At 38.1% G+C, this 72,089-nt stretch overlaps 2 protein-coding genes, 1 long non-coding RNA gene and 1 pseudogene across 3 annotated transcripts; 1 reads left to right on the forward strand and 3 right to left on the reverse strand.

Moving 5' to 3' along the window:
• The first annotated feature begins 7,593 nt into the window (after window positions 1–7,593).
• LOC121249116 (transmembrane E3 ubiquitin-protein ligase FLY1-like) lies at window positions 7,594–32,459 on the forward strand. The gene is made up of 16 exons (XM_041147788.1): window positions 7,594–7,913; window positions 8,146–8,472; window positions 9,663–9,735; window positions 12,655–12,782; window positions 12,906–13,021; window positions 19,146–19,206; window positions 25,961–26,027; window positions 26,134–26,211; window positions 26,365–26,522; window positions 26,607–26,666; window positions 26,774–26,867; window positions 29,433–29,600; window positions 30,555–30,883; window positions 31,496–31,612; window positions 31,705–31,872; window positions 32,270–32,459. The coding sequence occupies exons 2-15, from the start codon at window positions 8,314–8,316 to the stop codon at window positions 31,804–31,806; spliced, it is 1,710 nt and encodes a 569-aa protein (XP_041003722.1). The 5' UTR covers window positions 7,594–7,913; window positions 8,146–8,313; the 3' UTR covers window positions 31,807–31,872; window positions 32,270–32,459.
• On the reverse strand, window positions 23,034–25,118 carry LOC121249118. Its single transcript, XR_005937594.1, has 4 exons — window positions 24,659–25,118; window positions 24,429–24,627; window positions 23,366–24,139; window positions 23,034–23,083 (listed from the first exon to the last, which is right to left on the reverse strand). It is a non-coding gene; the product is annotated as an uncharacterized LOC121249118 (long non-coding RNA).
• A 2,399-nt stretch (window positions 32,460–34,858) lies between the features above and the next one.
• LOC121249117 (leucine-rich repeat extensin-like protein 4) lies at window positions 34,859–36,946 on the reverse strand. The gene is made up of 2 exons (XM_041147789.1): window positions 36,770–36,946; window positions 34,859–36,609 (listed from the first exon to the last, which is right to left on the reverse strand). The coding sequence occupies exon 2, from the start codon at window positions 36,356–36,358 to the stop codon at window positions 35,081–35,083; it is 1,278 nt and encodes a 425-aa protein (XP_041003723.1). The 5' UTR covers window positions 36,359–36,609; window positions 36,770–36,946; the 3' UTR covers window positions 34,859–35,080.
• Window positions 36,947–50,291: 13,345 nt separating this feature from the next.
• Window positions 50,292–52,318, reverse strand: LOC121250436 (annotated as a pseudogene).
• Between the last annotated feature and the right edge of the window lie 19,771 nt (window positions 52,319–72,089).

Below are 72,089 nucleotides of genomic sequence, written 5' to 3' on the forward strand. Positions count from 1 at the left end.
CTCTCATTTCTCTTTTTCTCCTTCTTCTCTTTTTCTTCTCCTGCTCCTCTAAGCCAACTTCTCTATGTTGTTGTGGGTCACGACCAAGCTATAATTTACGATGATAAGACCATTGGGAGGGGTATTTCCCACCTCGTCTAATCACGAGTGGGCCTAAGCCTAATGTTGAGCATTTAGCATTTAGCATTGGTCTCATCATCTTGGGGCTCCGGATCCTTCCAAAGGGCCCAAGTCCTTTGGAGTCGCACTAGAGAAAGGAGAGTATGAAGCGTGGGAAATCATCCGTAGAGGACAGATGGGATCTGCCGATTCTGTATTTCCATATTACATTTGGCATTAAAGACTTACAGCAGTAGAATGAACGGAATATGCATATGACCCTTCATTCTCTGACGGGGGGAACCAGAAGCGACATCGCCATTTACCCACCACTGGGACTTGCCTGGGGAGCCATGTCACATTAAAAGCGTCATGTCAGAAGCCACGCAACATTAAAAGCCCGGACCCAAAATGCTTATGTAATGCCCGTCTTTGTGGTGGGTCTTTTTATAAAATATTTTGAGAAACGACGACGGGAATTACCATCCGATTTAAAACTTTTTGCTTCTTCCCAAGGTGCAAGACTCTACATTTATAAAATAAAAATGTACTTTTGCAATAAAAAAGGTTTACAGCGGAAAACATCGATTTTAATAATAAAAATGCCTCTCTTACATTTGAACCTCGTGCCTAGACTTCCGTGCTCTTCTCCATGGGCCGTGTCCATCCCGATGCGTACTTCATTTCCTTCCCTGTGAGGGGAAGTGACATATATAAAAACTAAAATGAGTCAAAGACTCGTAAGCATTATTTCATGCAGTTAAAATTTAACAACGTAGGTTTTCATTCATCCATTCATCATTCGTACATACTATACTTACATGCATGCATGCATACGAGCGTTCATTTGAAAACGTCACTGGACGGGGTTTTCTTTTCTTTTCGTAAAACTTTTCACCCGTCAGTGCCTTTATTTCTTAAAGTGCGTTCGTGCATGCGTATATACGTACATACATACATTCTTTCTTTTCACTTTCATAGGCCGGTACACACTGTTACACCCCGTGTGTTAGGGTTAGCGGCCCTTTGACCTGAATTCTGCCCGTGGCCACAGGTTGAGAATCCATTTTCATAGGGGGCAGCACTGGGTGCACTACCAGTACTACTTACTCGGCATTACAATCTGCCCATTCATTGGTATCCTTTCATTCATTCATATGGTTGTTACGTATCTTCATATATTTCATGCTTTCATTCATTCATTCATTCATGCCAGCTCTGAAGAGCTGGAGCTTTATTCATTCTTTCTTTCATTTAACATGAGAAAACATTTCTTTTTGTGAGAAAAAGTCATTTCGTGAGTGTGGGCTCGAACGTCCTCTTTCATGACGTCCATGAGCATCACCTTGCGACGTACACAAAAGTATCGGTTTGCACCGTCCATAAAACATAAAGCACGGGCTCAAATTTCTCCTTTCGCGGCATACGCAAACATCACCTTGGACGTCGGCCTTTGCGGGGTCCGCGAGCATCACCTCGCGGCGCTCGCAACGGCGTCGGTTCGTGGGATCCACGAAGGCATCGGCTCAAGCTCGTCTTTCGTGCATTTACATTGGTTTGTTTCTTTGAAAATACATACAATAGATATATCTTATAGTCATCCATTCGCATGCGTACAATTAATAACTTTGGGTGTGTAAAAAGGGGTTTTCATGGAGGGGCCGTACGTACATATACATTTGAAAACATGACATATTCTTTCGTAAACATTTTCTTAAAGATAAAAGCTTTTCATTTTCTTTTCGTAATTTCTAGAAAACTCCAGAAGGGCATGAACATAATACTTACCTGGACTCCACGCTACTTTCATACCATGCAGTCCATTCATGGGCGTGTCAGCTGGCAACCTACATGCATACATCATCTTAACGTTATTCTCTATCTAATGCATAAGTAACTGAACTAGAAATAGAACTACACTATACTTGAAATACTCTTCTTCTATCCCGTGCACTTACGTGCCCTTCACTACGTTAAAACCTTCGGGGACCACTTACGGTCACCACATCTTCCAACTCAGGTCTTGCCTCGAGTGCTCATTCACTAAAATGAACCTATGATTCACCTTAGGATTAAGACACTAAGACCTCTGTCTCATTCTTCTCATTAACCACGTTCCGACGCATGACTCAGACCAACTAAGTCACGCATCCCTTCCTTAGACAGTACACTCTTCACTATCTTCATGCATCTTAGCCCATACTAATCCTTATTCTCATCCATACAAGCCACAAGGCTCTAAGGCAACTCTAAAGCTTAATCACCGCGCAACTCTACTGTAGACAGATTACCCATTACGTATGGCGAATCTGTCTGGTACACGTGCCTCACCAGATTACACATGTACTTTACCCCTTATCGCCTAAGATCAACATATAACATGTTGATCACCTGCTCGTAGGGATGAGAGCCATATTCTGATATCAACATTCTCTTAACCCGGCCAGCACGACTATTCATGCTAGCCGTTTCTCCTTACAGTTCATCCCAACACTTAACATGACAAGGCTCCATTCACCATTACGCCTTATGTCACGTCATATAGCTCAAGACTACACCCGAGCTATACCATGACCTTGTCACGTCACTCGACATCCTGTTACGTCACTTCTATGCCAACTTCTAACTCATCACGAGTACGGTTCCTCACGTACTCCCGTCACATCGTGACATCTCGTCACGTTCCTGTTGCATCATTCCAAAGCTAACTTCTTATCCATCATAAGCATGACTATTAATAACCACGTCACTTTGTGACGTTGCCCAATCGTGCTTCTGTTGCGTACTTTTATACTTGTTCTACTACTTCACGCATACTTCCAGCCGTAAGTCAATCACGGTGACACTTGTCACCTCAGACTACAGGCTGCACCATAACTACTTCGGGACATTGTTCCACAATTCCCGATACTATTTATCACGTTCTACGCCCATCAACAGTACAACCATCATTATCTCTGCGACACGTCACAGGGAGTGCCGCTGCCTCATGGAGTACACTCCACGTATACCCCCTTCACATACTCCATTTACATGCACTACGCCACATCACCCTTATGACATCCTCGCCATATGGTGCATCAATCCACCATATTGAGTACATTTCACAAGTACTCCCTTCATACACACCACGCCACATCACCATTATAGCGTACACGCCATATGGTACATCACTCTACCACATAGAGTACACTCCATATGTATTCCATTTACACACATTACGCCACATCACCGTTATGGCATACCTGTCATATGGTGTGTCACTCCACCACATGGAGTACATTCCACATATACTCCCTTTATACACACCACGCCACATCACCATTATGGCATATCCGCCATATGGTGCATCACTCCACCATATGGAGTATATTCCATATGTACTCCATTCATACACACCACGCCACATCACCATTACGGCGTATCCGCCATATGGTGCATCACTCCACCATATGGAGTACATTCCACATGTACTCCCTTCATACCCTTTACAACCCATCATCAATATAGCATACCCGCCATACGATGCATTACTCCACCACATAGAGTACACTCCGCGTGTACTCCATTTTCCATACGTTATGCTACATCACCACTACGGCATACCCGCCGTATAGTGCATCACTCCATTACATGGAGTACACTTCACGTGTACTCATCTCGTTCCACAATACACCAGGAGGGTATATTTTACATATACTCTTCTTATCTCATACTACACCACACACAGAGTATACTCAACGTATACTATTCTCACTCCACATATGCCAGGAGAGTATATTCTACATATACTCTCCTTATCCCACACTATGCCACACACAAAGTACACTTAGCGTGTACTGTTCCCACTCCACATGCCACGATATTCATACAGCACATGCCCCACAACTACACTGCACAACACAACGACGCTATCATTACGGCACAACTCCACAACTACATTACACAGCACAGTCCACAACATTTCACACATAAGCCCAACACTTCACATACACGGCACATCACATCACCACACTACACAGATATGCCCAGCACTTCACAGCGCACTACATAGCGCATCTCAATACAACCCAGGCATTCCCCTAATACTAACAGCACAGTCCACAACTTAATCAACTAATCAATATCTAACATAATTAACGAGGGATAGAGAGTTATACCATCGACGGAATAACTCGTGCGTTGCTCGCTGATCGTCACAGTCGATGATGTTGGAGAGGTCGTACGTGGCGGCTAACCCACGTACGTTGACTGTTTGGGCGTTTGGATAACTAAGTGGAAGGGCTCGTGAAGGCCTCGTGATGGTGGCTATGAAGGGTGGTACACAGCGTACCTAACTGTGTACAGTGGCGGTCAGTCACATGCAATGATTGTCCATCACGTGCAGTGATTACCCACCACATAAAGTGGTGGTTTGACCCTAGGGCTCGGCTAAGGGAGGTGCGGTGGAACTCGTGGTGGCGTCGAGGTGGCGCCACGGTGGCGGATCTGGCCGTACAGTGGGTGAGAGGCCGTGGGAGAGTGAGAGAGAGTGTGCGTGAATGGGTGACAGATCGGGGCCGTGGGTGGTTGATATAGCTTGATGGTGGCCTGAAGGTGCCGAAGAGGGTGGTTACCCACCGTGGGTGGCGGTGCACGGCATGCAACCCGTGTGTGCGAGAGAGGGAAGCTCGTGCTTGGAGAAGAGGCTATGGGCCTCGGGTCACATGGAGGAGGAAGAGGATGAGCTATGGTGGCTCATGGTGGTGCCTGGTGGCCGTGGGTGTCGCGCATGGTGGCGCACAGTGGAGAAATGAGTTAAAACCCATTTCGGGTACTTGCTGTGGAAGGAGAGGGAGGGCTGCGTAACAGGGGTTGGCTTCGGTAGAGGATGATGGCCGGTGGGAAGGGAGGTCGCCGTGGGAGAGGTGGCGCCGTTGGGCGGCGCACGGCGGCGCTACGTGCATCAAGCCCATTCAGACTTTGCACTTCCAGCGGAGAGGAGGAGAGAGCGTGAGAGGGAGAGGTTGCTACGGGGAGGCTCGCCGAAGGAAGGAGGAGCTGATGGTGCCGGCGGCGAGGGCTGCCGACGCACGGCGGCACCGGGCTGAGGCATGGAGTAGTTCGGCGTGCGAGAGAGGAGTGCTGCATGCTGTGCAAGCCGAGAGGGAGGAGAGAGAAAGGGGAGGGAAAAGTGAGGGGAAAGAGAGAGGGGTCTGAGTATTTAACCCAGTTCTTTCGTCTTGGGGTCCTCAAAACAATTTAACGTTAAGATATTAAAATACTGATTTGAAAATGTGTAAACATTAACTTAATTAAAAGCACTCAAAGGAATTAAGGTAAATATTATTTTAAACTAACTTTAGTTTATAAAATAATATTTTTTCATCATTAATAAAATGATGAAGTCTTATTTAATATCTTTAAAAGGATGAAACCATTTAATTTAATTAAAGCTTTCAGCATAATTTAAATCTCATAATATTTTAAATAACTGGAATCATTTTAATAATTAATATTAAAATGATCTCCGACAATTGTAATATTTTGGAGTTTATCAAAATATTATAATTGTCTCATTTAAAAATAAGTTTAACTCAATGATACTGGAAATACTTCATATAAATATTTTCAGTACATTTAAACACTGGGCGTACTTTAGAAGTCACCTAATATCTCGAGAGGCACGTCGTCATGGTTCGGCACACATGACAATGCTCACAGTCGCCAAAAAGAATGGTAGACTGTTGCATAATTCCGTCATCGAAATTTGCTTACGTCAAAAAGGAGGAACCTTACGTAAGAAAGAGAGAAGCTTACGTAAGAAGAGAGGAGCGAAGGTTACAGCTTATGCTAAGATGGACAAATCTATGACCTATGATCGTGGCCATGGCCCGCGAGTCTATGAACATATTTGAAGATTTGTAAGGTTACTACTTGGTTTGATTTGATCTATAATTTATAACTTTGTTTTTGTTTTTTGTTGAATTTGTGAGACTTTTATGATTAAATTAGATTTTGTTGGACTTTTTATGTGAAAAATGTGTTGTTGGATGGGGTGACCAAACGATAGTGACGCCAATCCGCTCGCCCGACAAGTGGATGTAGGTCACTTTGCCCAAGCAGGAATGGGGTGCGGGATGGGTGGCCACCCATTCGTATAGGGTAGGTAGCACCCCTACGTTAGATCAATTTGGTCAAACTCGAATTCTGTTCGATTCATTTATTAAATGAGTCATTTGTGGATACAAAATGATGATCTATTATTAAATGATACAATTCGTGTAAAACTCGGCTTAACTCGTATAAACTTGACTAATTCAGCATTTATTTTTTTATAGTAATATATATATATATAATTTTAAGAAAAATACTTCAAATATTTATAGAGATTAGAGTTACTAATACTAAATATAATCATTGATATATGCATATATAACTTGATAAGGATATTAGTAAAAAGTCAAAAATTATAAATAAAGTTATATAATACAATGTAAAAGAACTATTTTATTTAAATAAAGTGACTTACGAACAAGACTGTACTCACTTGAATATTAAATAGAATAAATATAGATAAAAGTTACTATTAGGAGTATCTATTTTGTACACATAATGTGGTATCATCTAAACTATATATTTTTTCAAGTGAGTGTTGGAAATAATTAATTAAAAATAATCATATAATGAGTATAAAATATATATTACTATATTAGCTTCTCTCTAATATTATTCTATTAAATAAGCTGCTCACGAATATAAAATGCAAAAGCTGGCTTTGCACTCGAATAGATGTTAAACCAATAAGATTTTGACCATCGACAGTTCGTTGAACACAACTCACTTGCACATATTACCCTTATAAAAAAGAAAAAGAAAAGAAAAGAAATATACTTAAATTTGGACTTTTTGTATATTTGAAATGAAAATGAAAAATATATTTCATTGTAGATCAACTCTACTACAAAACGGGAACTACTGCATCCGAATTTAGGCTTGGTTAATTTTTACGAATGAGATGAGGTAAGTTAAAATTAAAATTAAAAATTAAATAAAATATTGTTAGAATATATTTTTTTAATATTATTTTTATTTTAAGATTTAAAAAAATTAAATTATTTATATTATTTTAAGTAAAAATTTAAAAAAATTATAATGATTAAATAAGATGAAATGAGTTATGAAAATAAATTAGGTTTTATTTACTTTTATTTTATTTTAAATATTTTCTAAATCTCTTTAAACATTTAAAAAAATTAACAAACACATTAAAAAAACACTTGTTTAACCTATATATTAAGTACAAAATCGGAATAGAAAATCGGTAGCTTCTGGAGAAGCATTTTCCTAAACAATATTATCCATTTTCCAATCCATCTGGCAGTTTCGGTATTTCTCTGCCAACTGATCTGGCAGTTGTCAGGCAATAAAGTAAGAATTAGCGTATAAATGATTGCATGTTATACCAATTTCAAAGAAAAATAATTTTCCACACTAAATAACAGAAAATGTTTTCTAGAATTTAGAAACATACGTACCAAATGTAGCGTCCCCGGTCGCCACCACCCACAGGTCCCAATCATACACCTTTCGTTGACGACGAAAACTCTCTCCCCCCCCCCCCACCCATTGGCTCGTGGCACTACCTCTCTCTCCAGCGCGTAGAATCGGAACCCCGTCCCCCAAAACACTCCTCTCTTCTCTGAGCTGCATTTACCAAACTCAGAACACTCGCATACCTACACCCACCCACCCACCCACCCTCCCCAAGATCAGCAAGAGACATGTCAACGACCGCACGTCCACACCCTGCACACTGATCAGCTTCACAGACAGTAATCCCATAACTAACAAAACCCTTTTCGTTTAACTCCCAAATCCAGCGCATATTTATTAGCGGTGTATTTGTCTGTGTTACTGTGTATCTTGTATAAATACTGGGAATATATTTATTTTTGCAGTGTTTTGGTGGTGAAGGAAGCCTTTCTTGCTTAAGAAAATTGTGGGTTTTGGTTGTGGTCTATTAGTTGTTAAGCTTTCGTTTTCTGTATCTGATATATTGGGCAGGTAGTTCTTGTGTTTGACCTCGTTTGAAGCAAGCCCCAGTCTTTCTTAAGCTCTATGCTGTAATGGGTTTCGGATCGTTTTCTCGGATTTTTTATCATCCATCTCAACAAAAAGCTGTGTTGCTAAGGAATTGGAGTTGAATTTTGGTTATTGGGCTTAAGTCTGGATATGGGTATTGGCCGTAATTCAAGCTTTTGGTTGTTTGAGAGGAGGGGATTAGGGTTTGTGTTTCGGATTGTATTTGGATTGTGGATTGGCTTTGTGCTTTCTCGGCCGGTGACGGGTCTGAGACCATTGAGGGAGAGAGCTCGGTCTTGGGGCGATGAGGTTGGTATTGGAAATTTCATTTTCATTTATGCGTTAGCTGTGTCACTGTTTGATCATTTTCTCTTATGCTTTAATTGTGGTACCGTTTGATGTTTTCAATGGTGCCTGCGCTAGAATGAGGTTGGTTTTGGAAATTTCATTTTCATTTATGCGTTAGCTGTGTCGCTGTTTGATCATTTTCACTTATGCTTTAATTGTGGTACCGTTTGATGTTTTCAATGGTGCCTGCGCTAGAATGAGGTTGGTTTTGGAAATTTCATTTTCATTTATGCGTTAGCTGTGTCGCTGTTTGATCATTTTCACTTATGCTTTAATTGTGGTACCGTTTGATGTTTTTAATGGTGCCTGCGCTAGAAGTGTAGGAAAAGATTGTAAATTCGAATGTGAAAGATGTAACTTTGATTGGTTAAGTAATGGTTTGACAATGTTACATCTGCTATATTGTACATTAGGGAGGATTGTACTGTGTTCTGCAAGAACTTAGAGTCGAGTGATATTTTAAGAGCTAGATCGATAGGCTTTTAAGGGATGGGGATATTATAGATATAGTAAGGTAAATTTTGTTTAAAGCGCAAAGGGGTGCAATCTTCCACTGATGTTGATGTGTTCCAAAAGCTTTTCTTATTCCATTTGTCGTTATGATCGTTGTGGTGGAGGTTTATGTTCTTTTGAGCGAGCAAATGGAGTACATGATACAAAGAACAACATTTTCTGCGACATGAATAGCATAAAACTCAAAGAAGTTGTTAGTGTGCAATAAGAACTGTCATGGGAAGTAAAAATAGAGCCTCCTTCTACAGTTTTTGTTTTTGATAAGTAGCCTCCTTCTACAGTTAGTAGCCAGAAATGTGAAAGTTTGGACGTGAGGGAGAACCCACAGTTGGAGTCTATTGTTAGTGACAGTTGGTGTGGGAGATTGGCAAAAATACATCAAAATACAACAATCTCCAATTTACCTGTTGTCCAATATGCAGCGCCTGCGTTAGCAAAGAATAACTGAATATTTATTCAGTTGTTAATCAACCTAAAAGTGTTTTTAAGATATTAGCTCATTAGATGCTGTTTTGGACATATCCAATCTTATTTTAAAGGAGGTGGGCCCCCGCTTTCTATTCCGTTGCTAAAATGTTGCATCAAATTCTGAATGGATGTAATAGCTTTTGCTTCTGATTGGTATTGCTTTTTTGCAGTGGCTATTTATCAGAAAAGATGAGAGCGAGTTGGGTTCATTTTCTGAATGGAACATAACAGGAACTTATAAAGGTTTGTAATTTAAGTTCTTTATCGATCATCTCTTCATTGTAGTCATTCTCTTGTATGGGTAAGTTAATTTTTTTTATAGGTAAGTTAACAAAATTATTAATGAAAAGCTATGAGGGTGCTAACCAAGTACACTGGTGTATTCTCTTGTGTACTTGGGCTATGTCTATTCAATATTATAAATATTAATAAAATATCTTCTTACTTATAAAAAAAATCCAAGTACATTGGGAGTATACAGCCGATGCACCCAAACAACAAAAGGAATTTTTCACAAAGAATGATGAATATGAAATTAAAAACCAATATGTCCACACTTTGAAGCATTCAATGACTCAAAACCTGGCTTCGGCCTGAACATTTTGACTTCCATCTCTCACTTCTTTGCTTGGTGTTTCTTACTTGACTGCCATTAGACTGAGAGTTTTGGAGTGAAACATACAATGATGGTGACGAAAAGTAATAGAGAAGTTGGGAATGGAGTGCACATTTATGTATTTTGGAATCGGCAAATGTAGAATATGTCTCTGAAAATCTGATTATGAGTATCGATGTTTTTAGTTATTTGTTGATTGCCTATTTGCTTTGATTTTAATATTTTTTATTAGCCTAGTGGTATACTTGGAATGTGACAAATGGAACTATATGCTTAGGCTTTGAGACGAGACTGATGCTTAGAGTGAGATGAGATAAGATGAGATGAGATGCTTGGTGATTGATGAGTGCATTGTGAAGGGATTGTTTTTGGCTAAAACTAATAAGCGTTTGCTCATTGGGATTGGAGGACATTTTGATAGGTAATGGACTTCTTGAATAGCGCAATGGCTTAGCCCAAGTCCATAGGATGTATACAAGAGAAACACTTAATTAGAAACAGAAAAATATACAAGGAAATCATGACGCATCAGCCCGTGAGAATCTATACAGATGCCCAAAGAAACAAAGTATTGAAGAAGGTCTTAAGCTCTTCCATTGTCTGCTCATGGTCTTCAAAATTTTTATTATTCCTTTTCCTCCAAATACACCACACTAAGTTTCCTAAACCCCTCAACCAAGTTGTTTCTGGTAAATTCCTGCATTCAGGTTGTTCACTTTTCAAAGCCTTCTTTGCAAGAATGTCTTGCATTTTCAAACCCTAAATCAATATAAAAGCTGTAATGCCTTCTCCTTACCATAACTAACTCCAAGATCATAGCTTTTCCTATCCTGAAGTCCACCCTAACTGCACATAGATTTCCCAATCTGTCCTATCTTAGTGAGGTTTTATTCCTTTCACTTTTCAGTGGTTATGTTGTTTGTCTGCTTGTATTCAAGAGCACATTCTCCTGATTTTGCCAAATAATCTCTTGTTTAGACATTAACTTGAGCTCACAATTATCTTATATGTCAAAATGACTACTTTCTATCTTTTTATCATGATTTAATTAAAAAATTAGGATCATTTGACATGTAAATTTGTGCTCACTGCTTTCTTTGGACGGTGAGCAGATGCTAGAGGAGCTCAAAACTCTCATTTTCAACACTCTCTTCCTTTGGACGTCTTCAATAGACTTTAATGGTCCTTAATTTTCATAATTTTCTTGTTTTTTTTCTCCTTCTAGATAGGTGTATATCTTGTATACCTCATGCTTGGATTGTGCCTTACAATGAAGTCTTGTTACTTATAGAAAAAATTATGCTCACTACTTAAATCATTGAGAGGAAATATGCTTTAATGGTCTGTTTTCTCCAATGCATAACTAACTATGCATATCAAACCCCTCCTGCTCCTGACTAACAAAAATAAAAATAAAAAATGAAAATATGCCTATGGTTTATGGTGCAACCCCAGTCCAAATGGAGGTAGTCATATTTAGTATGATTGACAGCTAGCATGGAGCAAAAAGAAAACTTTGGAGGCATGGTTGCAGTTGATCACATGCATTCTTTAGGATTTATCATTAATTATTTTATAATCTTATCAACAACCTATTGGTTTGCTCAGTATCATAGATATAAATCTTGATAGTTGTGTAACCATTGTTCATTTCTTTCCCACTTGTTTGTTATAAATTGCTACAGATTTTAATGGACTAAGTCTACATGACTTCCTTGTATCAGCTCCAAATTCTAATTAGGAGTTTCTCTTGTATATGGCCCATGTTCTTGGGCTATGCCTATTGATATTACCAATAAATTTATGATTAGCTTTAAGAAATAAATTCAATCTCCTGTGAGAAAACGAAAGGAGAATGCAAATTCATATCTCCATATTAGTTTGGGTTGAGCCACTTGAAGTTTTTGGTAAGATTGATAAATAGTTTTTTTCCAAATTTCCATATAAGTTGATGGAAATAAAAAGAGAGGGATAAGTGGAGTACACAGGCTTGTACTGCAAGAAACCTTTAATATGCAGTTGAAAAGTGTAAAGAATCAAAAAGCTCAAACAAAGAACATGGTCTATAGTCATCAATTGTCATCCAAGAGCAATCTCAAATGCAAAAACTTGACCATATCAATAGGAATGTTAACCCCTTTAATATTTCACCTGTTTATCTCCTGCTATGTGGTCCACATGAGACACTATGCTATTATAATCTTTACCTTGACAAAGAAATATTTGAGGACTCCTGATATCAGGAAGTATGGTGATGCTTGTGATTGATTGGCATGTAGTCTGCATGTGCAGATTCTTTCAGGTGGAGTTTCCCACTACTATACTAGAAAGAAATTACTTCTACTGTTACTTATCAAAATAAAATAAAAAAGATCTACCACCGACTAAATTCCCTTGTCATTTTCTAAGTGTGAAATATTAACAAAGGACCATATCATCTGTTGAGTATAGTGTGAGCCTAAGCATCCATCTTTTTTGAGTATATCCAAACGGTTGGTACTTATATCTTGATCTGTTTACCAACAATCTTGGCATCTGATTTGCAGGGACTTGGAAGTTTCTAGATTCCACAAACAGCACTTCCAGGTTTCCAGAATTCAGGAAATCAACTGGCAGTTCAATCATTGAATTAGTGAGTACACCAACAAAAATAACTGGTGTACATTATGTTCAGGTAAGTGAGTTAGAAAGGTAAAACTAGCCATATTTCTTGGGTTTAATTATAAATGCATTGCTGTTTACTTTTTGTATTGTGATAAATTGTTTACTTCTATTCCTATTCATGGTGCTGGTATAGGGGGTTATTATTTTCCATGATGTCTTTGACAACAAACACAATGTTGGTGGTGCTCAAATCAGGGTGGAAGGTGTATATATATGGCCTTTTAGACAACTTCGAATGGTAGCTAACAGGTAATCTCATTAGTTTTACAATGTTGTCCATACTTCTTTGTTTCATGTGTACACTTTTTCTTATTCTATATTATACATTTATTCTTCACCTTTTAATATTTCAATATTTAAATATTTTCCTGTTGGTTCTAAATATGTACTAAAATACTCTTCTTTTATATTCTCCCACCAACTTAGTTTTCACACAAGTTTACGTGACTGCACTTGCTTACATTTACCATTGGTTTGAAAATTGTGTATGGTCATGTCTAACAATCAGTTTGAGGTGTGGGTTGATGAGCATAATCTGATAATAATAGTTAAATGGAAAAGCACAACCAATTTGTAAAAATCTGGAGAATGAAAAATTGATTTTCTCCATATAAATGCACAATTTGAAGTCTGAAGACTTTGCTAATAATACAAATAGAAATTCCCTATAAATGTTAGATTACATACAAAGATTACTTGCAATCCCCAAGACACACCTCTGATGTGGCAGGCTTGCCAGCCACGTCAGCCATAAAAAATTGAAATTGGAGAGTTATATTTAAAACAGGTCCTTTTAATTTTTTTTTTTTTTTATAAGTAAATGATATTATTAATAGAGATAGGTATAACCCAAGTACACAAGATGATATACAAGAAATAAGACCTATCTAGGTCGAAGTAGAGGAAACAAGAAAATCATGAAAATTCAGGCCATTAAAATCTAAAGCTATGGCCCATAGATATAAAATACGGAAAAATAAAGCTCGAAGTTCCTCTGGTGACCGCTCCTTATTTTCGAAAGTCTAATCATTATGTTCTTGCCATATGCACCACATGATGCAGATCATGATCATCTTCCACACCTCCTTAATTTGTGGGACACCTCTCAGGAGAGTCCAGCTAGCCAGTAGCTCAACCACTGTTGCTGGCATTACATATGATAACTCCACCCGGCTAAACACTTCAGTCCACAAGGCTCTAGATGTCTCACACTGCAACAAGAGATGCTCTAATGTCTCTCCGGATTGCTTACACATGCAACACCGGTCTAGGATGACGACCTTGCACTTCCTCAGGTCATCGGTTGTCAAAATCTTCCCCATGACTGCTATCCAAGTAAAGAAGACTGCTTTAGGAGGCGCGTTATTCCTCCAAATTTTCCACTGTTTGGTAAAAGTGTAAGGGACTTGTAGAAGGAGCAAATCGAGAAGGCACTCTTACCCGCCAATGTCCACCATAGCCTATCAACTTCTTGTCCATTCGGCACCACAGAATATAATAGGTTGGAGAAAGCCTCAAAGCTGTCTACTTCCCAATCTTGTGCTGCTCTACTAAACGTGACATTCCACTGAACTTGGTCCCCTGATTGAAGCATGAGGTTCGCTACTGAAGCTTCTTGATCACATGCCACTTGGAATATAGCTGGGAAAGAATCCTTTAAGGCCTCATCCCCGCACCATATGTCCCTCCAAAACTTTATCTGGGAACCCTCGCCTAACACTAATTTAGAATGGCAATTAAACACCCCCCACTCACGCCTGATGTGCATCCAAACCCCCACTCCATAAGTCCCATTTACCTCTCTGGTACACCAACCACCCCACAAGCTTCCATATTTACAATCGACCACCAATTTCCATAGGGCTACTGGTTCCATGTTATATCTCCATAACCACTTCCTGAGTAGGGCTTGATTGAATGTTCTTAAATTTTTTATACCCAACCCGCCTGACGAGATCGGCCTGCACACCTTGTCCCAACTGACTAGGTGGAATTTGAATTCATACCCCAACTCGCTCCATAAGAGATCACGTAAAGTTTTTCAATCCGAGCCACCACACTAGCTGGAATAGGGAACAAAGACAAGAAATATGTAGGTAAATTAGAAAGGGTACTCTTAATAAAAGTTAACCGTCCACCCTTTGACAAGTACAATCTCTTCCACCCTGCCAATTTTCTTCCTATCTTCTCGATGCCTGTATCCCAAATGGATGAAGTATGCGAGGCAGGTCCTAAAGGCAATCCCAAATAAGTCATGGGGAGAGGGGCTGCCTTACACCCAAGCATGCTAGCTAACTGCTGAGTATTGCTGACATTCCCCATTGGCACTAACTCTGATTTATTGAAGTTCACTTTCAAGCCTGACGCTGTTTCAAAGCATAGTAAAAGTGCCTTCACTGCCTTCAACTGGTTTTGATCTGCCTCACAGAATAACAGTGTATCATCAGCAAAAAGTAAATAAGACAAAATCCCTAGGGGTTGGCTCAAGTGGTAAAGGCCTTGGACCTGGGGGTATGCTCCCCCAGGTCTAAGGTTCAAATTTCCTTGGGTTTAAACAATCTCTAGGGGCCACACTTCCTGGTGAAAAACCAACGATTTAACTAGTTCCGTGTAAGGAAACTTCCGAGGGTGCGGTACACGGGACCGAGGTTTACTCTGCAGGTGTGGGTCCGAAGGGCCCTGCCTTGGAGAGGTTCCCTGACATAAAAAAAAGGTAAATGAGACAAAGTAATAATGCCCGGATTGGGGTCACCAACCGAGAAACCAGCCACAAACCCATTTGTAACCACCGCCAAAATCATCCTACTAAAGGCCTCCATGATAATCACAAATAGAAGTGGGGACAACGAGTCTCCTTACCTTAAGTCATGAGAACTATTGAAAAAACCAATGGGGCTGCCATTAATCAAGACTGAGAACTTTGCCGTTACGATGCACCAATTTATCCACGTTTGCCATCTCTCCCCGAAACCACATCTCTCCAGCAAATAATGAAGGAATTCCTAGTTTACATGATCGTATGCCTTCTCCATGTCTAATTTGCAAATAATCCTGTGGAGCCAAACTTTAATCTGCTATCCAAGCCTTCATTTGCTATAAGGATTGAATCAAGGATTTGGCGACCCTGAACAAACGCATTTTGTGGCTTCATAATTATCTTACCCAGCAGGCTAGCAGCTCGCCTAATCTGTTCGCGAGCACCTTGGAGATAATTTTGTATACCCCATTAACGAGGCTAATGGGGCTAAAATCCTTAACCTTCGATGTTCCAATCTTCTTCGGGATCAGTGTAATAAATGTAGCATTTAAGCTTTTCTTGAACTTTCCAGCCAAGAACAATTCCTGGAACACATTCATGATGTCCACTTTTACTACCTCCCAGCATGTCTGGAAAAAGCCTAAAGAGAAGCCATATGGACTTGGTGCTTTGTCTTTAACCATGTGTCTTACTACATCATATACCTTCATTTCCTCAAACGGATGCTCCAACCAAGACGCAGTATGTGGCTCAATAGAGTCAAAACCAAGACAATCAAGTTTTGGCCTCCACCCCTCTTGTTCTGTAAGCAGCTGTTCAAAGAAATCCACCACATGATCTCGAATCACTAGGGCCTCCCTGCACTCTGTACCATTGATGTTCAGCATCTCAATGGTATTATGTCTTCTATGAGAGTTAGCTACTCTATGGAAAAACTTTGTGCTTCGGTCCTCCTCTTTCAACCACAATGCTCTTGACTTTTGACGCCATGAAATCTCCTCAAGAGATAATACTCGCTCCAACTCTGAGGCTAACTCTGTCTTCCGCAATACTTCTTCAAGAGTGAGGGCTCTATTCTCAAGTACTCTATCAAACTGCTGAAGCACCTCCATCAAGGTTTTCTTTTGCTCCCCTATGTCTCCAAATGATAGAGAATTCCAAAGCTTAAGATCATTCTTCAAAGCTTTCATTTTGCTGGCTAGAATGTAGGACGGGGTACCTTGAAATTAATACGATGACCACCATTGCCTAACCCTTTCCACAAAGCCTTCCCTTTTAAGCCACATGTTCTCAAACTTAAAATAGCAGCGACCACCTTGGATACCACTACAATCCAACAAGATGGAAAAATTATTTGAGCAAAGACGAGGCAACCTCTTTTGACACACCTCCGGGTAATGCACTTCCCACTCTGGTGAGATTAAAAATCTATCCAGCCGGGACCATGTCTGATTATTTGACCAAGTAAAAGAGCCTCCCATGAGAGAAATATCCAACAAGTTCAAGTAAAAAATACAATCTAAAAAATTTATCATTGTTGGGCGCATCTTGTTATCTCCAGATCTTTCACTGGGGAATCTAATGATATTGAAGTCCCCACCTATGCACCAGGGAAGATTCCACCAGTTATGTAACCTAGCAAGTTCCTCCCATAAAAGTCTTCGATCATTGTCTACATTCGGCCCATATAAACCTGCAAAAGGCCACAAAAAGTTATCTTCCACACTCTTAAAGGAGAAAGCCACTGAATACTCCCCCCACAAAATCCTTCATTTTCTCCACGACTCTTTTATCCCACATCACTAAAATGCTACCCGAAGCCCCATTTGATGCATGGTAAACCCAATCTGCATAAGTATAACTCTAAACACTTCGCACTATTTTCCTAGAAACCAATTTCAGCTTGGTTTCTTGTAAACGTACTATGTCCGCCCTCCATTTCCGAAGCAAATTTTTTATACGAAGTCGCTTATTTGCCTCATTCAACCTGTGAACATTCTAAGACACAATTTTCGGCTTCATAAAGGAGATACCAACCCCTTCCCTTTGGATCTAACGCGGTTGGAGCTGCCCTCATAATTCAGAGTCGCTTAAGCTCCCGCTGTTTCTTAGATCCAAATTTCTTGGACTATGGGTGACCCACTTCAATGGCAGTAAGAAAGGCTATAAATTGTTCTTTAAAACCCACACACTCCATTCCCACAAAATTGAATTTCCTTTACCTTGTGGAGCACCCTATCTGACACACTGGATTCATCTGGTAATATACGATTCAGAGGAGTGGGCTCCCCATCACTGGAAACCCTTTGCAAAAATGCTGGCGTCCCCCCTCTCCTCCTCGCCAAATAGGTTTCTGTCCTCCCCAATGAACCTCCCTTTGTCGAAAGGAATGAGCTTCTTCATCCACATCCTCATCACTGCCAAAGAGGGAGAGAGCATCAGACTAAGCATACCCACAAAATTCCCCTTCTTCCCGTGTCTCGGTATGCTGTTCCAGCTACAGCAGAGCCTCCGCTGGAGAAGGAATGACCTCAAGCTGCTGTAGAGCCACTGTCGGAGGAGATATGACCTCTTTACTGTTTGTCGGCATTGTCTGGCTAGGATCCACCATAGATATGACACATTGTGGTGGAGAAAGGACCAGATCCCCATCTAGCTCCACTATCATCATCGGTGCCCTCTAGGGCCCCGACGATGGTTCCTTGATTGGTCGATGTGCTGTCGGACATCTCCTCGGCGAGTCTGCGCGGCTCCCTCCGATCGGGAGTTGAGGCTCACCCCCTTTTGGATTCTCCAAACTGGTTGGGTCCCGTGCCTCTCAGAAGGCTTGTTTCCCACTGGCTGAGGCCCAACAGTAAGGCCCACCATGCTGGTTGGAGAAGATATGTTCCCAAGTCTCAAAACACTTTTGTCAGGGGGAGGCAAATATTGGATTCAGTATTCCCAGTGGATGGATGCCTTGAATCCAGAATTCGATCGTAAGTTAGATATAAAAAAAGCATATGATCATGTCAATTGGGATTTCTTTTCGTATTTGATGAGGTGTGGTTTAGGTAAGAGAAGCTGTCCAAACAAAGAAAGCAACCTTGAGAAGCTCCTTACTCCTGCAGATACCCTTCCCAGGGAAAGGGTTGAATTCTGACCCATCATAGCCTTGTACAAAAATCAAACAGAGAATTTTCCATTCCCAGACTGAATCCAAATCATCTTATCCGCAGCAACATTACCAAAACTCATAGAATACAGCTGACTGAAAAATTCAGAAATTGCATCCATTGTCCAATCTTGTTTTTCTAATTCTAGTCACTAGAATTTTTTTTTCTTGGGTGCATATCTTGCATGCTCCCAGTATACCTGGATTATATCCTTTTTGATAAATAAAATGTATTTGTTTATATTCTTTTTTGGGAAGATTTTGGAACATAATGAAATTATAAGCAGTTTGTAGGATTAACTTAATTTAAAATATTTAACTCCTTTGTTAACAGTATCAATTTGCATGTTATTCTACTGTCATAATTTATTTTTCCCTTGGTGGATTGTGTTTAGTTTCTATTTTCAATGTTATTAATAACTTTGAATTGTTTCTTACTTTCATATGCTACGATATTGCAGTGGAAAAGAGGGAGAGCTGAGTCAGGAAGATGATTATCTTTTATCCAATCCATATCATTTGGTAAGGCTTCTCACCAAACTCTGGTATGGTTTTGAAATGAATAATGATTCTAGATTTAAAGTTGACTTTTTTATTGTATTTATTATGCACGTCGTGGTGGTGAATCATATCCCACTGTAACTGGCATGGCTTAAAATTTTTATTAGAGGGTGGTTGTAGAGTCAGTTAATCACATGGTTTTAAATTCATCTAATTTTATTTTTGAGAAGAGTTTGATTGGACAGTATTATCTTCCAAATAATCTGAAAATCAGAAGATCTGCATCTCAGATTATTTGGAAGATTAAACTCATGCTAGCAGGGGTCTTGTCAAATTTGTCAAGTATTAGGAAGGAAAAATGCTGATACAGAATTGATACACCAGTTTAGGCTACCTTCTGTGAAATATAAGGCTGGGAACTGTGGTTCTCAGGTGGCTTAAACCATCATTTGGAAGAAATAAGCTGAATGTCAATGGTAGCTTGGAAATCCAGGTAATAGTGGGTGGGGCGATTATTTGTAGCTGGGATGGTAGTTTTTGGCAGGTTTTTCAGTCTTATGGCCATGGTGTTAATGATGCAGCTGAGTTTTGGGCACTGTTAGAAGGATTGAATCTTTGTAGAAGTCTGAATGTTGTTCAGTTGGATGTTGAAACTGACGCAAAAGTGATTATGGCCTGGCTAACTGGTAATATTGGGATCTCCTTCCCACCTGGCAGCTGATAGCAAATTTGTTTGGGTTTGATATCGCAACTGAGCATGTTTATAGGGAAGTCAATGCTGTTGCTGATTTCTTTTCTAAAGATGGTGCAAGGAGAATTTCTAAAGCATATCACGATAAGTGAAGTTTACCAGTGGTAGTTAAAGGGCTTCTGACCTTGGATAGAGTGTGTTGTGCATATTATCAAATTGGTCTGAATGCCCTTTCCATAGGGTTTCCTTTCATTATATATAAGAGGTTTACATAGATAATGCTAGATTTCCAGCGCCTAAATGCTATACAAGGTAAGTATTTCCAACTTATTTACAATCTAATTATCTGCTATATACAATCTAGATATCAAGGAAAACATTCCTAAAATATGACAAATCAAATCCCTAAATTATCTCTGTAACATCCCTCCTCAAATTGATGCTGGTGGATCAAGAAGCATCAATTTGTCGACCAAGAACTGAGGTCGGTGCCAAGAAAGAGTTTTAGTGAATATGTCTACAGTTTGATGTTCGGTAGAAATGTGAGGAAGAGTAATCACATGTCTATCAAATGATTCACGTATGGAATGACAATCGACTTCGATATGTTTCGTACGCTCATGGAAGACAGGATTAGCGGCGATCTGAATAGCACTGGTATTATCAGCATGAAGAGCAGTGGAATGAAGTTGAGTAAAACCAAGTTCACCCAATAACCCACGAAGCCATGTGATCTCAGAGCATGCGGAAGACATAGCTCGATACTCAGACTTAGTGGAAGACTTGGAAACTCTGTCTTGCTTCTTACTCTTCCAAGAAATGAGTGCATTGCCTAAAAACATGCACCAGCCAGAAATAGAGCGACGAGTATCAGCACATCTGGCCCAATCAGCGTCACTATACCCCACCAACTGTAAGGAAGATTCCTTAAGAAAGAACAACCCGCGTGTAGAGGTACCCCTCAGATATCGGATAATGCGGTGGACAACGGCTAAGTGAAGGTGTCGAGGGGCCTGCATAAATTGACTGACCTGCTGCACAACAAAAGAAATATCAGGACGAGTAATCGTCAAGTAGTTCAAACTCCCAACGAGTTACTGATACAAGGATGGATCTGATAGAAGCTCGACGTCCTCTTGACGAACTTTAAGATTTTCCTCCAAGGGAGTAAGAACATAATTACCCGATTGGAGACTAGCCAATGAAATCACTTCTTGCGTGTATTTGTGCTGGTGTAACAATGTACCAATCGAAGAAATCTGCACCTCAAGGCCAAGAAAGTACTGCAGGGGACCGAGATCTTTCATGTGAAAAGAGGCCTTGAGATGCTGTTGTAATTGCTTAATTAACTCAATATCAGAGCCAGTAATCACGATGTCGTCAACATATACTAGAAGTAATACAATTCCTGCAGAAGTCTTGCGAAGAAACAGAGAGGAATCAAATTGACTCTGAGTAAAGTGAAAAGCAAGCAGAGTAGAGCGAAATTTATCAAACCATGCACGCGGAGCGTATTTCAGTCCATATAAAGATCGGCGTAGCCGATAAACCTCTGAAGAAGGTGTAGCAAACATGTCGGGAGGCGGAGACATAGATTTCTTCCTTCAAATTCCTATGTGGAAAAGCATTATTCACGTCCATATGCCGGAGAGACCACCCCTGCGACGCAACAAGTGCCAAGATAGTCCGTGCAGTTGTCATTTTGGCAACAGATGCAAATGTCTCTTCATAATCAATACCATACTCCTGCCGGTTCTTAAGAGCTACGAGATGGGCCTTATATCTGTCCTATGAGCCATCAGATCGAAACTTGACTGAGTACACCCATTTACAACCAATAAGTTTGACACCAGAGGAACAAGTTACAAGATCCCAAGTGTGATTGTCTTGAAGAGCTTGGATTTCTTCTTGCATGGCCTTCTGCCAACATGTTTGGGTGGCTACCTAAGTATAAGAGTGAGAAACAAAAATAGTGTCGAGAGTGGCAGTAAGCGAGGTATGAGAAAAACCATACCTATTTGGTGGATGTGTAACCCGGGTGGAGCACCGAGGTATTGGAATCGCAGAATCAGATGACAGATCAGTGTCTGGAAGAGGTGTTGAAGGAGGATGTCTATGATACACTACACCTGGTTTAAATTACTCAATAGAAGAAGGCACATCATCAAAAGCGGGTAGAAGAGTAATAGGAGGATTAAAAATAACCTGAGACTGAAAGAAATATTGATTTTCAAAGAAAATCACATTCCGGGAGATCCGGAATTTGTTTGCATGAGCATCATAATAAACAAATCCTTTCTGAGTAGGGCTATATCCCATAAAAGCACATGTGACAGACTGGGCAGCAAGCTTGTGACGATCAACAGGTGGCAGATGAACAAAACAAACATACCCAAAAGTATGAAAGGATTGATACTTAGGAGATATGTCAAATAATCAAAAATAGGGAGAATCATAATTTAGAGTGGCAGTAGGCAGACGATTGATCAAATAAACAGCAGTAGATAAAGCTTCTACCCAGAACTTAGAAGGTACAGAAGAATCAATCAACAAGGTACGAACGACATCTAAGAGATGACGATTCTAACGTTCAACGACTTCATTTTGTTGAGGGCTATAAGGACAAGAACGCTGGGAAATAATCCCTTTTTGCTGAAGATAAGTATGAAAGGAATGAGACATGTATTCCCCCTGAGTCAGAGCGTAAGATTTTGATACAAGTACTGAACTGTGTCTCGACAAGCGCAACAAATTTTTGAAAAACAGAAAACACGTCAGGTTTAGAACGAAGAAAATAGATCCAAGTAAATCGACTATAATCATCGATAAACGTCACAAAACAACGATACTGACCATGAGAAATAACAGGACTAACACCCCAAACATCAGTATGTACAATCTCAAAGCAATTAGAAGCACGACTACCATGCGCAGGAAATGGTAAAGTTTTACTTTTACCAAGACGACAAGTAGCACAATCAAAAGATACATGAGAAAAAGAAAATGAATCTTTATTGCCCAAAAAACCATGTTTCAAAAGATGAGTCAAGACAACAGAATTAGGATGATCTAATTTCTTATGCCAGACTTCATTATTATTGGCAGTAGCCGTATAAGCAAAGGAAACAACATTAGGAATAGAAAACTGTAAAGGAACTAGACGTCCCACTTAGGCTCCTTCGCGATCACCATCCCCGACATCTTATCCTACACAAGACAACCACCACGAGAGAAATGAACATCACAGTTATTATCCACCAATTGTCTAACAGAAATCAAATTGGTAGATAATCCAGGAGAGAAAAACATTTCGAAATGAAGAGCCCAAAGTACCAACAACAGTAATAGGAAGTGTACTGCCATCAGCAATCTGAATAGTTTGCGTGCCTCCATACTTACGAACACCATGGAGACCCGTCGTACTACCAGTCATATGATTAGAGGCACCCGGATCAACAATCCAAGAAGAAGTGGAATTAGGATCCGTACCTTGCAAGCCTAAAGCCGTAAAAGTAGACACAATCATCTGTTGGACCATAGCAAGTGTGAGAACGGATGAATCAGAGCTTACAGTGGGGGGTGCAAAAGAAGATGAGGACTAAACAGCAGCTTGAAAGGCTTGGGATTGGCGATTATGAGGCTGCACCCGACATTCTTTGATGATATGACTCTCTTTCTTGCAGTAGTTACAAACTTTTTTCGGACAGTTGCGAGCAATATGACCAAACTCCTTGCAACTGAAACACTGCAACTTGTTCCTCCCTCTCCCTTGTGCTGCATAGGCTACATTCACAGTCTCAGAAAAGACCTTCTCAGAAGTCATATCCATCTGAGTGGATAACCGTTGTTCTTCATGCAATAAATCTCCCAAGCAAATATCCAAGGACGGAACCGGATTACGGTTCAATAAACTGGCTCGGATAGGCTCAAATTCAGGTCGAAGCTTCATCAAAAACGGATCGCGTTGACTCTCAGCATGAACCGCTTGAAGAGCAGCGAGTGCCGCGGTGGGAACCTTAGCATGAGCAATAGCAGAATACTCGCTCCAAAGGTTAATAAACCATAATAAAATTGCTCAATAGTCAAATTACCTTGAGTGTAATTGCTAATTTCCAACTCCAATTGGAATTTCTGAGCACTGTGGTCTTGATGATAAATACGATGCAGGTAATCTCACATAGCTTGAGCCGTAGTAAAACACCGAAGATTAGTGACAAGATGGGGCTCAATCATTCCCAATAGCCAAGAAATCACCTTAGCATCCTTAACCTCCCATTAGGCAAATTCCTTTTCATCAGTGAGAACTCAAACAAAATTATCAAGATGACTTGATAATTTTTTTCCTTTCAAGAACATTTTAAATTGAAATGCCCATGTAGGAAATTTTTTTCCAATAAATCGAACAATAATATTGTCAAGAGACGTGATGAAAACCACTTAAAAATAGCAATAAGTCCAACCAGAAAATTTCAGATAGTCACGGCAAGAAAAAACAGAATAATCGACAAGTCCAAACAGAGAAAGCCCAAAAACTAAAACCTACGAGAGATACCTGCCTCAGAACTGAGAGATACTCCAGGAGGAAGCCCACGAGAGATACAGCAACGAACCCAAACAGCACGGCAAGACTTACGACAGATACTTGCCCACGAGAAGGTGTCGTCGTCAGCCACGCCAGGAGGAGTCGAAGCTGCCCACCACCACAGAAACTGCCGACCACCACTAAGCCACCCACAGAAACGGTCGACCACCTCACAGCCACCCACAGACGCTGTCAACCACCACAGAAAGTGCCGACTATCACAGAGATAGCACTTGCAATTCCCAAAGAATGCCGACAACCACCAAGGTGATGAGCTCACAAGTCGGAACCCCACAGACGTGCGAGAAAACACTCAGGGAACACAATCTCAGAACCTCACCAACGTGCGAGAACAGAGAAGGGAAAAAAAATTCCTATCGCTGCAACTCAGAAAACTCTCAAAGATTAAGACCACAGAGAAACGATAATCAGAGTAGGGGCTATGGTACCATGTCAAATTGGTCTAAATGCCCTTTCCATAGGGTTTCCTTTCATTATATAGAAGAGGTTTACATAGATAATGCCAGATTTCCAGCGCCTAAATGCTATACAAGGTAAGTATTTCCAACTTATTTACAACCTAATTATCTGCTATATACAATCTAGATATCTAGGAAAACATTCCTAAAATATGACAAATCAGATCCCTAAATTATCTCCGTAACACATGTGAGGCTTAAATAATTCTTTTGTACAGTTTTTGTTTGCCTTGTTCGTTGGATTGATGTATACAGGTGTTACTCCACCCAAAGTTTGTGAATTTAGAAATGTACTTGTTTTGGTAAAAAAAAAAGGGGGCGGTATAAGCTTGATCAGTTTTTACGTTTTAAGTTTAATCTTAAATATGGTGTGAAGGTTAGGTCATGCTCCACAAGTTCAATTCCAGATGTGTGATTGTATACTGCCTATAGAAAGATTTTTATGTTATATAATATTTCATTTATTCACATGAAATATTTATCAATATTTTTATCTGGTTTATTAAGTTATTTGCCCTGCCTTTTTCATTGGTATGGGATTGGACTCAGGACTAGAAAATACAGATTCCAGAAAATAGCTGCCATTCGTTATTTCTATGCAATATGGATATCGGCATAATGGTATTGGATATGTGTCCATAAATAATATAATTATTTCTTTTTGGTGGGTAAAATTTGATTGTGTTTAAAAAAAAGACTAAATGTAAAATACCAAATTTAGTATCTTAGAGTAGGAACTTTGAAATATTCAATTAAGGAATAGGTAACATGAATCGTGAAGATATGCGATTTTGTTATTTATGACTTCAGGATTGGGCTTCATGTAGAGAAACTTAGTGGGCCAAGGTTTTTTATGCTATATCTTTACTTGGTCTCATTGCATGTTCTCAAAGAAATCAGCAGCCTTTTCATTGATAAATAGATGCATTATGGATGGTGACATTGCTCAGAAAACTGGTGTTTTCATCTTTTGGAATATATTTGTTGATGAGTTTAGAATACTTCTTCAACTTCTTTGTGTAGCTTGGAGTTTTCTCATCCCAGGTGTTCCAAGAGTCTCCACGAGACAAGATATGGAGAAGAAAACATTGTACTCGTCTTCTTTCACTTTGAACTTATGCCCATTTTGTTCCTATGCTGTACCTTAGGTCCATGTTGCTTTTGTATTGTAGTAATTTCCTTTTCAATTACTGCAGCTCCAATTTATGAAATGGATAAGCATTGTAATATCGAAATTGCGGCCCAAGTCTCACGTGTTTCATCTACCCAAAATGGTACTTGAAGTCACTTGACATATGAATTGTTTTTCTTTTGTACTTCCTCTTCTTTTGTGACCTGATTTATGCCTATAAATTTTTGGAGAACATTCTTTAGGAAAGAAAAAAACTCCGATTGGATTTACTAATATATACCATACATTCTTGCAGATGGTGATCGCGATCATTATCATGTAGAAGGATTAATGGAAAGTCCTGCAGTGGATGATGATGGGGATTGCTTCTCACCCTTACTAATAAATGCTAGTTCTGTCAACATTGAGGTCTACTATAACAAGGCAGTGAATTATACTTTGATGGTCACCTTTGTATCCTTTATTTTCACAACCCTTCCAGCTTCATCATAATATTATTAGCCTGTTATGGGTGTACTCCTTAACAGTTTTCATCAGGTCTCTTTCCTTCAAGTTCTTCTATTAATTCGGCAAATGGAGCATGGAAACACTCAATCCGTAAGTAATCTTTTAAAACATAGCTTTTTAACATATAGACTGTTTGTCAATGTTCCTTCAGCTTTGCGAATTCTCAAAAGTAATCATGGTTGATCTGTCTCTGTTAGGGTGCCGCCAAAGTTTCAATTTTAATGATTGGCCAACAAGCTATCATGGATGCTTATCTTTGCCTTCTACATCTGACAGCTGGAATACTAGTTGGTAAGCATGATAATAACTAGTGCCAGCTTAGAGCATTAGTTGTGAGCCATTCTTTGGTAAATTTGGCTAGCTAAATTCACTTTTTCCAGTTTAGGTAGTCATCTTCCATAAGGATCGAAGATCAAACTTCTAAATCTTTTTTTTTTTTTTTACTTCATTAATTTTTTTTTTTATTCTTTCTTTATTATTTATTTTCTCACTTCTCTATTTTTGGGTAAATGAAGATCACAGATATTCCAAAACAACATTAAAAATAAAATTTACATAAATTGGGTGTTAATTTATTCAAAATAAAATTAAAAATAAAGTTAAACAAATTAGATAGAGTAGAACCCAAATTAAAAGACGAATAAAAAACCTGAAACAACCTACAAAATAAAGCTTATTCACTATTCGGAATACAGTGGATAAAGGAAATTACCCAAAAGGAAACAAATCTTTGTTTTCCAAATATAGAAAATAAACCTCTGTTTCTTCATCCAGAATTTGAAGGGAATGCAAGACCAAACCAAAAGGCATAAATTTAAGTGAATAAAAAGACTACACTTACTCTTTAAGGATAAAAATAAAAGAAAGAAAGAAAAAAAGGTTAGAGGAACTCAGATTTAGGGATGGCAGGCATTAGAGCCTGAGCCACGTGCATTTGTCTTCATTGAGAATAGATTTTTGCTCTTCTCAAATCCCAGATTGTAAAAACGTAAGGGTAGTTTAACCAAAGCAGCCAGAACACCGAAATAGGGGGGGGGGGGGAGAGAGAGAGAGAGAGAGAGAGAGAGAGAGAGAGAGAGAGAGAGAGAGAGAGAGAGCCAAAATATATTTTTGGCAATGCACAAGTAGCGTGAGCTAAAAATACTGCTGCAATGTCGAGTTTGGTATATGATGTATTTTGAGGAAACAAAATGGGGCTGAATGTTGACTTTTACGGCTCACTACTATGCTCTTAATTTTAATTTCTTCTTGTACAATTTCACTTTTGAAAAACTGCAGATGCAAATGATAACAATTTCCTTTACGATTATACAATTGTGGTTGGAAAACTAACATATCCATTTTATTAATTGACCCAATTTCAGTGACAAATTCCTAAGGGATTCCATTTAGCTGGATAATATAAAGGCCTTTTGACAATTTTTTTTTTATCAGTTTTGTTGTACACAAGTTGAGCTAAAGACTTTGAAAACAAAAAATATCTCAACGATGACCTTAACGGACACCATGACCACTCAGGTGCTCTTTTAGGGGATGTTTAGAAATCAATTTCATCCCATCCCATCTCATTTCCTTTCCAAACACCATTCAAATACAAACACTTTCAAACTAATCATTACAACTTTTTCAAACTAATCATTACAACTTTCCCAAACTCTCAAACAAAAAATAAAAAATAATTCAACTATTTCAAATCCCAAAATAAAAATTATATTAAAAAATTATATTCTAACAAAATTTTAACTAATATTTTTTATTCAATTTTTTCTCTTTTCTTTCCCAAAACTATATAAAACATTAACTCAAATTATCTCACTACTATTCACAAACCATCTTACTACTATTCACAAAATCCTCATCTCATCTTATTCCCCAAGCATCCCCTAGTATTTATTTGTTTGTTTTATTTATTTTTATGTGCCCAATACTTATAAAAAGTTATTTTGGGTCCAATGTCCGGCCCACACAGTGGAGTAGACACTTCCTGCAGTAACAGTCCCATCCCAGTAGCATTCAATCCTAGTTATTTGGTACAATACTGGAGACTTTGCGAACTGAGCTAGCTGGCACCTTTAGACCCATTGGTACTCTAATTCAAAATGTAGCAGATTTGTGTCTGTAATTCTGATAGTATCCAACACTATCCAATGCTAAACTAGAATGATATTCTTTAAAAATGAGCATATTGTTTTCTAAGAACTTGAAAGATGTGGCATTAACGTGTCTCATACGCTTAAATGTTGCATGTGTTTCGCAAATGCTGGTCATGGCACACTAGCATTTGTACACCAGTGCATATAGTATTTTTTAGTACTCCGCTCAACAATATGCTGGCCGCATAAGAAAAGAACTGTTAGCATCTGGTCAATGAATTTTCTTTACTAGATCATCTCTATGAAAAGTTGTGAAAAAAGACTTTGTACAAAAATGCTTTAATTTTTACCATATTTATAGATATAATTCAATTATCTCTGTGAATCAGCTGCTTGGAAGTCATTCAATCTGACCGGTCCGATCTGACTGGAGATTAAATTGAATTTGAAGGAAAATAATTTTTCCATATCTGGGTGTGGGCAATTCAATTTGTCTGACATTATGATGCTAAAATCCCACTTAAAAATCTGGGTCAAATATCTGCATTTCCATGTAGAATGCACAAACCTGTGCTTGTGTCGTTATAACTTGCATATGGGAGTGTGTAATTTGTTTGGTTTACGTCCCATATACCTAAATTGTGATGCTGCTTCTATAGATGTTTATTCCTGCATCCTGTGTGATGACTTTTTGTGTTTCAAGCTTGTTCATCACTTGATTTTATCATCATTGACCTGATGTATTTGCTTTTCTTGTGTACAGAATCCTTATTTAATGCTTTTGCAACTGCCGCCTTTTTCAAGTTTGTTGTCTTCTCAATTTTTGAGATGAGATATCTTCTTGCTATATGGAAGGCAAGTAGGCCTATGAATAATGGAGAAGGTTGGGAGACTATGAGGCGTGAGCTTTCAGTTCTATATAGTCATTTTTGTAAGTATTGTGCGATGCAAACTTAGTTTCTTTCTTTTCAGTTCCACCCATTCTTTTGCCAATAAAATTTCCCTTTTTTAAGATCTATTGGAGGTGTTTACACACCCAGACATGCAGAAACACCCTATGTATACTCATGAGTATCTCACTTCTTTTTATGTATATGTTAGTTTTTTTACATATATTTATTTATACTTATGTCTGAGGATATATTGCAAAATATTGTAATGAAACTTAAACATCCTCTACTCGTGTCACTTAAGCCTCGAGTTTCAACCTTCAAATTTCAGAAGCAGAGCTCTTTCCATGGACCAGTTTGCTTGTCGATAACGGTGGAAGAAGTTTCTCTAATAAATATTCTGTAATCTTTGAATCGAATTCACTTGTAGGCCAGCTTATTGCCAGACATTGAACAATGCTTGAAACAGGTGACAGACTGAGTCGAGTAGTTAACTGTTGCGGCGGCCCATGATGATTTACCACCATCATAAATTGGTAGTTTTAAAACTTGTTCCTAACACATCAGAAGCATTTCTTTTTTGGTAGGCAAACAAGTTCAATTCTTTTTTTAAATCCTAGGTTCCCTAGTACCCTTAGCAAAATGAATTGGGTGGCATCAGCTATGACTGAAATTACATTAGGATAATGTTAGTATCAGTACTTGTGGGCTAAATAAACCTTTAGGACTTCATTTTACATAGCCTGTCGAGTTCCCCATGCTGCTTATGTAATGCTAGGATATAATTTATTTCTATTTTAGTATTTGGTTCCATTGCTGGAGCATTAAATCTTAGAAGTCTCCATATGATAATCATTTCCAGTGTGCTCCATTGTTTGGTACATGATTGCTTATTTCCATTTGGAACCATGTATTTTCATTATCTTACTTGGCTTATAGAATTGTTTGTATCCAATTGTGAGGCTAATTTGATCTACTGTCATATTTATCTGCAGATGGGATCCTTTTGGGAGGCATTCTGGTCATGTATGAGTTTCATAATTTTCTGAGATCTATTCTTCTCCTTTTTTATTCGTTTTGGGTACCTCAAATAATCACCAATGTTGTTCGTGATTCAAGAAAACCTTTGCATCCTCATTACATCTTAGGCATGACTGTTACTCGGCTAGCAATCCCCCTATATATATTTGGCTGCCCTAACAACTTCATGCACATCGAGCCTGACAAGAGTTGGTGCATTTGTTTGGCTTTATTTATTGGACTCCAAGCATCGATTCTTCTTCTTCAGCACTACTTTGGGTCTCGTTGGTTCATTCCTCGTCAGGTTGGATGGCACTCTCTTCCTGTTTTTCTTCTCTCAAAATCTTTCATTCTTTTCTTTGCTCTTTTGGTAATTGATGGCACAGAGATACAGCACACCCATATCCTCTAAACCACACACCGTCCATTTACTTTATCACAAAGATACGATTCTCAAGGTAGAAGAATCTTGTAGAACTTAGCTAAGCAACGAGTTGTTTTTATATTACCTCTAGTCCTGAGTACTAACTATAAGCTGCTACTTGGTTTCCATCAGAATCTTATTATTGGGAAATGTGCATGGGTGATTCTCCCTCTTTCATTTGAAGTTTAAAAACTGTATGGACTTCCCATGTTCTTGGGCTTTCCTTGCCTGGTTATTAGTTCAACTCAACAAGAATGATGAATTGGTTGGCACTCAGTTTAATGGGCTTCAGCTCATATGGAGAAGGATCTCACTTTTTGAAACCTTTGATATTTATGTAGCGATTTTGTTTCTGTTTTTGTTTTTGCCGTGTGCAAATTGCAACTAGATTTCTCAGCAGATGTATCTTTAAACTTGCCATGTTTTTTAGAGCAACACTTGGCATGACTGCATATTTGGAAATCTCACTTTTGGCATATGATGGTTTTGTAGATTCTGCCTGAGAAATATAGCTACTATAGAAGGTTTGATCAGGACACAAGTCGTTCTACAGACTGTGTGATTTGCATGACTGCCATCGATCTTACACAGCGATCTAATGATTGCATGGTATTCTGATGGGTTTCTTTCTTGCAATTAGTTGGTACAGTTAGGTTATTTTTCTGTATATTGACTCAAATCAATATTGATATCTTCTATAGGTGACACCATGTGATCATTTTTTCCATTCCGGTTGTTTACAAAGGTGGATGGATATAAAGATGGAATGCCCGACTTGCCGGCGTGCACTACCACCAGCATAAGAGCATCTTTCCACTTCGTGTCTTATCATATAGGACCAACTGACATTGCCCAACTCTCTAATTCTGGTAATATGACATGATTTCATGCAAAAAATTGGAATGTTTGCATTTCTAAGGATTTTATCTTTCACATTCTAATTTTATTTCTCACATGCTTTTGGTAACAGTGAGTTTTTTTTTTTTTTTTTGGGGGGGGGGGGGGGGGGGGGGGGGGGGGGGGGGGGGGGGGATATAGTTCTGTGCACTCAAAGCCTTTTTCCCCCATAGACACATCTTAATTATTTTAAACTTGCTTCCTGTTAAATTCTTCTTCTTTGTCCCACTAATTCCCATTTCTTGGAAGTTATATACACGTTCTTTTCCTGTATTTTCATGATATAGGCCCATCATTCCAGAATTATTTTGTTGATATGATTTTGTTTGTTCAATCTATTGGTTGTAGTCACATGTTTCTCCTTTTCAGGTTGGGGAATACAATTGCTTTTTCACCTTGAGATCGCCTTCAGAAGAAGGGTTAGATACAACACAATCAATCCCAAACTGTCACTGATGCTGTAACAGTCTGTAGCTTATGATTCTTATATTGTTTTTTTATGTACTTAGAATATTTTTAGTAAGAATTTTATAGCAGGTGTAAATCCTCTTCAATCCAATATGTGGCTCCCACTGTTTATTTTGTTTCTCCGATGAGTGGGTCGCATGAGAGCACATCTTTCTTTTCTTTTCTTTTTCTTTTTTTTTTTTTTTTTTTTTTTGATAGAAACCAAGCGGCATAACATTTGATGATGTCAATCAAAGTAAATGTCCTTTTATTTTATTTTTTTTGGACAAAAAGAAAGCATATATTGAAAACTCATTTTTGGCGGGAGAAAGTCGTGGCTACACCGAAAGAAAAACCACCTTGAAAAGGACAAAGTGCGTATACCCATACTAGACTGTCGGCAAAATTCATTTACAACGTAAACAAGACAGTCCCGTCTTGTCTAGCCTATGCTCCTCTCACCTCTTGGGGCAGGTCTTGTTTTTGTAGTATCTCCATGAGGACAACTTCCCTCCTGAGGACAGCAAGCTGGACTTTTCCATCCTGCCATTTTTTTTTTTCACCTTAGAGAGGAGAGAGAGAGAGAGAGTTTTTTATTTTGTCTTTTCTTTAATAGAAGCAGAGTTGGAGATTACTCTTTTGCTTCAAATTACCTTGAGTTGATAATTTAAAGAAAACATTGCAAACCTCCAGAAAGCTTGGTCTACACTTCTCCAAAATCCCCAAGACGATCTATTTTGTGTGGAATATATAGAGTCTAGAGCAGGGGCAGTCTCAGGGGAACAAGAGCGTACTAATACGAGTATTTTTGGATCATGCCGATGGAAATAGGCTATATTGATAACACCTAAAAGACTTGGCAATAAATAAAAGACAAGATGGCATGACAAGCCTTTTTTTTTTTTTTTTTTTTTTTTTTTTTTTTTTTTTTTTTTTTTTTTATCCAAACATTACTGGGAAACCTATTGAAGTCCAGCACTTTGGGCCAATCAGCTTAAGCAATGTCATCCTAGCCAATAGATTGAAACAAATTCTCCCAAAGCTGATTTCACCGCTCCAAACAGCTTTTGTCCCAGATCCCACCATGGGAGAAAATTCATGAGATCCTTCATCATTTCAAGCAGTCACATACTCCATCCTTATCAATGATGGAGTACCAGACGTTAACATCAAGAGTAATGTTATTCATCATCCCAACTTTCATTATCATCCGATCATAGGATGATGTGTCATTAGATGATTAGAGATTATTTATTATATTTCACTTATAAACCTATCATCTAATGTCACATCATGAGATGATGGGAGGATGATAGAAGTTAAGATGATGAATAGTTTTTTTCTTTTAAGAATGCCAGCTCAGCAGGAATAAACAAGTGAACTTACTAAAATTTGGACAGACCCATGGCTACCAAAGGTTGATAACTTCATACTAAAATTTGAACCTCTTGGACAAATTTAAAACCCTTTAGTGACCAATTAGGTATCTGACTTTATCATATCGGATCCACCCCAATCGAATAAACCACTCCTTTAATCCACCTTTGAACCCTCTAGTGTTGCTGTCATCAAATCAATCATTCTTCCTCAACTTTCTGCTAGTGGAGATGAGCTCATCTGGATAACCAATCAATCTGGAAAGTTTTCTGTAAAGTCTACATATCTCCTCACCCTCCAAAACTCTCAAGAAAATGCTCAACAAGTTCTATCTACCTCATGTAAACATACACCATGCATGGACAGAAAGAAGTGAGCAAATTGACCAGTTAATTGGTGAAACAAAAGCAGTTTTGATACTAACCACGAAAGTTGTCTCCTCAAAACTCAACTCTATATACTTAGAAAGAGATTCTCACTTGGTAGTCACTGCTATCTCCGAACCAACGCCCACAAGTAATTGGGTGATCACACCTCTCATCAATGATGTACCCCACTACTTGCACTCGATCAACAAATGGCAAGTCCACAAAATTCACCGAGAAAATCGGTGTGCGCACTCCCTAGCGCAATGGCCAGCGTCCAGACTTATCTTTGGATGTATACCGCTTAATCTTCTTCCTGAATGTATGCTATACTTTGATAGCAGCAAAGACCCGCCTATTTAAAATATTTCATCTAATAATACAGCTTGCTTAGAACACAGAGAGAGAGAGAGAGAGAGAGAGAGAGAGAGAGAGAGAGAGAGAGAGAGAGAGAGAGAGTCCGGCATTGTCTAAGCCATCCCCATGATTGCCTTCTGCTATGTGCCTGAGCTGGATGGCTGTAACAAATATCAGTGGTTTGTGTCAAAGTTATATTGCAAGTGATTAAATCAAGTACCAATTCAAATTAATGTGGAGAGAACTGGGCTCCCTTATTTGCTATGTAAATAAATAATTATCATTTGTTGGCTGATATTGAGCATTTTGTTAGAAGGTTTAGGTTCTTTTACAGTACCTTGTTTTTCAGACTTTTTCTTGTCTTGTAACGGCCAAGGTACTCACTTGTAATCACAGTATTCCTCTACACAAGTGAAAGCAAAGCAATTAATAAAATTACGGGGTTCCATTATCTATTTTTTTTTTTTTTTTTAAGTAGCCGTTCAAATCTTGACACTAACAAATTCATTGAAATTTTACATGTACATGACTTTTCTAATTATGGAAGATGTTATTACAAGCTTCACACAGTAATTACAATGTCATTTACAAACTCAAATCTGGGTTTTATTTGCTTCTGAAAGTAACTAACTTTTTACGGCTGCTTATAGGTAACTTGGAGCGATAGAGGGGGAGACACAGGCACTGCAGCTGGCATTGCAGCAGGAGCAAAAGCAGCTCTAGCAGGAGCAAAAGTTGGTCCAGCAGCAGCACCACCGCCACCACTTTCACAGCAAGAGCAGTCGACAGGGCGCTCAAGCACAGCATTGCATTCCTTTTTGCTCCTCTGAAACGGTTTTTCCGGCAAACAATTACGACGATCATCAAACTTAACGCCCGGTCTTGATGTCGAATTCTGACACACTCCCGTCTCCTCACAGAAATAGTTGTAAGAAAATGTGAAATTTGTCAAGCTTGGCAAAAGACACACTCCGTCTGATACAATCCCAGTCAGCATGTTATGGCCAAGATTTAGTTGCTCCAAGTGGGATAAACCTGCCATGCTGTAAGGTATAGGACCAGTTATATTGTTGAAGCTCACATCCAACACCCTCAATTTGTAGAGAAACCCCAGATCTTGTGGTAAGCACCCTGTCAAATTGTTGTTGATCAATAGTAGCTCCTCCAAAGTATCTGCAAACTTGTATATATTTGATGGAATGCAGCCGCCGAAATTGTTGTTAGCAAATACCACAACAGAGGCCGTGCTAAAACCTAAATTTTGTGGAATGGTGTTACTGAAGCGGTTGTTATTAACAAGTATTGCGTCAAGTGTTTTGCTGAAAAGTTGAGCAGGCAATGATCCTTCAAACTCGTTGTAGCGGATGTCGAGGTACTTTAGTGAGGGAAGAGAGAGCACAACCATAGGAAAAGGCCCTACAAATCTGTTGTTACTAATATCAAGCTCATAGAGAAGCGTTAAGTTGGCCAAAGTTTCAGGAATGATGCCACAGAAGCGGTTGCTGTTAAGATGGATAAGTGCAAGGTCAGAGAGAAGCCCTATTTCATTAGGGAGGAAACCGGCTATGTCTGCAGAGTTGAAGTCAATGCCAGCAACAACTCTGATTTTGGGATCATCAAGAGCTGGTGCACAGAACACACCTGTGTAGCTGCATACAGAAGGGCCAACCCAGTTGGTGGTGAAGTTGTTTGGGTCAGAGTAGATTACACGTTTCCATGCCTGGAGGGCAATATAGGCTTGGTGGAGTCTCTGATTTGATGAGGAGTGGCTGCGGTGTTCGTGGTGGTGGTTATGAGCGGCAAAGTTGCCATGTTTTGCTGCCAGCTTGTTGAATGAGAAAGATATGTGCAGGAGTAAGAGAAGTAAGGCACGAGTGGGTAAGGAAGAAACCAGAGATGAAGCCATTGGCATTGTGGGTATATGGTAATGAGCTTGTCTGTTTAAGTAGGACCTCTTTCCCTTTCAATTGAAATGCTCAATTCTTCTTCATAATCATGTACCAGTTGTCCATTTCAAATTGAAACACTTAATTCTTTCAACTATGAAGACACCCAGACAAATTGTTACAACGACCCTTTACAGCGACAGTTAACTGCTATCGAAGGCCCTGAAAAAATCTTTTCTTTCCTATGAGCCAGCCACCCTTATAGTTTACGTTGGCCCTTGAAAGAAACGAAACCTTTGTGATTAATAAGAGCGAAAAATGAGGTAACAGTATCCATGGAAAGATGACTCTTTAAGAGATTTCTTTCAGACAAAAGCTTATGTGGAGGTTGGCCCGGAGGCTTGAAGAGGAGGACGATGCGCATGATAAGGACTTGCCTCCTTCCATGTAGTTTTCTTAGTTGTTAGAAGTGGAGCTGGAGAAAGACCGCTTTCGTACCCCGAGAGAAAGGAAGGCGTCTCTTGAGGTTGAAGGGATTGACTGATAGGCAAGTGTTTTTGCTAAAGGTCTATTAATGGTGATCCTCAAATTACATGAGATTTGCTTCTACAGTTCATATTTGGAAGTCACAGCCATCACCGCCTAAAATTAGTTTTTTATATGAAATGATAAATTGTTGGAAGTATTTCTCTGTGTCACCTGTCAGGTCCTGCATTCTAAAGTTATTTTTATGGACTTTTGGAACTCACGTCCTCATATTCTTAGAGATGTGAATATTAGAACCCACATCCTCACATTTCCAAAAACATCAAAAGGAGCTTTTTTTTTTTTTTTTTTTTTTAATTAACAAGACATTTTATTTTCTTATATGATTTCCCTAGGTCTCGTTTGGAAAGTGAGATGAGATGAGAAGAGAATTCTAAGAATAGTTGTGGAATGATTTGTAAATAGTGTGACACCCCCAACCTCCGCTTTAAATTAACAAAGACAGAAGCGTAGAGACATGCAACACAAGGTTACATACTCTCGTACATGACAAATAATATGCAATACACCTAGCATACATCTAGCAATATACAATAATCGCAATGAAAAAAATTCTCTCAACTTATATCATGTATTAGAATAAATTAGAATCCCAAAATATTCTTCATAATATCAACATACATATTTGTTCATCATCCAACAAAAGGCATAGCCTTGGACAAAAATGTCGTATTGGAGTATGAACTCCTTAATTACCCACGTTAATATAGTCTCAAACTTAGAGATTAAGCCGCTCTCGCATCTCAGCTATAAACAACATAATCACACTTAGGAATTGGAATATGATCTCCATAATTTCTTCCAGGTCTAACTCCCTGGTAACCGACCTCATCCAGGTGAGATTGTTTCTCTTCATAACTTCCTATCACATATTCTACATTTCCTGGTGAGAATGATAGTTGGGACTACCACGGTGAGATTTTTACAATTCTCAGTAAGTTAGATTACTACTGTACCAATAGTTTACAAACCATATACAACAATAAACATGACGTGAATGCATGAGTGACATGAACATGCTTTTTTTAAATAAACATCATCATCATCAAAATTTCATACTTCATAATATGCTTGCTTTGCTTTCATAAAATATAATCATCATCAGAATTTCATATTTTCATGACATGTTTGCTTTTATAAAACATCATCATTCTTGTCTTACAGAGGGTGGACGCTTCATGGTTTTCTAGAAACTGTGTGCTCATACTAGTTACTGCATCACATTACAGGTCTTTTGACCAATTGTGAATACATCATACAGAGAAGGAATACTCAGACAAACCATAACGCCTTCACCATGGGTACCTTTTAGCTTTTGGAATATCGAATCGCCTTCAAAAACTCTAAACTGTTTCGACAAATCGTAATGCCTTCACTGTAAGCATCTTATTTCGCACCCAGCAGCATTAGGTGCTAGGACTTTGATCTGGAAACCTTTTGGTCTCATTTAAAGCTCGTTGATAGATCTTCGTTGACCCAACGAATTCCACTCCATTATTACACACTTTAGAATGGACAGGGAGGTTCCACTAGGATAATCCCTCATCCTAGCATTGGGCTCGTGACAAAAATAATTTTACATACTTGACTCATGTTTCATGACAAATGGAAATATAACATAACATGAAAATTTCAGATATTAATGGAAACTTAGAATGATAACAATGATCACTTGCATGACACTTATCATTAAACATACTAACATAATCTGTGAGTAAGTTAAAAGCTAACTTATAAACTTCTCTTAGCACAGAAAATTTTTATAGCTGTAATAAAGACACATTAAGGTTAGGGACCATTTAATACACCATAAAAATTCATCACCCTAAGTCCAAAAACAGAAATTTGCCAAACAGCCCCTTCAATTTTTGAAAATTGTAATTTGACCCTTAAACTTTTGGAAATTGCATTTAGACCCAAAAATGACCGAAACTCCATAAACCACATATATTTTCTGTTCTAAATCCATTCATGACCCTATAATGTTGTTTATTACACAAAAAATCCAAGAAAACACTAATTCAAAATTTCATGTATATAAGCATGTCACTTAGTGCAATTCAAAGCCTATCTTTGTACTTATAATCACTTATCCGAGAATTAATCCTTACTTCCATTCTACAGCAGCATTTGAAATCATTTTTACACACTAACTCATGCCATAAAATTTTCAGATTGGAACAAATACAACATCCAATACATGCTTGTACCTCAAATTACATCAAACCGAGCCTTTTTCTTGTGTTCTTGATGTCTAGTGTGCACTCTAGTGCTTAGATATTCTTGGTGATCAAAGATTATAAGCATGTTCTTGTCACTTTACATTCTTGAAAGTCCTAAAACCATAAAAGCACATAAAATCGAGAAATGTACAAAAGTTCACGCCATACAAGTGCCAAAATTTTAACCGACATGTGCACCTTGTACTAAGCTACATGTCAACTTCTATTATCTTAGATCTAGGTTTATTAGCCAACGGAACACATAGTCATTTTATAAGTCTAAATAGAGACTAAATTCACCATACTAATCATATAATATGTTGGATTATTTCAAATATCTCACACTGAAAAGACAATGAAACTTTTAGTAGTTTATAAGTGAATGAGTTTCACTATACATAAAATAGAACACAACGGTAGATACACAATAGTAGTGTCACCTAGTGCGAAGCACTAACCATGCGCGCGCGCGCATAGACTCACTTAAACGAAATGATGTGTTCTTTCTTCTTTTTTGACAGTTATTGTTAACTGTCAATTATAGTTATTTCTAAACCTTTTCAGATAGTAACTGTTTCATTTAAATTCAAATTAAAACATTACAACTGCTGCTACTGCATCTATTCGTTCTATGGTTTAGAGTGTCCAAATTCTCTTTTGGAGAACTCTATTCAAGTGGGAGGCAATATTTGTCTAAGAGACAGATTAACAATCGTCTCACTGTATATCATCTACAATCTATGTTTGCTATTCTTATTTTTTCTAGGAAAAAATTAATTTGCCTCCCAAGTTGTACCGCTCAATTTGACCGCTTGATTTTTTTTTTTTAATTTTTTATGTAGTGATTAAGAAAGTGGTTTTAAGTGTATTGAGATTTTTTTTTAAAAAATATTTAAATATATTAAAAAATGTGAAAAGAAAATTGAAAAAAAAAATCTCAAAAAATAGCAAACGATCAACTTAAGCGAGCTACTCTAAGCGGCAGAGTAGCCTGACTCTTTTTTCTAACATAATTTCATTATTTGCAACTCACAAACTCAAGTTATCAACACTTGCATCAAAGGTAATAACCGTATGCTTTTTACTAACCTTTTGATTCATGTAACTTCTATTATGACAGAACTTAAGTAATGATTATAAATCTCAGCACCACAATTACCATAGATCAACCAATAATCATCTTCAACACTATTATACTTAGAGAAAATTTACACTAACATATCTAACACCGAGGTACTGAAATTATAGAAGAGGAAAATATCAAAGAGATGGACTTACCAAGAGGTTAAAGCTGACCGCTAGATGAAGATATTCACTACCTTACTTAACACTCACTCTTTCTTGGCTATTGCTCAAAAGATGGGTTCCTCTTTCTGTGAAAATGGATTTTTGCTGAAGTGTGGACTTGGGAAAGAGGATTAGAAGGAGAGTGAGTCTGTTTTGGTATAAGGGCAAAAAAGTGGGCAGGGCATTGCCTTGTAAGATGAGATAAGATGAAATGAGAACGAAAATTTTGTGTCTCATCCTACTTGCCAAACATATATGAGAAATTGTGTGCTAAAATTGTCTAGTACTGTGGACGTGGGAGAAGGACCAGAACAGGGGAACAGTCCCTTGGTGCAAGCTGGTTGTGTAGGGTAGGGGCTGTGCAGGGCATGCCAAGCATGGCCTTGGCAGTTGGTTGCTTATAGAGTTGAACTTGTGCCTAAGAAATAAATAAATAAATAAAGCAAACCAAATGCAAGTTGATGTGCGGATTGATTCTCAAGCGGAGGTTGGGGCAGTAAGGCAGGGCATGGTGTTTGTAAGAAAGGGGCATGACGTTGCCTTATCTTGCACACAATCTTCTTACACAAGTGTACTATGCTTGACATGTGTAATTGAAGACCAAATGGAGAGTGATGATGGTGCCATGTGTAAAGCAAGATTTCCAAGTATTTTTCAGTTAACATAGATGTCCTATGTGGCCGGTGACAGCTGGTTAATGATGTAGCACACTAGGTGATATGTGGCACTCTCCCATTGGCCCACTTAGGGGTGGGCAGCGGGGCCCTGCATCCCGCTGCCCCGCTCCCATTCGCCCCACCCTGCATCTAGCCCCCTGGGGGCGGGCGGGTAAGGCCCAACCTCGCCCTGCACCTCTTTTTTTTTTTTTTTTTTTAGTATAAATATCTACTATTTTTACTATATATAAATATAGTAATATGTATTAAGTAGAATTTTTACTTAATACTTTATGTAAGTTGTAGTGTAGTAGGATAGCCCTTTTATAGATTGTCTTGACAATACAAGTCTCACACTTAAGCATGTGAGACTCTTGTATTACACTACAACTTATACAAGATATGTACTAGCAAATTTAAAAACTAAATAATTTTTAAATTATAGTCATATTTACAAATTTAAATTTACAATTTGAGTCTCCAAATGTGTTTTTGATCACTTTTGAACTTAGAAATAATTTTTTGGCCTAGTAGAATTTAGTCCATTATTGAATTGGGCGGGGGGCGAGGAGGGGCTACCCCGCATAGTATGGTTTGCACCGTATGGTGCGGGTAGCACCCCTAGGCCCACTTAGTATCCAAAAATCACAAAAAAAATTATTACACCATAAAATTCTAACGAATTCAATGGTGAAATTCTGTTTTTCTAATTATGATTCTAATGTGAGGGGATAAAGATATTGGCCCTAGGCCCAGCAGGGGACAAGGGGCAGGAAACCATGTGGAGAGTGCTAAAAGTAAGGGCTAGGGACAAGAAGGGTCATGGGGTGTCAAGGGGGTCAGGGCGCCATGGGGGTCAGGGGGTCATAAGGGACTAGGGCACATGGGCTGTTAGGGAGGGAACAGAAGTGCAAAGGCTTGGCCTTACCTGCAGGGGCACATGCGGGAAAAGGGCAATCAGGATAAATAGAGGCTCTCTCTTCTTCTTCTGCTTGGTCTTCTTCGGCTTGGTCTTTATCTTCTTCTTCTAGCTTTTTCTTCCTCTTCGACGGCTCTTTCAAACAAGGGAGCTCCATCGAATGCCTCTTCTCCAGTAAATTTATATACAGCATCACCATTGTATAGTGAGATATGAGAGACCATGAGAGATTGTAAACAAGAATATTATAGTGGATTTCTCCTCTCCAAACGCCCATGGGCGTAGGCATTATGCCAAACCACGTAAACCCATGTGTTCATCTCTTTACTTTCTCTATACTTATGTTTTTCATTCACCACCATGGATGTACGCATCACCACCGTACAGCCGCACCGGAACACTGCCGAGAGCTTTATACAATGCCGATCGAGGCCCAAGTCACCCCAGTGGGTCGGGAATGACTCTTTCTCTCCTTCCAGCCTGTTGAGAGATTTTTACCGTGTTAATAATGGCGCCGTCTATGGGATCTAATTTCCTCACTCAGTCGGAGGTGGGAGAAGGACGATTTATCGGCACACTGAATAAATTACCGGACAGACAGATAACACCCTCCCAGATGAGTATTCTCAATTTCTTTAACGTTTACATTTATGAAAAATGGGCGGACAGTGAATAGCACACTGGCTGGGTTGACCATCTTTTATCTTTGGGAGTTTGACTTATGTACAGCACCCGAGACACTGTACTCAGTGTGGGGGCACCCAAAGACAGGCATCATGCACAGCACTCGAGACACTATACTCATTGTGGGGGCACAGTGCCAAGCACGGGATACGTATCAGCTGGGTGCACACCATGCACCCAGTGACGCTACGACCAACCGTGGCACTGCGGGAGGTGGTGTCGGTGGCCACCAAACAGACTGTCGGCGCCGTTTGAGCCTTCCAGGGTGGTCGCCAACCACCCCACTGCCACGGCGTGGTTCCACACGAACCACTCCCGCCGCACCCCCGATGGTGCCATGACCCGGTCGTGGCACAACCCAGATGCGGCTTTGGTGGCCACCATGATGACCGCCGGCGCCGTCTGATTCTTCTAGGCCGGTCATTGACCACCCTATCCCCAGCCCGAAGTGCTCCTGTGTGGGCAACATCCGTGGGGCTTATTGGCCTTTGCTAGGCCCAGCCAAGTTGCCTGCGAAGGGGACACAAGCGGAGACCCCCGTGGTCTGCCCGTGTAGTCTGGTTGCACCAGCGGTGCCCCTGATGCCCGCGGCTTGCACACGGTGGCCAACAGCCGTACCCCCATGTGCACGCTACAGTGCGCATGACAATGAGCACGGTTACCCTGCTGGCACTCTCTAGCTCAATCGTCATGGCCCCTGTCCACAGTGGCCGACGGTGGCCGTTGACTCTCTACCCTCGTGTATGCCTCGTTGTGCACACGGGATAACAACCATGATGCGATGGAGATAGGACACCGATGACCAACTTTGGGCCGCCGATGTCGTCTATCTACGCCGGTTGGCGCATGAGTACTGTCATTCCTCACACACTTCACGGCCTCGACGCAGCCGACTCAGCCACACTTTTGTAGGACTTGGAACGGTGGTGCCACTCGGCTTGACCACTCAGCATGGGTTCGGGAAGACTCCTTAACTCGGTCCTCCTCCCCCCTCGGCTTGGCACATCCAGCACGGGCCCCCCCTCTGCTCATGGTTCTCCACGGCAAAGGCTCGGGCACACCCCACATGGGGTCCTCACCTCTTCGACTCGGTGCCCACCTGCATGGGGTCCTCCTCTGCTCAGAGTTATCCATGGCAGCACACCCGTCTTCGACAACTCGCCACCACGGAAGCTCTCCTCAACTAAGGCAATCTCCCATTGCATGAGACATGAATATTACTACATAGGGCTCGGACGCCATTCGCCCAGCTCTGGAACTCAGCCACTGAGCCATCCTCCACAGCCCACCATCGGAGCCCCTTAGCTCTGCAGCTCACCTGCACAGAACCTTCTCAGCCCGGAAGTCACCAGCTCAGAGGACACCTCACCAACACGGGAAAACACTGCATGAAAGACACAGCTCAGGAAATTACAACTGCATGCACGACTTGGGAAACTAACACCATGCACAGCTCGGGAACCACCACTCATGCACAAAAATTAAGCTTAGAAACAGCTCTAGCTCGGCAGCCCATCCTCACGGAAGTAACTCCGCTCGGGAGCCCACCTGCACGGGGCAACTCCGCTCGGGAAGTGCCTGCAACTCATCTGCACAGGAAAGCCTCACTCGCTTGTGAATCATCCATACGAGACAACACCCGCTAGCACGGGACAGTACCGGCTCCGTACCTCTTTTGCTCGGATGACACCTCCTCAGCTCAGGAAGTCACCAGCTGGGGAACCACTTGCTCGGAGCTCACTCGCACAGGAATTACAACCAATAGCAGACAATCTTTTAGTCAAGTAAAAAAGATCAACTGCAACGACAAAAGGTATTATCTCACAAAATTTGTGTGAATTTATTTCTACTAATGAAGTTACTTCTTATAGTGCGGAAACACCGATCATATGGCCCAGCGCTCACCGGAAGCAATTTGGCACGGACGAGAGCCCCCGTCCAACAAAGCCGAGTCCCTACACTCGCAAGAAGACAGGTCCCTTGACTCGCTGCAGGGTAAGGCCAAGTCCTAGGACTTGCCGCCGACCCCCCGTCCAACTAAGCCGAGTCCTTACACTCACAAGAAGATGAGTCCCTTGACTCGCTGCGGGCTAAGGTCTCAAGTCTCTGGACTTGGCACCGACCCCCCGTCTAACAAAGCCGAGTCCTTACACTTGCAAGAAGACAGGTCGCTTGACTCGATAAAAGTTGAATACACTCGTAAGAAAACGGGTCCCTTGACTTGATAAGCCGAGTCCTTACACTCGTAAGAAGACGAGTCCCTTGATTCGCTGCGGGATAAAGTCCCAAGTCCTTGGACTTGGTACCGACAACCCAGTCCAATAAAGCCGAGTCCTTACACTAGCAAGAAGATGGGTCGCTTGACTCGAGCCACAACCGCCTTGCGCGGGTAATCTTCTGGAACGAGCCGACGGGCTAGGTAATCGGCTAAGGTGGACCCAAAGGGTTGACGGGCCCTCTAACCACTTAGTGTGGGTTCACTCACACAAACTCCAACATTAACAACACGATAAAGGCCTCAAACGAACATACACTATACGAATAAAACTACAAACATCCGAGCTTCGCGCTTGCCTCATACGCGGTCGAGCCAGCCTCTCGCCTCATCCGAGCTTCGTGTTGGCACCATACGTGGTCGAGCCCATCTCCCACATTAGCTGAACTCCGCGCTGGCACCATACGCGGTCGAGCCCATCTCCTGCATTAGCCGAGCTCTGCGCTCACACCATACGCGGTAGAGCCAACTCCTGCCTTAGCCAAGCTCCGCGGTCGAGCCCATCGCCTGCCTTAGTCGATCTCTGCGCTCGCCCTCTACGCGGTTGAGCCCATCTCCCGCACTAGACCAACACAAGCCACCTACCTGCATTCTACGTAATCAAGCTCATATCTAAAACCTGAATTCAGAAATATTTACTATTTTCGCCAGAGGACAAAAGAAATGAGTACTTGGACAAACCAATTCAGCTACATTTTTATCTTTGAAGATTCTCAAGGTCTTCTTTTGGAGACAAATTGCCCTTAAGAATGGCGTGGTACTGTGAGTGCATTAAGATATTGGCCCTGGGCTTAGCAGGGGACAAGGGGCAGGGAACCACGTGGAAAGTGCTAAAAGTAAGGGCTAAGGGCAAGAAGGGTCATGGGGTGTCAGGGGTCAGGGCACCATGGGGTCAAGGGGGTCATGGGGGACCATGGCGCATGGGCTGTCAGGGAGGGGACAGACGCTCAAAGGCTTGGCCTTACCTGCAGAGGGCCTACGCAGGAAAAGGGCAATCAGGATAAATAGAGGCTCTCTGTCTTCTTCTACTTGGTCTTCATCTTCTTCCTCTAGCTTCTTCTTCCTCTTCGACCGCTCTTTTAAACAAGGGAGCTCCAGCGAATGTCTCTTCTCAAGTAAATTTATATACAACATCACCATTGTATAGTGAGATATGAGAGGCTGTAAACAAGAATATTATAGTAGATTTCTCCTCTCCAAAAGCCCGTGGACATAGGCATTATGCCGAACCACGTAAACCCATGTGTTCATCTCTTTACTTTCTCTGCACTTATGTTTTCCATTTGCCGCCATGGACATATGCTTCACCGCCGTATAGCCGCACCGGAACATTGCCGTGGGCTCTATACAACGCTAATCGAGGCCCAAGTCATTCCACCCCAGTGAGCCGGGAATGACTTTTTCTCCCCTTTCGGCCTGTTGAGGGATTTTTACCGCGTCAACACTATCTAAAAAAAATCCAAGTAGGTACATGTTCTCTTTACGGATCATAAATCGACTTTGCTTTCAAATTGATATCCCAGTTAGTTTTAATCCATAGACTTTTTTTGAGTTCTTATGGTATAACTAATTGTCCAAATTAAAGAAGTTCTTTTAGTCTAATTTTATTTCGGGGCGGTACAAATAGTGGTAAAATGGTTTAAGTTAAAATGTTTTATTTAATTTTGAGAAAGAAGAAAGAAAAAATTGAATAAAAATATTATAAAGTTAAAATATTTTTATAATAGTATTTTTTATTTTGAAATTTGAAAAAGTAGTATTTTTTTGTATTTTGTTTGAAAGTTTGTGAAAGTTGTAATGAATATATGAAAAAGTTAAAATTTTGAAATTGAAAGATATTTGTGTTTGAATGATATTTGAAAATGAAATTATATATGAAAAATTTCGGGATGATATGAAATAATCTCACTTTCCAAACAAACCCTTAAGTTTGGTTAACCTCTTTTCAATCATCACTATCACTGTATTTTGAAAACTTGGCTTGTTGGAAGATACGACTTGTAAGGGACAAAATATCTAGGCCCAAGACCTGGCCCAGCCCACCAGGCCACCACTAGGAGACAAAAAGAAAAGCAAAAAGGTAAGGAATAAGAGTGTGTTAGGAGGCAAGGGGGGCAATGTCAACAGAAAATGGGAATTGGAGAGGTGGTTAGACACGCAAAGCGGATGTCCCTCACCACTACCGAGGCGCACGCGAGAAGATGGTCAAATAAAAAGCAAGCGGCTAGACAACTTGGGGACGGGGACTTTTTCTTCAACCTCTCGGATGGGAGCTCTAGCGAGAGGTCTTCTGCAGCAAATATATTCAAGATCTCTATTGTATAGTGAGAAATGAGATGCTACGAGAGATTGTAAACAAGCATATTATAGTAGGTTTCTCCTCCCCAAACGCTCGTGCACGTAGGCATTAAGTCGAATTACATAAGTCACTTTGTCTCAATCTCTTACTTTCCCTACATTTGTTTTCTATACATCACCCTGAATGTACGCACCGACACTGTACAGCAGCAACAAACCACTGTTGGGGGTTCCAAACCACACTGATCGAGGCCCGAACCGTCGTAGCGGGTCAGGAATGACTCTATCTCCCCTTTCAGTCTGTTGTGTGATTTTTTACGCATTAACACGACCTTCAAAAGAATCTGGCTTGGAGCATGACCAATTATGCAGAGAAACCAAATAAAACAGAAGGGGGTATAGCAAAGAAAACAAACCCGGGAAGTGGAAGGTAACTTAGTAAAAAAGCCAGTGGTAGGTAAGTGACATACTTTTAGACATTTGAATCGAGTTTTTTTAATGAGATTGAGGGCACCAGATGTTATTTAGAATGGTAGCCATTGTTTCCATTTTCCAATCCATGCATATAGAGAAAGTAAATATGCTGAGGATTGATTACGAAACAAGGAACCATATGGCCAGTGAGCCCTTCATTTGGTCTTATACTGTTCCTTTTTAGCAATGTAACTGGGGCTACGACCCAAGGCCAAGGCTTCGTTAGTAGGTAGATTTTTTTTCCTGGTAAACAAACACCATAGGGCCAGAAAACACCTTGGTTAACACCATTCGGTCGCAAGGCACTGGTGAAATCCAACCCAGGCAGGAATTTTTTACAAGCCGGAAATCCGGGTTCTGGGCACCCGAAATTTTTTTTTTTTTTTTTTACACAGGCGCTATATTATTAGATTTTTTTTTTTCAAGAAAAAGATAATGCTGAAAATCATTTTTGTTTTTATCTAAAAGCCTATATTCTATTACAATTTTTTCAAGAAAAAATTTTGAAAAACATATTTTTTATATATAAAACAAATAATTATCTTTTTAACTAAATGCATCTTAAAAAAAGAAATTCAATATTTATCATATAAAATGCATGCAACATATAATGCAATTCACTACATATTACATTATTTGATATTTATACATTACATTACAAAACACAAAATTACAAGCTATTGTCATGATTGATCATCATCAGTTTAATCAGGAAGAACTTCTGCAATGCTTGGTGCTAGATCTCCTTCACTGCTCCATTTGGATCTTTATAGTCAAAGTATCGCTTCACCTGATGAACATTACATGAAACTAAATTTCAGATTTCTCAACTTAACAAGAACTGCTCTTGCTAATAATTAAGCAGGTCATGACAAAGCTGAAGAAAAATGGATTAAAATGAGAAGTATCAATGCAAAGAGAAAATGATCTACCTATCGTGATGTCCATATCAATGATATCATCATCAAAACATAATTAGGAGGCTTCAACAACAATACTCATGTAAAACGCTATGAAATTTCTATATCATGTAAGGCTGCTTGACGTCATGTCAGCATTGCCTGGGACGGATTACAAGCATATGGACCAGCCCAGAACACTCGAGCAACCCTCCAAAATCACTTTGCCAATGCATGCGGAAGTATAGATGAGCACCCGTCAAGTACACTTGTGAATCATTCCCACGAAAAATTTTTATTGTAAAAACCACCATTTATCATCCCCTTATGAATTCTATCTATTTCCTATATTAATTTTCTTAATCCTTTTTACTTTTTTTTTACCGATTCTTTAATTCTATTTTTCTTTTAATATTTACAACACCAAGTTACCAACCTTTCCACTTAAACCATTGTGAGTATTCACTTATCCATCGCTTGACACCCTTCCATTCCGATTTCCACAATACTAGGGTGTAAAATAAAAAATCGACAAATTAGTCATACCGGGTTTGATCCGGTCTATAAGTAGTCCGGTGTGGTACCAATTCTTAAAAATCAAAACCGGTGTAGTGCCCATTTTCATATTTTGAAAACCGGTTTAAACCGAACCGGATCGGTATATATTTATAATTTTTATATCATATTATATGTTAAATTGTTAATTAATATAACATGAAATTCTAATCTTATTATTTAAGTCTATTAATTCTATAACATAAAATTAATATAACATATGATATAATATAAAATTAATCTCATAACATTTGATATAACATATAAATTTTAATCTTATACTATAAAATTAATATAACATAATTTTAATTTTAAACATAAACATTAATATTAAGATATTAATATAAACTTACTTTTGATATTATATATATATATATCAATGATAAATACGATTTTGGCATAATAAATTATAATATATATATATTCTTTTGCAAATATATTTATACACATTTGACATATATACTCATATAAAAAGTCTAAAACTTATATAAACTATAGTTAAATTCAATACTATACTAGTATGTATTAATTATTATAAAATAATATACTTATACTATAATATAAATAGATTAATAGTTTAGTATATGTAACATCATATTATTACTAATATAAATAATCCGTAAAACCGGACTGGACCGAAACTAAAAAAAAGGAAGTTTTGGTTTCGGTTTTGAAATTTTCAAAATCAGTATATACCAATTCGGTTCTAAAAAATTAACAAAACTAAACTGAACCAGTTATACCCGCTGCACAAGACTCTTCGATTTCACTTTCCAAAAGACCCTTCAAGTTCCACGTCAATTGTATTTACCACATAAATATCAGGACTCTGTTGTTTTTCTTTTCCAGTAATGAATTCAAGGACTTCTCCTGCACGTAGTGTGTAATTTTCAGAGTCGACTTGCCATGATGAGCAAGACCAGTAATAGAAAGCAAAATCAAGGACATGGGAATATTGGATGGACTGCTTGTGATAAAGAGCAAAGGATATATCATTAGACCAAGAGGAGCCCAGTTAAGCGCTTTGATGAACAGAACAGTACAGTACAAATATGAAAACAAAACCTTCTGACTGCCAAAAACACAAATAACTACAAGGTGAAGACATTGGACCCAATATTGCTTTCAGCAGAGAATTGCTTAGTAACACAGTATAACACAGAACTGCTGGAAAATATGGACTCGAGCAAACAGACGGATTTACAATTTTAGCAGCCCTGACAGTGATCGTGTCTACTGTACAGTGAGCCCCAGCAAGAACGATTGTTACAATATATACAAAACATCCAGGTAAAATGCCTAAAAGATCCTGTACAACGTGGTCATGGGCCTTATGGTCATGACGGTTTCCATTATTCTCACCAAAAGAGTAACAGAAAACTACACCTAAGAGCTCATGCACAGAAACCAGACATTCAAAATTTCAAGTAATGTCTTCGTATCTTCCAAAATTTTTTTGATGAGTAATATAAAATGTTTATCTTCCAAAATTATTCAACTCTGGAAGAGAAACAAGCATAATTATCATCATCATCATTACCTTCATCACCACAAAATGTCCCCCATTAACCACCACACCAGACCCATATTTCTTGCCAAATACAATGACCTGCAACTTGTCATAACCAGCAAGAACACCAGCACCTGCAACAGCATGCAAAATGTTTGCACCAGCACCCTTGAAGAGTGATTTAGGACCCTCATTCTTGATGATTTGCCTAAATGCATCCAAAGAGCTCTTATATTTGACAGCTTCTCCAGAGGTCATCATCATCCTTTTTCGTACTGTGTCAATGGGGTAAGAAGCCAATCCAGCAGCTATGGTGATTCCCCATCCCAGCAAGAAACTAGCAAGGAAACTGTCCTGTAAATACCAAGCATAGCAGTACACATAAAACATGAGTACAAATACTAAAGAATGTTATTTTAAGGCATTGGAAACAGTGCTAAACATTCCATTCAAGGAATAAAAATAATTTACAAGCCCGGAAAAAAACACACAAAACAGATGTGTGCCTCCCTTTCCCAGTAATAGAAAGAGAAGATAATAAGAGAGGGTATCATGAACCAAACAAACCAAAGAACAAGGGTACAACTTCAAGAATTTCACATACCTGCTGCAAATCACCACCAAGCACCACAGGTTTCAGAGAATCATATAGTCCAAAATAGAGCCCACGATAAACTACAATTCCAAATCACGAGATGTTGAATCCACGGTAAAGCCCACTAATACCATCTGATTCAAGGGTTTTCTTGTAAACATCGATCAAACCGTTAAACTGCCTCTCACCACCCTTTGTTGCAGCCTTTGCATCATTAGCCAAACATGTTCGGGCATAGTCCAGAGGATAGACAAATAAAAGAGATGAAGCACCACCAGCACCACCAGATACCAAGTTACCAGCAAACCACTTCCAGTATCCATCTTCGTCTTTCTTGAAGTTGAAGAGCCTCTTGAAGTAGTCCTTGAAAGCAAAGTTCAAGGCCTGCATAAAGGTTGAAGGATATAAGCATTATGGGCAAAGAGAATGAAAGCAAAACAAAAGAGAAATAGCGACACCTATAATCTACACTATCATAAAAATTATACAACAAAATGACCTAGCAAAAAATTATACAACAAAATGTTTCCAGCAATCAGATTGCAAACAAAAGCAAAGAAGCCTAACAGACCAAAAGATAAAGAGAAATGAAATTGACCTGAGTAGGGAAGTATCTGATAACATTAGCTGTATTTCCTCTCCAAAGAGAAAGGATACCTTCTTCCTTTATAGTTCGTACAAAGCAGTCAGCAATTCCCTTGTATGGTTGACGTAATCGACCAGTCTTGATCATCTCATCCTGATTTTGAATTAGTAGTTTAACACGTTCTATTGGAGCAGCTGCTGTCTTGGAAACAGCAGCAGAAACTCCTCCCATGAGAAAATCTATAAGAAAACCTTTTGCACCCTGCTCTTTAGGAGCTTGTACAGATACAGGAGACAAGGACGGGAAATGTGCCAGGCCAGTGCCCTGGCATGCCAGATGAGAACTCTGCAAAGCCCCATATATATGTACATCACTCAAACCATAATTCCCGCAGTGCATGTTGTGGGAAAGCCTGGAAATGAGGTAAGACTGCCCATGTATCTTCTGATATATTGTTGGATACCCAGATCCCTCCGCCATGTTACTGGCTTAAGACAGTGACCTGCAAAGCAATAATATATTATCATCACTGAAAAATGAAAAAATAAGCAGCTCTTTTAATTTATCATGGTTAACACAGTTTTTGTTTTATCGGTAAAAAGGGGGTCATGGATTGAACAACTATGGATTTAGGGACATTAGCGTCCTATAGTTGGGCTACATTAGTTAACACAGTTTTTAATGACCAATGGGCCTTTAGTTAAGCATAACATCGTACACAGACAAATGGATAAAATAAAAACATAGGATTCGCCACTTTCAACCACAAGTGAAAGCAATACTCATGCAGCAAAGAACAGCATAAAACAAAAAGAATTTAGCCCTGAACAGTACAAGACCAAAATTTCCCCATTTTATTGTTTGCTGCAATACGTTATTATTCCTATTATATTTCTTCTGACATTATTTTTTAAACAACTTCAAAATTTATGACAATTATTGTGCGATTCACAGCATCAGAGCAAATAAAGCATTGATAGAAAATAGACACATCCTTGACCTAAAAAAAAATTGAAGATTATGATTGTTAGCATCTATACGAAGATATCCATCAGTCAAAAATCATTATATGATAGCGATGCTGCTAACAAACTCCGCACAAGAAATAAGTATTTGAAGTATCCAAAATAAAAATAGAAAAGATTCAGCAAGTTCATGCAAATCTCTCACAACCGGAAGAGGCAGTGGTCATTTGAAAAGAAAAACTCTGTGATCCGGCTCCAAAGCAGCCACCAAAAATAAAACGGTACTCCACTCCCAAAAGCTGAGAGTGAACAGCCAACAGCTTGTCAAGAGAGGAGGCATGCTGGTATATTCCATTAAGGTAAGGAAGGCAGACTGGTAAGAAGGTGGACCACATGGCAGGCTATACAGTGGACTAGAGACTTATGCTGTGCACTGCCAACAACTCCAACGAATTCTTGGTTCCCACAACTAAAGCCAAACAAATAGAACATTATATGCCCGGAAGACAACTGAACAACTAGTTCATGGGCTAGACCATTGTTAAGCAGGGGATCGTTGAGTAACCACACCAAAACTAATCTCTCTTTCAAAATGTAAGAAAAGAGCCCTTTCTAGAAGATAGAAAGAGCAAATATGAAAAACAGAATGAGATTTTTAATCTAAAGATTGATTCTTGTTTAGCAGCTTTCTGTAAACCTTATGAGCATGAAAAGAATATATATATATATATATATATATATATAATATATATATATATATTTTTTTATAAGTAAGAAAAGAATACATATATAAAAAGGCTTTTAATGAGACTTCCAATAAGGGATGCCAATGAACAAGAAAACATATGCACTTGTATCTGATTTCCTGACATCCACGGATCACAGAAGGTATCTCTCCGTGACCTTCTGCCTATAAAAGTGTACTTCCTCTTCATTGCCCAGGCCGGATGGAATGGATGTTAGCCTAAGTTGTGGTGGGATGTTAGGTGCTAGCATTGGTTGATTATCGACGTGATTAATGGATTAGGGCGGGTTGGTCCTAGTGAAAACTTTATTTCTGCTTCTTTCTAGTTTCTATGATCTGGCTGGAGGATACCTGGGAAGTCTTCACTGAGCTAGATAAAAGAGTGCCACAGCTATAGGCGGCAACCATTAGGTAGACAATTTACATCCATTTGATGTCTTGTTCACTACCTCTGGTCATGACTCATAATTTGGCAATTAGCCCAGTCCTATTCTGACTATAGCTACAACCTATCTCATACTGGGGGAGAAATGTACTACCATGCCACCTCCCAAAAAACTACATAAATCAATAAAAATTGACAACTACACAAAGTGGAAAGTTTGATTTCCTTTACTTGATCAATTTCCTCGGCAACCAAACAGAATTTAGAAAATAAAAGAAGTAAACGAAATGGAAGCGAAGAAATATTGAAGAAACCCCAACCTGAAGAGGCAGCCGGTGCAAAGAGAAAGGTTGACACTTGACAGAGGTCTCTAACGGACACACTACCCCCCTGAGGGCTTGTCATGGAATGATGGTTTTGGCCTTCACGAATGATTGAAACCACACTTGTGCCACTGAGAATCCGAGTGAAAACTCAGCGTGAAAGTGAAACCAAAAACTAAAGGGAAATGCTTTTCCCCCATAAGGTGGTCGACGGTGGCCACCGATTGAGTTTTCATATTTTTATTTTTTTTTAAGTAATTGTTAAGTAAAGATTTTAAAATGAATCTCTAATTTTTATTTTTATTTTTTAAATATTTAATAAATTAAAAAAATATATTTGAAAAAGATTTAAAATTACCTATCCGGTGGCTGTTTCGGTGGCTGGAGATGCACCACCCAAAACTGAAAACATGTGAGAGAGCTCTGGTTAATGTCAGCTCCTCGGTCTTACAAGCTGCACTTCAACTGCTCTCAAACTCTAGTACGTGTGAACTGTGAAGTCAACTTATTTTTATAAATTATTTAATAATAAATATATTAAAAAGTTGTCGCGACAATGAAAACTAATTCAAGATAATAAGTTAATATAATTTATGAATAATAATAAAATTATGATACTTCCAAATTCTGCTTGAGATCGGACGAACATCTAAAGTATCGAGATATGCAACACAAGGTTACCTGCCATCGTTCATGACGTATAAGATGCAATGTTCCTAACATGCATATAGCATTATGCAATATTCACAGCGGATAATTTTTTTTTTAGCAATACTCTGCACCAAATTTATAATATCCTAAATAGTTAAAACATAAATCATACATGCTTAAAACATCCACGATTATAGCACGGGTCTCAGAAGACTGTAATCTCACAACAACGGAGACCTTGCTCCATAATTACATTGCCAAAATACACTATTAAACTAGTTCGTTGAGTAACTAGCGTAACCCAACTAATAATGTCGGAATACTATCCAAAGACCTAACTATGGAGGCTATAAGCTCCGTGTTGTGTCTATAGCGTCTAGTCAACCTCCTCTAGTTGGCCAGTGTCTGTTCTTTACTCTGATCCTGACACATCGCCTACTATTCAAGAGAAATGGTAGTTGAACAACCATGATGATAATCAAATCTCAGCAACTTAACAGGAAACTTCAACACAGGTTAATGATGCATACATGGCAGTAAAAACATGAATGCATAATCAAGTCATAAGCAAACATAGTATAACTTGACATATAGCATGGTGACATAATTTGAATTAAAACTGAAATTTAGCTTGACGTGACATGGCATGTACGTGAACTTAAAATATAACGTGAACTAGCAACATAGCATGAACGTAAACTTGAAACATAACATGGACTTGGAAGATAGCATAAACGTGAAAATACATAATTTGAATATAAACTTGAACATAACATGAATCTAAGCATAACATAACATAAACATGAATTTGAAACATAACATGAATGTGAACATGACATAACCTGACATGAACGTAAACTTGAAACATGATATGAACTTGAAACATAGCATAAACGTGAGCATACATAACATGAACGTGAACTTGAACATAACATAACATGAAATATGACTTAAACGTGAAATACATGAACTTGAAATTTTATTCAATAGACTTAATTAATAAAAGTGACCATACGAGTGCTACACGAGTTCCCTTGAACCGTGTGTCCCTGCCGATTATCCCATCACAACACAGGTATCTATACCATTTGTGAGTGTGTTAATACGTACTCCATAAATGATGTGGCCTCACGTATTCTACGTGTCATAATCGATGTGTCTCGCATAGTGTATGCTCCACAGTTGTTGTGGCCTCATTCGCAACATGTTGATTGTACTTCGTCAACCCAGAGAATTTCACTCATATTTAGACACTCTAGCGTGAACAAAGAAGTTTCACTAGGATATTACCTTATCCTAGCCCTTAGGGTCATAATTGACATGAATAACTTAACTGGCATACATGACATTTTGTAACGTGACGTGACATAAAAGACAGAAGTTTTGACATAGCGTAATGTGACATGAACGTAAGACGACAGACATGACATACTTTGAGACATAAATTTAACAGACAACATTTCATAACATGGCATACATGTAATAGACAATATTTGGTAACATGGCATAACATGTGACAGTGAATATTAAATGACATGACATACATGTAACTGATGGCATACATGATGTGACATACTTGCAACAGATAGTAACATGAAACAAAGTATATTATACAGCAGATAAGATTTTCATGACAAAATAATTCGTATAATAGATAAACATGTGATAACATGACATGGCATGATATATATAACAACATACGAATATAAACTATAGTTCCCTTACCCATCATACATATATAGAAAATCGATAATAAGTTAAGAATTAACTTACCCCGATCGTCGCGTTCTATGAGAATAAAGCACGAAACATGAGGAACAGTAAAAGAGTATTCTAAAAGTTAGAAACTTAGTTACTAACAATTAGAAATGTAAAAAGAGGCAACTTAGAGTAAAATTACCATTTTACCCTCTACATGTAGGAAAATGATCATTTTACCTCTAATTTAAGGATTTCAAATTTTAACTTTAAAAATTATCAAAATGTACATTCTTCATGCAAATTCTGTCCTAAACTCAAATATCAACTCAAAAAAATTTAAAATCATTCACAACTATGAAAAACTCACTATGGCCGAAATATTCATAAGTCATTTCTCTTGATTTTGGTTGCAACTTCTTCCATCTTCAAAAATCATGATTCACATATTACCTTCAAAAATTACCAAAATTTATATTCCTCATGAAAATTCTGTTCTAAACTCAAACATCAACTCAAAAAAATTTAAAACCATTCATAACTATGGAAAACTCACTATGGCCAAAACATTCATAGGTCATTTCTCTTGATTTTGGTTACAGTTTCTTCCATATTCAAAACCCATGATTAAACCAAAATTTTGTATTAAAGATTTTCCTATCCTAAGTTTAAAAACAAACTTAAAATATCCATTAAAAAAACTAATCATCAACACCAAACTTTTTGTAAGAAAACCCAAACTTTTTAACAAAAACTAAATCCTTAGATCACAAGTTTTGACCTTAATAAAAACATCTCTAAAAATTTTAAAAAATAAAATTTTACTTCTAACATATTCATAACATCATCCTAAGATCAACCATGCTTTAAATCATAAAACAAAAGTCACCAAAAATCACAAAACACACTTGGAGTTTTTGGTTTTATACTTAGTCCAAAACAGAAACTTTTCTCTCAACTAATTTTTTCAATCTCTTGATCCATGACTTAAAGACATGCGATATTCAAACTAAAACATCTCATGATTTAAAAATGTATTCTAAATAAAATCCAACTATCAAACTTAAAATCACATTGCTAAAACTCAATAAACACATATCTAACCCAACAACATCAAATCTTAGGCCTAACCAAAATCCTCTTGCATAGAAAAATCATATATTTAAAACTAATACCAAATATCTTCAAAATAACATCCTAACATGTATATAAGAGGCTTAGAATCATCACATAAAAATATCAAAGCTTTTGAAATAAGATTAAATCACGAAATATTCAAACTTTCACAAAACAAAAATTGTTTTCCACTTCAAGTTTTCACTAGATCTAAGGAAATCTATCATCAAAATATTTATTCATGCAACAAAACCTCAATACATTTATAAACACATGCTAAAAACACTCCATAAAATATTCAGACCAAGATATTTCCATTAGCTTGATCAAAAATTTCAAAACATAATATACTCTCCAATTTCATGCCCAGAATGAAATTTGCATGGTTAAAAATACTTCTGACCAATCAAATGAACATGGAATGAGAATAATAAGATTTACACAGAAATTAGACTAAAAGATGAACAACTTTTATGAAGGAGCCATCCTGCGAAAATACTTACAAAATGTCAAAAATTACCACGCGAAAAGACCTAAAAATCTACTTAAGAGAGCTCTTTTGAGTTTCTCTCTAAAAACGGAGTGAAGAAGTGATAAAATAGAGTGAAATGTACCTTGCACGGCCTTAGACTCCAGGAGGAGAAGTAATGGGCTTGAATGACCATTAATTAGAGTTGGTTATGTGACATAAAGTGGATAATAGTGAGGGGCAAGGACTACCTGCAACAGCTGTGGGAGGTGGAGGTTGATGGAGTGGATTTCTCCTTCACATCAAGGCGCTATTGGGTGCAGCCAATGGCAGTAGATGATTTGCCATATGAGTGAGGAAACTTCTTCAAGAAACTTTGCCAAGGTGGCCAAATTCGTGGGCTTTAATTTGGGGTTTAAACAGGGTTTGGTTAGGGTTTGAGATGCTATCAAGTCCAAAACCAATTTTTCTTAGCCCAATCGAATTTTCAAGGTTTAAAAGGTTGAATAATGATATCATAATAAGAATTTGATTAATTAATAACATGTGAAAGTGATTTAATCAAGTGATAAAACACAATGCTAGAAATCAAGTTAAAAATGGTTTGGATGCCAACTTTAGGGTTTGGGAAACAGTTTAGGGTTTCGGTTTCAACCAAGCTATTGGGCTTTCAATTGAATTCAAACCATTTAGGGTTTCGCTAGGATTGAAACCTTCTTTAGTTTGGCACAATTTGGTTGATCAGATGAAACAAAGCTTTGCTTAGGTGGCATGATCTCACACCTTGATTTCCTTCACAAATCTATCTAATAATTCCTCATGGTGCCAAATGTCCAATACTATTCATTATGTGTGGTTAAGATCTTGCCAAGTGTTAAAATAAAACTTCTCTAACCTAATTTGGACATTCCACATTGTGATTTTGAAAACATTGCATTGGGTGTGTTTATCGAGGTTACTATTCACTCCAAAGAAATACGTAATAGATTTAGTACTGAAAAATCCTAAATAAACATATTAACCTATAGTGAAAATCGTTTACCGAAATTCAATCCCGAATGGCCCTTAAAAATAATTTGACAATTTCAAACAGGCGTTTCGTCCTTAATTATGAAAATGAGCTATTGCACCATAAAATCCTAAATAATCAACTGAGTCTAATGGCGTAGACCTAGATACAGTCTGACACTTCTAATTACCTCAAATAATTAAGCTCATATTTCTAACAACATAGTGAGTGATAACACTGACTATGTTGACAGACTAAAACCTGTACGATTGGTTGCTCGTAAAAACTTATGGAGTTTCACGAGATTCCTAAAGTCAATAGAAATTCCACCAGTGAAGCGGGCTGTTACATCCTCCCCTCTTACAAAAAAGGTTTCGTCCTCGAAATCGATACAAGTATAAACATAAAACACGCTCAAAAGAAGAAGTTGCTTACCAACCTACTATCCATCACCCGATACCTCATCACGCTCATGGGGCAAGTAATTTTCTTCTTGAGGTAACGCCTTCCTCTCTTAGTCAACACTATTCTTACCTATAATCATCACATAGTTACACAAAATAACTACTACTATAACAGAAGGGTATAAAGCTCCCAAAGGTTATTGCCTAAACTTAATGACTTCTAGGCTAACCATCTAGGATACTAAATCTTTGCTTAAATGAAATTACTATTCTCCTTACTATTCAAAGAATTATCCACAATGTATATATATATATATCTACCATTCTTAACTCTCTCTCTCTCAAATCATATCAATTCATACTGTAATCTTTCCTCAAAATGGGTGAAGTCGTACCAACATATTCTTTAAATCTAAAACTTCAAGTATTCACACAGTTCAATTTGGAAGAATTTAAGCCATATACAACTGAATTCACTTTTTCTATTTCCTCACGGAGTTCTATTTGTCTAGGACTAGCTTACTCCTTCATAATCACAATAAATCGTTTCTCCTCCTAGGTGGTACCTCGATAAAGGATCAGCTATTAACCTCAACTCAAGACTTTCTCTCTTATGATTGGCATAGCTCTTCTATCCATTATAAGCCACCTCTTATTCTAACTCTAAATGAAAGGATCTGTTCCTACTGTTCACATAAATCCTCAAGACCAAGATTTACTACCCATATAAAAGTCTCCAATATAATGACGATCTACGTTTTCCACAAACACAATACTTTGCCAAAAACAATTAACAACAGCTAGATAAAACTATCATCATAAGCGAATCCTACTATGGCCAAAGCCTCTCCTAAACACTTTACTCTTCCGAATACAAATTATTTTGGATCCTCAAAAACAAAACAACTCCAAATATGCAAAATACTAATTTGTCAACCTTCAATATCCTTCCTCCAACTGCTAAAGGGTATTCTATATCTACACTGATATGAACAATATAATACTCTTAATGAGAATTGTTACTCTTACCACCTAGGTAATAATTCGGCTTTCGAACTAAACTCTCGTGTAATACCACAATCACTAAAGACATGGACTCACTTGCATCAATAGTGTACAAGTTATGAATTTCAATGACTTGACATTCCCCAAATAACAATATTCCAACAACACAATCAATTGCAATCAAATCAACTTTACATAAGCTTAACAATACCTAGGTCTTAGAGAAAAAACACCAGTGACGGTGCCAGCTTCCTCAGTTCCTGGGGCGTCAATATCCACGTCTCCCTAAGTGACAGCATACACTCTCATGGGCACATGCTGCCTTGGCTTTGGTTTGTAGCCGTTGTTGAGAGAAACCCTCATTTCTTTCATTCTTCAAAGCAACACTGGGGCAATTTTTGATCATATGACCCAATGGCCACACCAGAAACAAGTTCCCAACGCGATTCTTCACTTGTCTCCATGGTGTTTACTGCACTCTCCACAAGGTGAAAATGTAATCGACATTGAGCTCCAAGTCTCAATGCCTTTTCCTTTATCTGATCCAGTAAACATCTTCTTCCTTTCTAAACTTTCTTCAGCAACATATGATGAAGTCCTCTTTCTTTCTGATCAGGGCTATCGAACCCTTTTGCTCTGTCTCTGCTATTGTGGCCACGTTTACCAACTCTTGGTAATTCTCTATTCTTTGGCAAGCTACTTGGCTACGGATCCGTGGTTGAAGTCCAACTTGAAACTTTCGTGCCTGCATCCTTTGAGTAGAAAACAAGTGTGGTGCAAACCTTCTTAACACCATAAACTTAGCGGCGTACTATTCTACAATCAAACTGCCTTGAGTTAAAGTCGCAAACTCCTATGCCTTCAACTATTTGACAGAATCTGGGAAGAATCTGTTGTCAAACTCTTCCTTAAATCTCTCACATGCCAGTGCAACCAAACTTCCTAGTTCTTTGACTAGAAGCTGTCTTCGCGTATCCCACCATATTCTAGCTTCTCCTTGGAATAGGTATCCAGCATAAAGAACCTTCTGGTCCTCAGTACATCCACAGATCTCATAGGTCCTTTAGAGATCCATAATCCATTTCCCAACTCTTAGTGGCCCTTCATTACCAGAAAAATTCGGGTAATGATAGATCAAGAACTTCTCATACATACAACCCTTGACTTTGGGTCGAGGTACATGCGCTTGTTGTTGTTATTGTCTGAGCACGCCAACCAACAGACGTACGATTTCAGCTAATCCTCCATCAATCGGGGAATTTCAATTCTCCTGATTTGTTGCTCTCTCAGGGTTTCGAGGTATCCTACCATGAGTCATGTGTCACTTCCAGAAACATATGAGTACACGTATTACAACTACGTACTATCTCTCATACTTCAAAATTCAAACCTAATAATTACTAAAATCTTAAGCCTAATATTTGGTGCATTTCCTAAGGACATGTGGATTTAAATCCAGATACGTATTACTCTGATACCACCCTGTGACACCCCCAGATTCCACTTGGGATCGGACTGATATCCGAAGCGTCAGGACATGCAACACAAGGTTACCTACCCTCGTTCATGACATATAAGATGCAATGTTCCTAACATGCATATAACATTATGCAATATTTATAACGGATAATTTTTTTTTTTAACAATATTATGCACCAAACTTATAATATCTCAAATAGTTAAAACATAAATCATACATACTAAAAACATCCACGATTACAACACGGGTCTCAAAAGACTATAATCTCAAAACAACGGAGACCTGGATCCATAATTACATTGTCAAAATACACTATTGGGCTAGTTCGTTGAATAACTCGCATAACTTGACTAACGATGTCGGAATACTATCCAAAGACCTAACTATGGAGACTACAAGCTTCGTGTTACGTCTACGACGTCTAGTCAACCTCCTCTAGTCTGCTAGTGTCTGCTCCTTACTCTGATCCTGACATATCATCTACCATTCGGAGGGAATGCTAGTTGAGGCTATCATGATGAAACTTTCACACAGGTCAATGATACATGCATGACAGTAAAAGTCATAAGTAAGTATATGATAACTTGACATATAACATGTTATAAATGACACAACTTGAACTGACACTGAAACTTAGCTTAACGTGACATGGCATGTACGTGAACTTAAAATATAATATGGACTAGCAACATAGCATGAACGTGAACATATATAATTTGAACATAAACTTGAACATAACATGAACTTGAGCATAACATAACATAAACGTGAACTTGAAACATAACGTGAACATAACATAACATGAATGTGAACATAACCTGACATGAACGTGAACTTAGAATCTTATTCAATAGACTTAATTAATAAAAGTAACCATATGGGTGTTACACGAGTTCCTTTGAGCCGTGTGTTCCTGCCAATTATCGCATCACAACATATGTGTCTATACCAGATGTGAGTGCGTTAATACGTACTCCACAGTTGCTATTACAATCATTGTGTCTCACATAGTGTATGCTCCACAGTTGTTGTGGCTCCATGAATTGTTTGTGTCATTCTTGCTATGGACACATGTAATATAAAGTGTGGCTCTATCGGCATTAGTGTCTAGCACGCTCCGATGACCAACTAGTTAGGCCTCATTTGTAACTTATTGGTTGTACTTCATCAACCCAGGCAATTTCATACTTATTTAGACACTCTAGCGTGAACAAAAGAGTTCCACTAGGATATTACCAAATCCTAACCCTTAGGGTCGTAATTGACATTAATAACTTAACTGGCATACATTACATTTCGTAACATGATGTGACATAAAAGATAAAAGTTCTAACATAGCGTAACGTGACATGATCGCAAGACGATAGATGACATTCTTTGAGACATAAATATAACAGACAACATTCCATAACATGACATACATGTAACATATAATATTTCATAACATGGTGTAACATGTGATAGTGAATATTACGTAACATGACATACGTAATTTGACATACTTGCAACAGATAGTAATATGAGACAAAATATATTGTGTAATAGATAAGATTTTCATGATAGAATAATTCGTGTAATAGATAAACATGTGATGACATAGCATGGCATGAAATATATAACAACATACAAATATAAACTATACTTCCCTTACCCATCACACATACACAGTAAACTAATAGTAAGTTAAGAGCTAATTTACCTCGATCGTCATGTTCTACGAGAATAAAGCGCAATTCACAAGGAACTGTAAGAGGGTATTCTAAAAGTTAGAAACTTAATTACTAACAACTAGAAATGTGAAAAAAGACAACTTAGAATAAAATTACAATTTTACCCTCTACATGTGAAAAAATGATAATTTTACCCCTAACTTAAAGATTTCACATCCTAACTCCAAAAATTACCAAAATTTACATTGCTCATGTAAATTCTATCCTAAACTCAAATATCAACTCAAAATAACTTAAAATCATTCACAACTATGAAAAACTCACTATGGTCGAAGCATTCATAGGCCATTTCTATTGATTTTGGTTGCAAATTTTTTCATCTTCAAAATCTATGATTAAACCAAAATTTTATATTAAAAATCTTCATATCCTAAGTTTAAAAACATACTTAAAATATCCATTAAGAAAAAGCTAATTTTCAACCCCAAACCTTTTTAACAAAAAGTAAACCCTTATATTGCAAGTTTTGAGCTTAACAAAAAATCTCCAAGAATTCAAAAAAAAAATCAAATCTTACTTCTAACATATTCATAATATCATCCTAAGATCAACCATGTTTTAAATCATCAAACAAAAGTCACCAAAAATTACAAAACAACACTTAGAGTTTTTGGTTTTACACTTAGTCCAAAACAGAAACTTTTCCCTAAACTAACTTTGATCAATCTCTTGATCTATGGTTTAAAGACATGTGATCTTCAAACTAAAACATATCATGGTTTAAAAATGTATCCTAAAGAAGATCCAACCATCAAACTTAAAATAATATGACTAAAACTCAATAAAACATAGATCTAACCCAACAACATCAAATCTTAGGCCTAACCGAAATCCTCTTCATAGAAAAATCATATCTTTAAAACTAATACTAAATATCTTCAAAATATTATCCTAACATGTATATAATAGGCTTAGAATCGTCACATAAAAATATCAAAGCTTTTGAAATAAAATTATCCCACGAAATATTCAAACTTTCACAAAACAAAAGTTGTTTTTCCACTTCCAGTTTTCAAGTTTATAGATCTAAGGAAATCTATCATCAAAAACTTTATTCATGCAACAAAACCTTAATGAACATTCATAAACACATGCTAACAACCCTCCATAAAATTTTCAGACCATGATATATCCATTAGCATAGTAAAAAATTCCAAAATATAACACACTCTCCAGTTTCACGCCCAAAATGACATTTTCATGATTAAAAATACTTTTGATCAATCAAATGAGTATGAAATGAGACTAATAAGATATTCACAAAAATTACACTCAAAGATGAAAAACTTTTATGAAGGATCCATCCTTTGAAAATACTTACAAAGGGTAAAAAATTACCACATAAAAAGACCTAGGAATCTGTCCGAGAGAGCTCTTTTGAGTTTCTCTTCAAGAATGGGGTGAATTAAGTGATAAAATAGAATGAAATGTGCCTTACATGACTTTAGATTCCTGGAGGGGAAGTTATGGGCTTGAATGACCCCTGATTGGAGTTGGCTGTGACATAAAGTGGAGAATACTGAGGCGCAAGGACTGCCTGCATCAGCTGTGAGAGATGGAGGTTGATGGAGTGGATTTCTCCTTCCCATTAAGGCACTTGATATGAACCCGTGGGAATGAATTCCCTTGAACCCACAATCAATTTGAAAACTCCCCAAGAAAGCCAAAAATCAAGTCAAGGATGGAGAATCTAGACCCGATGAGAACCCGTTTCAAGAACCCAGATTACAAAGGAGGAACGCCACAAAGGTTGTGATTTACCTTTGATAAGTTCAAGAGTTCAATTAAGAACAAGAGGAGAAAACTCAACTCACAAATAAAATTCAATATTATCTAATCTCTCAAATGAGGCTACAAAGAGTTTTTAAACCCAAACCTAATCAAAACCCTAGCCAAAATAAAGCCCTTTTTACCCAAAATTACCCTTGATGAACAGTATCGGCTACAGTACCCGCGGCTACAGTAACCCCTACAATAAATTGATGAAACCCTAGTTCTTAAAATGTAACTTTCCAAATAAGCCCTTGGCCAAAATACAAGGCCTTCCCAAAAACATAGTTCATAAGAAATAAGACATGTGAGCCAAACATCTTCAAGCCCACTTATTCTAAACTAGTAAAATAAATCATTTAACCAAATTAGAAGCCTCCAATAACAATATGCCGTATCTCTAAGTCATGTCTTCCACAGCTTGAATAAAGTGGATCAAAGCTAGTTCTCCTTCTTTCAAGCCCATCTTGAGTGTTGGGCTCTTGCTAGCTTCAACCCAAGTGGATTGCACCAATCCGTGCATTGCTTCCTTGATCTTCTTGGCCCTTGATCTTGTAATTGGCCCATCTGGAATTTGCAAATGATCTTTAAGACTAGGCCCACCTTGGTTCCCATCATTCCCCCTCTCCTCAAAAGGATTCGACCTCGAATCTCCACCTGGATCAAAAGGAAAAATGTTAGTAACATTGAAAATAGCAAAAACTTGATACTTACTTGAAAGATCTACTTCATGTGTATTTTCATTAATTTTCTCAAAAAATTGAAAATGTTCATCCAAGCTTCTCCTATCATCAACAAGCAAAGCCATCAAAGGTAAAGGAGTAAGTGGATTAAAACCATAAACAACCTTAGATGAAGAATAAGAAATAGTAGTATGCAAGGTTTTATATGCACACTCTAATAAGGGCAAATGATACTCCCGCAAATGTCCATGTAGCAATTCAATGAATGGCAAATGATACTCCCACAAACGTTCATGAAACACATCTAAAGTTTTTCTTACACCACTCCAATTATATGCAAACTCAATGAATGGCAAGTAATATTTCCATAAATGTTCATGCAACACGTTAATGAATGACAAATGATACTTCCACAAACGTTCATGCAATACGTCAGTGAATGACAAATGATACTCCCACAAACGTTCATGCAACATATTGAAAGTCTTCCTTACACCAAAGTTATCCAAAAAACCACCATGTCTATCACACACAAACAACTTAAGCATAAAATTAGTTGGCACACAAAATCTATTCTCTCTAAACAAGTACCAATCTAATTTATAGAACTTACCAAACGATGCTTTTTCACATGATCCATACACACTAGCAAAGTCATCATCATTAGCATGCAATTCCTTATTATATTCAAGTCTCAACAATTTTGTATCTAAAATTAAGATAAGGACGTACCTTCTTGCTAAAGCATCAACTACAAAATTTTCCATACCTTGTGTGTATTTGAATACAAGAGGAAAAGTCTCAACACAGTCCTCCCGCTTAGCATACATTATAGTCAACGACTTACCTTGTCCCTTCAAGTGTGAAAAAGACTCATGTTCTTCAAAGAAAGGTCGGTTAGGAATTGTCGCACCTGGCACAAAATCAATGTGGTACTCTATCTCCCTAATAGGTGGCAATCTACTAAACACACCTCTAGGAAACAAGACCTCATATCCCTGCAACAAAAAGACAATAACACTAGGCAAAGATACGTCAAGTTCGTTAGTATTAAAACTCGCCTTAGCATAAAAACTGACTTTTCTTTTTGTTTTTCTCTCACTTTCTTCACTCTCTCTTTTCTTTCCACAATTCTTTTCTTTTTCACTCTCTTTTTGCTTTTCACTCTCTTTTTTTCTGTCACTCTCTTTTCCTTTATCTTGTTTTGAACTCTCGACCTGACAACTATTTTTTAACTCATTCTCTCTTTCTCTTGAGGTTTCTGCCTCACCCTTATCTTTTATCTCTCTCATTTTACTCTCTTTCTCGTTTTCGACCTCACTATTTCTTTTTTTCTCAATCTCACTTTCACTCTTGCTTTTTAGCTTAATCTCCTTTTCACTTTTTCTTTTTTGATCACACTCATTTTCACTCTTTCTTTTTTGAGCAACCTCACTTTTCCGTTTCAAATGGTCCCCATGGACTTGTGTTGGAGTTAAAGGAGCAAGTTTGATTGTTTTTCCATCCTTTTCAAAACTGTACATGTTCCTTAACCCATCATGGATCACCTTCCTATCATACTCCCATGGCTTCCCCAACAAAATATGACCAGCATGCATAGGCACTACATCACAAAGGACCATATCCTGGTATTTTCCAATTGAAAAAGTAATATCACTTGCTTATTGACCCTAACCACCCCACAATCACTCGACCACTGCAACATGTATGGTCTAGGGTGTTTTAAGGTAGGTAAATTCAATTTCTCAACTAAAGTAGTGCTAGCCAAATTAATACAACTCCGCAAATCAATGATCATACTACATACCTTGTTGTTGATGTGGCATCTAGTATGAAAAATGTTCTCGCTCTGCTTCTTTGTATCATCCATCTTAATTTGTATATTGAGAGCATGCCTGGCAACAAGAGACTCACCATACTCTTCATTCTTACAGTTATGTTCAATACAAAGTTTACTCCTCCTCCTATCTCTCATGCCTTGTAAATTTCTAATTACCACTTCTTGATGATCCATCCTATCCCTCACATCACCTAACACCAAGTTCAACCACTCAAACTGTTGTTGCATGGATTGCAACACAAAGGATGAGTTATCTACCATCTCCTTTGGTAAAGAGCCACTCCGATGAGACATTGTAAAGTGCTGCACAAATGAATTTTAGTGGAAAAACCTCACACACTCCCTTACGTGTTTACATTCGAATAATGGCATTCCACTCGTGTTTCACTCCTAATTGGCTTTTCCCCAATAATAGTCTCACACTCTCTTGCCTTTTACCTCAATAGTTTTTCCGCTCAAGTTCTTTCAAAACTAGTTGAACTAAATCAAGACAATACAACCTTGTATTATTCCAACCAGTAATATAGATCCAAGAAACAATGAAGGAATAAAACGACACAGGACTCAAGGAATTTATATGAGGGAAAGAGTAATTATAGAACAAGATACCAATTACAAATATGTATTCAGCCCCTTTGACGATAAAACTCAATCAACAAATGTTTTTCTTTGTCATTGTTGTAACTATGTAGCAACCTTTAAATATGCTACCTCTCTTTATCTTCTTCTCCTTCTTCTTCTTCTTCTTCTTCTTTTTTTCGAATTTTTTTCTCTTTTCTTTTCTTTTCCTTTCCTTTCTTTTCTTTTCTTTTCTTTTTTTGTAATTCAATCACAAACAGAAATACTCAATTGTAAAAATCAAGCAATTGAATTGAAGCACACAAGAATTGACAACGAAATAGAAGAGAATCAATGGAATGACATTCCAAGCAATTGACAAACTCAGATATGCATTAAACCCTAGAATTTTGAAACCCTGGGTGATGCAAATTTCAGCCAAACCCAAAACCCTCAGAATTTTGGCAGCCTACTTTTCATTTCTGCAATTTTTTTTTTTTTTTTGGCAACTCTAGAACAATGTAACCCTAGAATTAAATTTAAGGATGCAAGAAATTAAAAGATAGAATCAGACCTGATTGGAAACCTTGCTCTGAATACCAAATGATATGAACCCGTGGGAATGAATTCTCTTGAATCCACAATCAATTTGAAAACTCCCCAAGAAAGCCAAAAATCAAGTCAAGGATGGAGAATCTAGACCCGATGAGAACCCGTTTCAAGAACCTAGATTAGATTAAAATCTAGACCCGTTGAAGAACCCGTCTCAAGAACCCAGATTACAAAGGAGGAACGCCACAAAGGTTGTGATTTACCTTTGATAAGTTCAAGAGTTCAATTAAGAACAAGAGGAGAAAACTCAACTCACAAATAAAATTCAATATTGTCTAATCTCTCAAATGAGGCTACAAAGAGTTTTTAAACCCAAACCTAATCAAAACCCTAGCCAAAATAAAGCCCCTTTTACCCAAAATTACCCTTGATGAACAGTACCGGCTACAGTACCCGCGGCTACAGTAACCCCTACAATAAATTGATGAAACCCTAGTTCTTAAAATGTAACTTTCCAAATAAGCCCTTGGCCAAAATACAAGGCCTTCCCAAAAACATAGTTCATAAGAAATAAGACATGTGAGCCAAACATCTTCAAGCCCACTTATTCTAAACTAGTAAAATAAATCATTTAACCAAATTAGAAGCCTCCAATAACAATAGGCCGTATCTCTAAGTCATGTCTTCCACAGCTTGAATAAAGTGGATCAAAGCTGGTTCTCCTTCTTTCAAGCCCATCTTGAGTGTTGGGCTCTTGCTAGCTTCAACCCAAGTGGATTGCATCAATCCGTGCATTGCTTCCTTGATCTTCTTGGCCCTTGATCTTGTAATTGGCCCATCTGGAATTTGCAAATGATCTTTAAGACTAGGCCCACCTTGGTTCCCATCAGCACTATTGGGTGCAGTCAATGGCAGTGGATGGTCTGCCATGTGGGGGAGGAAAATTCTTCAACAAACTTTGCCAAGGTGGCTAAATTTGTGGGCCTTGATGTGCCCCAACTAAGTGGGCTTCAATTTCGGGTTTAAGTGGGTTTGTTTAGGGTTTGAGATGCTATCAAGCCCAAAACTAATTTTTCTTGGCCTAATCAAATTTTCAAGGTTTAAAATGTTGGATAATGATGTCATAACAAGGATTTGATTAATTAATAACATGTGAAAGTGATTTAATCAAGTAATTAAATACAATGTTAGAAATCGGGTTAAAAAGGGTTTGGAGGCCAACTTTAGGGTTTGGGAAACCGTTTAGGGTTTCGGTTTCAATTAACCCTTTGGGATTTCAATTGAATTCTAACCATTTAGGGTTTCGTTAGGATTGAAACTTTCTTTGGTCTGGCACAATTTGGTTGATCAGACGAAACAAAGTTTTGCTCAGGTGGCATGATCTTACACCTTGATTTCCTTCTCAAATCCATCTAATGGTTTCTTATGGTGCCAAGTGTCTAATACTATTACTATGTGTGGTTAAGATCCTGCCAAGTATCCAAATAAAACTTCTCTAACCTAATTTCGACATTCTATATTGTGATTTTAAAAACATTGCACTAGATGCACTTATCGAGGTTACTATTCACTCCAAAGAAATGCATAATAAACTTAGTACTGAAAAATCCTAAATATTCATATTAACTTATAGTGAAAATCGTTTACCGAAATTCAACCCCGAAGTGCTCCTAAAAATAATTTCACAATTTCGAACACGCGTAACGTCCGAAATTATGAAAATGAGCTATTGCGCCATAAAATTCTAAATAATCAACGGAGTCTAATGGCGTAGACCAAAATACATTCTGACACTTCTAACTACTTCAAATAATTAAACTCATATTTCTAGCACCATAGTGAGTGATAACACTAACTATGTTCACAGACTAAAACCTGTGCGATTGGTAGATTCGTAAAAATTTATGGGGTTTCACGAGGTTCCTAAAGTCAATAGAAATTTCACTAGTGAATTTCTAGCAGGCTGTTACAGAAATATTTGAGTTAAGATGTGACGAGTTAAAAATAGTTTGAGTTAAAATATTTTATGGAGTTTTGGAAAAGAATAGAGAAAAATTAAATAAAATTATTATAAAATTATTGTTAAAATATAAATTTTTAATATAATTTTTATGTAAGGATTTAAAAAAGAAAATTAAATATTTTTGTATTTTGTTTGAAAGTTTGAGAAAATTGAAATGATTAGATGAAGAAGTTGAAAATTGAAAATTTGAAATTGAAAAGTGTGTTTAAATGGTATTTGAATCTTGAAATGAGATGAGATGAAATGGGATGATATCATGTGAAATCAATCAGGGGTCTCGTTTGTTTTCTCAACTCATCACATCTCATCTCATCTAATGATTACATCTTTTCCAAATTATCACATAAAATAAAATAAATAATTCAACTTTTCTAAATTTCAAAATAAAAATAATATTTAAAAAATATATTCTAATAAATGACATCTTAGTCTCGCATTTTATGTTTTCTATTTCTCATGAATTAAATTATAGAATTCCAATAAAAAGAAATTGATATCCTATGTAATTATTTGAATTAATTAGATAATTAAATTTGAAGAGAAGGACATAATGTGTGATGTTGATATTGTGCAAGATTATTTCTCAACTCCAACTGCTGAACCATCAATGACAGTGGCGCAAGCTACATACTAGTCTGGCTCTAACAACTGTAACTCATGCTGATTTCAATACCATTCAATTGTAATACAGGCATTCTCCCACCCAACTATTATCATTAATTGGATGATCTCCCCGTTGATGCAAGATGCATTTCATCTTCTCCAAAGCTTCTGCAAATATGCATTTGTCAAAATTCCTCTTGGCACAAATATTACCTATTAAAGTTGGCATTAACTTAACCTTT

Source organism: Juglans microcarpa x Juglans regia, chromosome 2D (genome assembly GCF_004785595.1).
Source record: "Juglans microcarpa x Juglans regia isolate MS1-56 chromosome 2D, Jm3101_v1.0, whole genome shotgun sequence".
In the NCBI taxonomy this organism is placed as follows: domain Eukaryota; kingdom Viridiplantae; phylum Streptophyta; class Magnoliopsida; order Fagales; family Juglandaceae; genus Juglans; species Juglans microcarpa x Juglans regia.

Excerpts from the sequence above, each read along its gene's own strand:
- LOC121249117 (XM_041147789.1), bottom strand. The coding sequence starts at position 36,358 with ATGCCAATGGCTTCATCTCTGGTTTCTTCCTTACCCACTCGTGCCTTA.
- LOC121249116 (XM_041147788.1), top strand. The coding sequence starts at position 8,314 with ATGGGTATTGGCCGTAATTCAAGCTTTTGGTTGTTTGAGAGGAGGGGA. Across the intron at positions 9,736-12,654 it reads CATAACAGGAACTTATAAAG|GGACTTGGAAGTTTCTAGAT; the intron begins GTTTGTAATTTA and ends TCTGATTTGCAG. Across the intron at positions 26,667-26,773 it reads AGCATGGAAACACTCAATCC|GGTGCCGCCAAAGTTTCAAT; the intron begins GTAAGTAATCTT and ends TGTCTCTGTTAG.